The sequence below is a fragment of the Balaenoptera acutorostrata genome, chromosome 12, assembly GCF_949987535.1.
Source record: "Balaenoptera acutorostrata chromosome 12, mBalAcu1.1, whole genome shotgun sequence".
In the NCBI taxonomy this organism is placed as follows: Eukaryota; Metazoa; Chordata; class Mammalia; order Artiodactyla; family Balaenopteridae; genus Balaenoptera; species Balaenoptera acutorostrata.
In genome coordinates, this window is record NC_080075.1 from 35125674 (window position 1) to 35197762 (window position 72089).

General features: G+C 40.8%; 1 protein-coding gene, 1 non-coding gene and 1 pseudogene across 2 annotated transcripts; 1 reads left to right on the forward strand and 2 right to left on the reverse strand.

Moving 5' to 3' along the window:
• Positions 1 to 819: 819 nt before the first annotated feature.
• TRNAK-CUU (transfer RNA lysine (anticodon CUU)) lies at positions 820 to 892 on the forward strand. The gene has a single exon. It is a non-coding gene; the product is annotated as a tRNA-Lys (tRNA).
• A 34265-nt stretch (positions 893 to 35157) lies between these two features.
• On the reverse strand, positions 35158 to 44225 carry PROKR1 (prokineticin receptor 1). The gene is made up of 2 exons (XM_007189821.2): positions 43721 to 44225; positions 35158 to 35854 (listed from the first exon to the last, which is right to left on the reverse strand). Exons 1-2 carry the CDS (start codon positions 44191 to 44193, stop codon positions 35158 to 35160), a joined length of 1170 nt encoding a protein of 389 aa, XP_007189883.2. The 5' UTR covers positions 44194 to 44225.
• Positions 44226 to 57120: 12895 nt separating this feature from the next.
• Positions 57121 to 58346, reverse strand: LOC130709354 (transmembrane and coiled-coil domains protein 1-like; annotated as a pseudogene).
• Positions 58347 to 72089: the final 13743 nt, after the last annotated feature.

Sequence of the window (72089 nt, forward strand, 5' to 3'; positions counted from 1 at the left end):
ATAACAAGAAAGCAAGGGTAGCAATAGTCATATCAGACAAAATAGACTTTAAAACAAAGTCTGTAACGAAAGAGAAAGAAGGACATTATATAATGATAAAGGGATTAATACAAGAAGAGGATATAACACTCACTAACATATATGTACCCAATAAAGGTGCACCTAAATATATAAAGCAAATATTAACAGACATAAAGGAAGAAATTAACAATAATACAATAATAGTAGCGGACTTTGACGCCCCACTTACATCAATGAACATATCATCTGGGCAGAAAATCAATAAGGAAACTAGCTTTAAATGACACATCACACAAGTTGGACTTAATAGATACCTATAGGACATTCCATCCAAAAATAGAAGCATATACATTCTTTTCAAGTGAACATGGAATGTTCTCTAGGATAGATCACATGCTAGACCACAAAACAAGTTTCAACAAATTTAAGAGGATAGAAATTGTACCAAGCATTTTTTTCAATCACAACAATATGAAACTAGAAATCAATTATGGGAAGAAAAATGGGAGAAACACAAACACGTGGAGACTAAACAACATGCTACTAAAAAACCAATGGGTCAATGAAGAAAACAAGGAGGATATCAGAAAATATCTCAAGACAAATGAAAATAAAAACACAACTTTTCAAAACCTATGGGGCAAAGCAAAAGCAGTTCTAAGAGGGAGGTTTATAGAGATATAGGTCTATCTCAAGAAACAAGAAAAATCTCAAATAAACAACCTAAAGAAATAAGAAAAAGAAAAACAAAGCCCAAAGTCAGCAAAAGGGAAAAATAAAGATCAGAGAGGAGGAACTTCTCTGGTGGTCCAGTGGTTAAGACTCTGCACTCTTAATGCAGGGGGCCTGTGTTCAATCCCTGGTCAGGGAACTAGATCCCGCATGCTGCAACTAAAAGGTCCAATGTGCTGCAACTAAGACCCGGTGCAACCAAATAAATAAATAAATATTTTTTAAAAACTCAGAGAGGAAATAGAGACCAAAAATAATAATAATAATACAAAACCCACACAAAACTAAAAGCAAAACAATAGAAAAGACCAATGAAACCAAGAGCTGGTATTTTGAAAAGATAGACAAAGTTGATGATCCTTTAGCCAGGCTCATCAAGAAGAAAAGAGAGATGACCCAAATAAATAAAATAAGAAATCAAAGAGGAGAAACAACAACTGATATCATAGAAATACAAATAATCATAAGAGAATACTATGAAGACTTATATGCCAAAAAATTGAACAAACTAGAAGAAATGGATAAATTTCTAGAAACATACAATCTTCCAAGACTGAATCAGGAAGAAACAGACAATCTGAACAGGCTGAACACTACCGATAAAATTGAATTTGTAATAAAAAAAAAAAAACCCAGTAAACAAAAGTCCAGAAGCAGATGGCTTCACAGGTCAATTCTATAAAACATTTTAAAATGCATTAATATTTATTCTTTTCAAATTATTCCAATTAAAGAAGAGGCAACACTCCTAGACTTATTTTATGAAGTCACCATTACCTTAACATCAAAACCAGATAAAAACACTACAAAAAAAGAAAATTACATGTGAATTATATTGTTTAGTTTTCAATTATTTGAGGGTGTTTCAGACAGGTTTTTATTTCTTTATTTTTAGTTAAGTTCAATTTGTTCAAAGAGTATACTTTATGTAATTTGATTCCTTTTAATTTTATTATGAATATTGCCTATCTTGTTGAATGATCAATATGGATTTGAATGTGGATTCTGTTTTTGTGAGTGGATTTTTCTATAATTATTAATTAGGCAAAATTATCTAATGACTTTGTATTCTATAGCCTTATTTACTTGTTCTAATTATTCCTAAGGGTGAAGTGTTGAAATCTTCAACTCTAATTGTGGATTTGACTGTGTCCCTTTTTCAATTATATCAGGTTTTTTAAAATATGTTTTGAAATTCTGTTATTAGGTTCTCTGATTTTTCTCTTTTCCCAAATTCTTTCAGATTAATTTACTATTTTATTATTCCATTCTATCTTATTTATTGGATTATTACCTGTAATTTGTGTTGTTGTTTTTAGTAATTATTCTAGGACTACAGTATTCATTCTTATTGTAGTAAGGATTCAAATAATATTATACTACTTCACATATAGTATAAACAGGTTTCAACAGAATACTTTCACAACTAGGGCACATGCAGATGCTGGTGGAGGACCCCAACATCCAAGGAGATGGGAAGAAACCCCAAGGGAACCGATAGGAGGTGGGGGGACTGAGGGGAGGGGAGAAGTGGAGGCTGGACAGGACCGGTGCCCCTGAGGGGTGGCTGGGAGAGGGGAGGGGCTCCCACACCTGGAGGGACCCTCAGGGGCTCGGATCAGGGGGCAGCAGGCCCAGCATTTCCCCTGCCCAATCAGTTGGGGAAGTCTGCCCAGCTCTCAGAGGTCCCCTCTGGGCTGGGTTTGTCCTGGGGGTGTAGAAAGGAGGCTGGGGAGATCAGGAGAGGCAGGTGGGAGGGGCCCTCTATTACAGGAGGAGCAGAAGAGGAGCAGAGGGTGTTTGCCCTGCCCACTTGAGCCCAGGAAGCCTGCTGGCTCCCAGGTGGGGTCCCCTACCCTCTGAGACCAGAGGTGGGAGGGAGAAGCACACTTGGGTCCCTTCTGTTCTGTTGAGCCTAAGCCCCACCTCCCACCCCCCACTCCAACCCCCACCCTGCCTTTTCCTGCCCTGTGGGTACTAAGAATAGGCCCTGCCCAGCACCCAAACCTCACCCCTGCTTAGGCCCCCACCCTTTACATCCAAGGCCTTTTCCACCTTTTTTTTTCTCCTCCTCATTTTTACTATTGTGTTTCTGTTTTATCTTCTGATTGTTGTTTCATCTATATTTTTATTTTTGTATTTTTTCTAATATAGCTGTTAGTTTCCTAGACTAATTTTATTTTTTACTTTGTTATTGTTCTCCTTTATTTATTTATTTATTTTTTTGCCACCCTATGCGGCTTGCAGGATCTTGGTTCATGAGCCAGGGGTCGGGCTGAAGCTCCTGCGGTGGGAGCTCCAAGTCAGAACCACTGGACTAACAGAGAACCTCAGACCCCAGGGAATATTCATCAGAGTGAGGTCTCCCAGAAGTCTTCATCTCAGCACCAAGACCCAGCTCTACCCAACAGCCTACAAACTGCAGTGTTGGAGCCTCAGGCCAAACAACCAGTAAGACAGGAAAACAATCCCACTCATTAAAAAAAGGGGGAAAAAAATGAGACAGAAAAAAAAATATGTAACAGATGAAGGAGCAAGGTATAAACCTAAAAGACCCAGTAAATGAAGAGGAAAAAGGCAATCTACCTGAAAAAGAATTCAGAGTAATGATAGTAAAGATGATCTAGAATTTCTGAAATAGAATGGAGACACAAATTGAGAAAATACAAGAAATGTTTAACAAAGATCTAGAAGAACTAAAGAACAAACAAACAGATGAACAACACAATAACAAATGAAAAATACACTAGAAGGAATCAATAACAGAATAACTGAAGCAGAAGAACGAATAAGTGAGCTGGAAGACAAAATGGTGGAAATATCTGCCGAGGAGCAGAATAAAGAACAAAGAATGAAAAGAATTGAAGACAATCTCCGAGACCTCTGGGACAACACTAAACAAACCAACATTCAAATTATAGGGTCCCAGAAGAAGAAGAGAAAAAGAAAGGGTCTGAGAAAATATTTGAAGAGATTATAGTGGAAAACTTCCCTAACATGGGAAAGGAAATAGTCACTCAAGTCCAGGAAGCACAAGAGAGTCCCGTACAGGATAAACCCTAAGAGAAACACACCAAGACACATATTAATCAAACTAAGAAAAATTAAATTCAAAGAAAAAATATTAAAAGCAGCAAGGGAAAAACAAAAAACAACATACAAAGGAATCCCCATAAGGTTACCAGCTGATTTTCTAGCCGAAACTCTGCAGGCCAGAAGGGAGTGGCAGGATATACTTAAAGTGATGGAAGAGAAAGACCTACAACCAAGATTACTCTACCCGGCAAGGACCTCATTCAGATTCGATGGAGAAATCAAAAGCTTTTCAGACAAGCAGAAGCTAAGAGAATTCAGCACCACCAAACCAGCTTTACAACAAATGCTAAAGAAACTTTTCTAGGCGGGAAACACAAGAGAAGAAAAAGACCCACAGAAACAAACCCAAAACAATTAAGAAAATGGTAATAGGAACATACATATCAATAATATCCTTGAATGTAAATGGATTAAATGTCCCAACCAAAAGACACAGACTGGCTGGATGGATAAAAAAACAAACCCATATATATGCTGTCTACAATAGACCCAATTCAGACCTAGGGACACATACAGACTGAAAGTGAAGGGATGGGAAAAAGATATTCCATGCAAATGGAAATCAAAAGAGCTGGAGTAGCAATACTTGTTTCAGATAAAATAGACTTTAAAATAAAGACTGTTATAAGAGATAAGGAAGGACACTACATAATGTTCAAGGGATCAATCCAAGAAGAAGATATAACAATTATAAATGTTTATGCACCCAACATAGGAGCACCTCAATACATAATACAAATGCTAACAACCATGAAACGGAAAATCGACAGTAACACAATAATAGTAGGGGACTTTAAAACCCCACTTACACCAATGGACAGATCATCCAAACAGAAAAGAAATAAGGAAACACAAGCTTTAAATGGCACAATAGGCCAGATAGATTTATTTGGTATTTGTAGGACATTCCACCTGAAAGTGGCAGAATACACTTTCTTCTCAAGTGCACATGGAACATTCTCCAGGATAGATCATATCTTGAGTCATAAATCAAGCCTTGGTAAATTTAAGAAAATTGAAATCGAATCAAGCATCTTTTCTGACTGCAACGCTATGAGACTGGAAATCAATTACAGGAAAAAAATTGTAAAAAACACAAATACATGGAGGCTAAACAGTGCACTACTAAATAACCAAGAGATCACTGAATAAATCAAAGAAGAAATTAAAAAACACATAGAAACAAATGACAACAAAAACATGATGACCCAAAACCTATGGGATGTAGCAAAAGCAGTTTTAAGAGGGAAGTTTATAGCAATTCAACTCACCTCAATAAACAAGAAAAATCTCAAATAAACAATCTAACCCTACACCTAAAGCAACTAGAGAAAGAAGAACAAAGAAAACCCAAAGTCAGTAGAAGGAAAGGAATCATAAAGATCAGAGCAGAAATAAATGAAATAGAAACGAAGAAAATAGCAAAGATCAATAAAACTAAAAGCTGGTTCTTTGAGATGATAAACAAAAATGATAAACCCTTAGCCAGACTCATGAAGAAAAAAAGGGAGAGGATGCAAATCAATAAAATTAGAAATGAAAAAGGAGAAATCACAACTGACACCATAGAAATACAAAGGATTATGAGACTACTACAAACAACTAGATGCCAATAAAAAGGACAGCCACGAAGAAATGGACAAATTCTTGGAAATGTACAATTCTCCAAGACTGAACCAGGAAGAATTAGAAAATATAAACAGACCTATCCCAAGTAATGAAGTTGAAACTGTAATTAAAAATCTTCCAACAAACAAAAGCCCAGGACCAGGCAAATTCTATCTAACATTTAGAGAAGAGCTAACACTGATACTTCACAAATTCTTCCAAAAAATTGCAGAGGGAGGAACACTACCAAATTCATTCTACGAAGCCATCATCACCCTGATACCAAAACCAGAAAAAGATATCACAAAAAAAGAAAATTATAGACCAATATTACTGATGAACATAGATGCAAAAATCCTCAACAAAATACTAGAGAACAGAATCCAACAACATATTAAAAGGATCATATACCATGATCAAGTGGGATTTATCCCAGGAATGCAAGGATTCTTCAATATATGCAAATCAATCAATGTGATACACCATATCAACAAATTAAGGAATAAAAACCATATGATCATCTCCATAGATGCAGAAAAAGCTTTCAACAAAATTCCACACCCATTTATGACAAAAACTCTCCAGAAAATGGGCATAGAGGGAACCTACCTCAACATAATAAAGGCCATATATGACAAACATACAGCAAACATCATACTCAGTGGTGAAAAACTGAAAGCATTTCCACTAAGATCAGGAACAAGACAAGGATGTCCACTCTCACCACTATTATTCAACATAGTTTTGGAAGTCCCGACCATGGCAATCAGAGAAGAAAAAGAGATAAAAGGAATACAAATCGGAAAAGAAGAAGTAAAACTGTCACTGTTTGCAGATGACATGATACTATACACAGAAAAACCTAAAGATGCCACCAGAAAACTACTAGAACTAATCAATGAATTTGGTATGGTTGCAGGATACAAAATTAAAGCACAGAAATCTCTTGCATTCCTATACACTAACAACAAAAAATCAGAAAGAGAAATTAAGGAAACAATCCCATTTACCACTGCAACAAAAAGAATAAAATACCTAGGAATAAACCTACTTAAGGAGGCGAAAGACTTGTACTCAGAAAACTATAAAACACTGATGAAAGAAATCAAAGATGAAATAAACAGATGGAGAAATCTACCATGTTCTTGGATTGGAAGAATCAATACTGTGAAAATGACTATACTACCCAAAGCAATCTACAGATTCAATGCAATCCCTATCGAGCTACCAATGGCATTCTTCACAGAATTAGAACAAAAAATTTTACAATTCGTATGGAAACACAAAAGACCCTGAGTAGCCAAAGCAGTCTTGGGAAAGAAAAACGGAGCTGGAGGAATCAGGCTCCCCAACTTCAAACTATACTACAAAGCTACAGTAATCAAGACAGTATGGTACTGGCACAAAAACAGAAATATAGATCAATAGTACAGGATAGAAAGCCCAGAGATAAACCCATGCACCTATGGCCATCTAATTTATGACAAAAGAGGCAAGGACATACAACGGAGAAAAGACAGCCACTTCAATAATTGGTGCTAAGAAAACTGGACAACTACATCTAAAAGAATGAAATTAGAACACTACCTAACACCATACACAAAAATAAACTCAAATTGGATTAAAGACCTAAATGTAAGGCCAGACACTATAAAACTCTTAGAGGAAAACATAGGAAATACACTCTGACATAAACCACAGCAAGATCTTTTTTGACCCACCTCCTAGAGTAATGGAAATAAAAATAAAAATAAACAAATGGACCTAATGAAACTTCAAAGCTTTTGCACAGCAAAGGAAGCCATAAACAAGACAAAAAGACAACCCTCAGAATGGGAGAAAATATTTGCAAATGAAACAATGGACAAAGATTAATCTCCAAAATATACAAGCAGCTCATGGAGCTCAGTATCAAAAAAACAAACAATTCATTTAAAAAATGGGCAGAAGACCTAAATAGCCATTTCACCAAAGAAGACATAGAGATGGCCAAAAGGCACATGTAAAGATGCTCAACACTAATTATAAGAGAAATGCAAATCAAAACTACAATGAGATATCACCTCACACTGGTCAGAATGGCCATTATCAAAAAATCTACAAACAATAGATGCTAGAAACGGTGTGGTGAAAAAGGAACCCTCCTGCACTGTTGGTGGGAAGGTAAATTGATACAACCACTATGGAGCACAGTATGGAATTTCCTTAAGAAACTAAAAATACAACTACCATATGACCCAGCAATCCCACCACTGGGCACAAACCCTGGGAAAAACCATAATTCAAAAAGAGACATGTACCACAGTGTTCACTGCAGCACTATTTACAATAGCCAGGACATGGAAGCAACCTAAATGTCCATCAACAGAAGAATGGATAAAGAAGATGTGACACATATATACAATGGAATATTAGCCATAAAAAGAAACGAAATTGAGTTATTTGTAGTGAGGTGAATGGACCTAGAGTCTGTCATACAGAGTGAAGTAAGTCAGAAAGAGAAAAACAAATACCATGTGCTAACACATATATATGGAATCTAAAAAAAAATGGTACTGATGAACCTACTGGCAGGGCAGGAATAAAGATGTAGACATAGAGAATGGACTTGAGGACACGGCGGGGAGGGAGAAGCTGGGGCAAAGTGAGAGTAGCATCGACATATATACACTATTGAATGTAAAATAGTTAGCTAGTGGGAAGCAGCAGCATAGCACAGGGAGGTCGACTTGGTGCTTTGCAATGACCTAGAGACGTGGGACAGGGAGGGTGGGAGGGAGGCTCAAGAGGGAGTGGATATGGGGATATGTGTATGCATATGACTGATTCACTTTGTTGTATAACAGAAACTAACACAGTAATGTGAAACAATTATACTCCAATAAAGATCTGTTTAAAAAAATACTTTCATTTTCCCACCTCTGCCTTTGTGCTATTATTATCATACATTTTATTTTACATATGTTATAAACCTAAAAATACAATGTCATAAATTTTACTGTAAGCTGTCAATTTACATTTTTAAAATTTAGAAGACTAAGTCTTTTTAAATTTCCCACATTTTTGTTATTTCCAGCATTCTTCTATCCTTTGTGAATAACCAAGTTTCCACTAGTATTACATTTCTCTGCCTGAAGAAATTTCTTTAATATTTCCCATAGTGCAAGTATGCCAGCTATGAGTTTTCTCAGCATTTGTTCATCTGAAAAAAATCTTTTCACTTTTATTTTTGAAAGATAGATTTTCACTGAGTATATAATTCTAGGTTGAGAGTGTTCCAGCGCTTTAAAGGTGTTACACCATTGTCTCTGGCTTGCATAGTTTCCCATGAGAACTCTGCTGTCATTCTTATCTTTGTTTCTCTGTATATGATGGGCTTTCCCTCCCTCTGATTGTCTTCTCTTTGTATTTGGTTTTCAGCCGTTTAATTTTTTACTTTATTGTATCTTCCATTGTATTGTTTTCTGAGCTTTCTGAATCTGTGGTTTGTTATATTTCATTAATTATAGAAAATTCTTTGCCACTATCTCTTCCAATATTTATTTTGTTCTGTTATCTTTCTCTTCTCCTGATCAGATTCTAATTGCATTTGTTAGATTTTTTTTATAGTGTCCAGCACTCTAGGACCTTTAAATTTGTTTGTTTATTTTTGTGTTGCTGTTTTTCTCTCTATGTTTCAATTTGAACAATTTCTCATGACTTATCTTCATGCTTACTGCTGATAATCTCATCAAAAGAATTGTTTTTCTTTGACATCATGGTAGTTTTTTATTTACAGTATGTAATGTGATATTTTTTATAGTTTTTTTCTCTCTGCTGAAATTTCCCATCTGCTCATGCCAGCTATCCATCTTTTCTAGTAGATTCTTCATTATATTAATCGTAGTTATTTTAAAACTTTTGGCTGATAGTTTCAACATCTTTGCCATTTCTGGGGCTTATTCTGTTCTTTTTATCTTTTGATAGTGGATATTTTTCTTGGTTTTTTCCTCTGTGTTATTTTATTGAATGCCAGCATGTGAATGTAAAAGAACAGTGGAGAGTAAGTAAATAATACTATGCTGGGAAATTGGTACACTTCTTTTTCAGACCATTTCTCTGTGTGTGTGTGTGTGTGTGTGTGTGTGAAGGAATGGGTTGATTTAGTCAATAGCTGAGCTTGGTTTCGATTTTGTTTTAAATTTTAATTGCTCTGTTGTACACCTAAAGCTAATATAATATTGTAAGTCAACTATACTTCATTTAAAAATGTTTTTAAATTGTAAATTTTATATTATGTATATTTTACCATGATAAAAAAGGGTGGATCTTTAAGGTCTCCTGCCCTGGCCCAATCTTTATCCTGAGTCTGCCTTTTTCTCACTGTTAGTATAGGAGTGACATCCTTTTCCATCTTTCTCTATCCTAAATGGAAGCAGAACTCCTATCTTGATGTTTTACTGTTATTAGATACTGAATTCCTTGAAGATGTCAATCAAGGTGACTTGTTACCCCAAAATGAAACTCAAAATAAAATACTCCAATTCTATGTATACTTCTAATATCATATCTACTTCACATTTTAGCTTCAGTGTATTGTAATATTCATTTCAGTTAAGTTACATATAGAAATCAAATATCCTGGCTTTAACCTGCCCACACAGTTACTCTAGCCCAAGTTATTTCTGATAGTTTCATGGGTTGTGTACATAGAGAAATCTCTCTCCCATGGTGCCTGCATAGTTCCATAGGCATGCACCATGATCTCTGCACCATGGTCTCTCTTCAGATCTCCACTGGGCACAGCACTTTCCCAACTTATGGTTGCAATTACTCCACCAAGCAGATCCTGCTCCAATGCAGCTCTGCCAGAGATGACCATCACTACCATTCCCCTGGGCTACATGCTACAAACAATGAGCCATGGAACACTAGAGTCATGCAATGTTCTAGAGAGGAATGAGAGAGAATTCCTCATTTTTGTGTTATGAGGATCCCTCTCTTATGTTCTATATGAGAGATCTCAAGGCAGGATTGCTTGAGCTTGATATATCACACAACCAATTTTTTCTTCCCCCTATAACAAGGTAGACATGTGGGCATCTAGGCTAAGGGCAGATTTAAGTAATAGCAATTATGTCTTCCAGATCCCTGTCACCTCTGAGAAGTACATCTTTTTACTGGTTCAAACTCTTCATGCTTTGCCCCTTCTTCCCTGAGGCTACAACCTCCCACAGCAAGCCTCTTTCACAGCACTGCACATATTCACCAGACATACCCACTTATGTCTGAACCCCAACAATATATGCAGTTTGAATCCCACACACAAACACACACCAATCATACTCCTTAGGCCCAAATGCAAGTAGCCATCTGTCATGTCTGCTCAGCAATTAAGCAAATAGGTCTGAACTCTTCACAGTAGGCTGTGTCTCCAGTTGTAATTTCCATAATGAAAGTATGTTTTTCATTAGTAAAGGTGCCTTTCCCCAAAGGAATCTAGAAAAATGCAAAGCAGCTTCAAATTTTCATAATACAATTGGAATTGTTGCATTTTAATGCTACCTCTTGACATTTATAGATTTTATCCTAGGGAGTGGGGAGATGGTGAAATAACATATGTGTACAATGTCAAATTCAGAATTAAGTCAAATAATCTTAACCAAGAAATCATTTCTTAGACGTGATTTAGTGGAACTAAGGACAACAAAAAACATTTTACAACAAAAATAGGTTCTTTTTATGTATATAATATTTAAAATGAAGGATAAAGACACACAAAGGGCATAAACTTCAGAATGTATATACTATAATAAACTACAAAATCTCAGGTTCTCACACTTGATGTTTTTAGGTCATTTAAAAAAGATGTAGGAGAATATATATTATTTTATATCACTGAGATTTAGGAACAGCATTTGACACCTTTTAAATTTTTTTGGTTAAATTCCTAATTTATACATTAATACAGAAAAATTAATTCTTGTTAGCCATTTGATGTGTACTCCTTCCTCCCACACATGTTGCAAATTTTAATTAGCCCAGGCACAGATACGCTTTCCTTCTCTCTACCTTCCTTTCTCGACCAGTATCATCTCTTCTCTTTCCTTCTTTTTCTACTTCAGATTCCTACTACCCTTCCATATGTACTTTTGAGTAAGTCTTTTGAATAAGACATTAGTTCTTTATATTTCAGTGTGCATTTATGTCAAGGATACTTGTATTCTAAATCTTTATCTTCACTGTATACTAATGAACCTTTTAAATGAAAATCCAATATCAGCTGTCCAAGAGATCCAGGCAAACTTAATTGAAAATCCCCAATTCCACAGCCATTTTTTATGATTTTTTGTGAATTCCCAAGAGTTATTTATTCTCTTGGTGTTCTCTGTCAATGGATCCTGAGTTCATGTGTACTGTCTCTGTCATGCATCAACTTGGACTCAAGAAATCAGCACATTTTTTGAGTTTAGAAGGATTTGCTAAAGATTTGGAGTTACAATGGACAGCACACATCCCTTTACCATCTCAGAAGCTCCATCCTTCCTCTTTCCTTGTTTCCACTGAACACACCCTGTGACCCTCAATTCTTCCCTTCCTGTCATGCAGAGCATTTCTTCTCTCTTACAGATTCTGCTCTGAAACTTACAGGCGGAAATTCATCAAGATAATCAGCATAACTTAGAACCCTCCATTCATCAGAAGCAACCTTCCTTAGAAGATAGTGGGGATTATAAAGAACAGGTTTTCTCCTTTTGCCTCCATATAAGGAAGTTCTAACAGTAGTTGGGAAGGCTGCTGGAAGACAATCAACTTTGGCAATTTTGGTTGAGTGAAGACTTTATTTCAAGACAACTTTGGAGTGCCATCAAGAGAGAGGTTGTATGAGGAGGGTCACGAGTGGCAACAGCATGGAGCTGGTTCTTGGCAAGGGCTGCACCACTGCACACTCAGCAAAGTGTTGTCAGCAGCAATTAAGCATAGTGTTACTGCAGCAGTGAGAGCAACTCAAGTAGGCAATTTACCCACCTCCCAAAGAAGAGAGGCTTTGAGACGATGAGGTGAGGTCAGCACACACTGGCACTGGCTGCACTTCTGGTTGTTAATTGGAAAAAGTGCTTCTTCTCTCTTAAAACAGGGTTTCTGCATTTAGAGCAAAGATAGGTTCACTATGTTTTTCTTTTTTGAAGAATATGAATATAATTGTCCCCATCCCCATGGCCCAAACTTTAAACAATGCCCCCCAACTCAAAGAAAAACAGTCAGACAACTAGATAGTTATTAAAAACAATTCAAAGTAATTCAAATATTTTTCCATTTCTTGAGGAACCAACTTCTTAATCCACAATCAAACATCTTAAGCATCCTGTCTCTTCAGCTCTTCCATTCTCAATAACTTCCATGTAGATAGTAGTTACTTCCTGAGAGCATTTTATCTGTCATCCTCAAGTCCCAACTTAAAATTCCACAAAACCTATCTTACTAGATATATCTAGCATTCTATCCTATTTTTAGATTTATTGGGGTTTTTTTCATTTTCAGTATAAATTTTCTATCTTACACTTCTCCTGCTCTCTAATAAACTAGATCCTCATAACAGAAATGTCTGTTGGGGTGGTGGGTAGGCTGGGGGAAGAGAACATGGTCAAAGGGTAAGTACTAAGGCAAGAATCCTAGAATTTCTAGAACTTTCCTTATGGATAAGAGGAGGGTCAGAGGTTATGTGTGTTTATGCATTATTTGCTTTCACCTGTATTGTACAAGGAAGATAGGCTCTCTGGGAAAGGATCAAGGTTTTTCTTTTGTCTGATAGAGAGGAAACATCCCTCCACTACTTTTGTATCTGATAAGGGGCTTTACTGAAAAGAATAAAAACAAGAGTGGGATTTTCTGAAGCTAGCACTAACAGATCTACTTGGCCCCTCTTCACTACAGCTATAAGCAGACCCTTTCTGCCAGAAGTGGTCACAGTGATGAAAGCCTTAACCTAGACCATGAGAATCCTTGGAAATGTGAGGACTAACGTGAAAGCACTGAGCAAGGGGCCCCAAAGACCTTGAGTGGCTCAACTCTCATCCATACCAATGACCTGGGGAAGGTCTGGTCTCCCCTGTCATTTGCTGTTTGCCCCTCAAATTTCAGTAGGATGTTTATGCAACTGTCCAAAACGATCATCCCTACCTGGACAAGAATTTTCCAGGCCAGGTCCCTCTGAGAGACAAGAATGAGACTTTCCTGCTCCAGCTATTGGCAGAGGCTGGCTCATTAATTTACTCCTGCTGGTTAAAGCCTAAGGGCTCACAGGCCAGGTGCCAAAAATTCATCCCAGTCAGCAGCACCTTTCTGGAAAGCTTTGTTCTCAGCTGAGCACCTACAGGCCCTCCCCAAACCCAGCGACACTGCAGATCTGCTTCTTTCCCCAAATGCTCTACCCCTGGGTTCGCAGTGGGTGTCTCAGTGCAGTAAACAAACCTTTTCCTGCACAGCGGAGCCCAGGCCAGGTGTGTTGGGAAACACATAGGCCCCTGCCAAACACTATCTGAGGGTGAGAGGCATGTCTTATCTACCGTCTTATAATCGCCATGTGTTGGGAAGCACAACCTAAGGGCCTTTCATATTAGACGTGTTGATGTCAATTCCAGGCAGACTCTGCTCCTATAACACGCCTGCAAATGATCAAATATATGTTTGGAATTAACATGCAATATTCAGATTGTAAAACAAAAATACAAATTAAAATATTAACTCAGATTGGTTAATAGTTATATGGCCTTATGTCACCTTTGAAGCGAATGATATGCTGTAGTGTGCTTCATAATTCTACTGCCACGATACCAGGAGCTAACAAACGTTGAATACATACAGTGTGTCAGGCACATATTATGTGATTTCATCTAATGCACGGCCTGCTCCTGCCAATCACTTCCTTCTCCTGCTCCCACTATGACTCTCCACTCAGGATGCGTTCAGGCCCCCAGGGAACGGACACAGCACAGAAGGCACAAACCACAGGCTTTGTTCCAGGCCAGATGGGAATACACTTCTTCATTATGAGAGTGAATGCAAATGAGCACAATTTAAATGAAGCCTGGCTCAATTACTCAATAGGAAGGCAAAGCAAGAAACATTCAAAAGAAGCCTTGCAGAGAGAAGCAGGAGAGCCACGGGTGGTAACCGGCCATCTCATTTCCTGCCAGAACTTTCGCATCACAGTACACCACTTCTGTTTTTCTGCTTTGTCTATCAGTAAAATGAGAGCCTCATGACGATAAAGCCCCTGGCCCAGAGTTGATGATTAAATGCAATATTCAAAATCAGCTTCAACAGAAATAAGCTGTCACAAAGAGGCGGATGAGGAAAGTGGTGTAACGGCTCTGGTTTCAGTTCCCCTCCTGTGAAATGAGTTGCTGAACTTCATTTTCTCTAGATCCTTTAGTATCCAGCTCCATTCCCACCTGCTTGACCTAAACCTGCACAGGAAACTGTGGTCTGTGGCAGTGGGACAGGAGATGTATAGTTTGGCTTCTGAGGAATGTGGCTTCTGGAAAGCTCTGTGATTAACCTACCCTCCCCAAAGCAGACGCTCTGTCCTTCCACCCCACTCCAGCCCCTGACAAAAAGCCACTCCCAGGATTTCTCTTCTCACTTACTTGCAGTAGAGGAAAGAAAAATGAACCAAGGGTTACAAAATCGGATTCTTATCCCAAAACTCAGCTAGCTGTGTGATCTTTGCCTAAGTGATTAACCTCCCGAGAGTGTTTCCTCAGCTGAAAAATGAGGGGATTGGGGCAGGTGGTCTCTAAAGATCCCTTCCAACTTTGAAACTTGAAGAAATAACACAAGTCACGTGGAATAAAGGAATTTTTATGACAAAGTTTTCAAGCTTTAGATTCAGCAGTGATGCAGAATGCAAACCAAATGGCCAGTTGGAAGGAAATAACTTCCAAGAAGTGGTATTGATAAGCACTTAATTTTCATACCAGACTTAGATTTCATATAAGCACTATCAAGTCCCTTACTTAGAAAGTGACACCAATTTTAGCTACAGTTACAAGATTGATTTCAGTATAAAATTTCACATAAAATCTATTTCTTCTAATTACTGATATCTGCTCTGCCCAGTAGTTAAGAGACAATGGATATATGGTCTTTTCTCCAACAGTCCGAGGTTTATTTAAAATTAATAAACAGAAAATAATAGCTCAATAAATATCTTTGAATAAATGAATAATATGAACAAGTGACATTTTCTTATTTTTTCTTTTTTTTTAAATCAGTCATCAATTTTATACACATCAGTGTATACATGTTGATCCCAATCGCCCAATTCAGCACACCACCGTATCAAGCATCTTTTCTGACCACAACGTTATGAGATTAGAAATGAATTACAGGGAAAAAAACGTAAAAAACACAAACACATGGAGGCTAAACAATATGTTACTAAATAACCAAGAGATCACTGAAGAAATCAAAAAGGAAATCAAAAACTACCTAGAGACAAATGACAATGAAAACACGACGATCCAAAACCTATGGGAGGCAGCAAAAGCAGTTCTAAGAGGGAAGTTTATAGCTATACAAGCCTACCTCAAGAAACAAGAAAAATCTCAAATAAACAATCTAACCTTACACGTAAAGGAACTAGAGAAAGAAGAACAAACAAAACCCAAAGTTAGCAGAAGGAAAGAAATCATAAAGATCAGAGCAGAAATAAATGAAATAGAAACAAAGAAAACAATAGCAAAGATCAATAAAATTAAAAGCTGGTTCTTTGAGAAGGTAAACAAAATTGATACACCATTAGCCAGACTCATCAAGAAAAAGAGGGAGAGGACGCAAATCAATAAAATTTAAAATGAAAAAGAAGTTACAACAGATACTGCAGAAATACAAAGCATCCTAAGAGACTACTACAAGCAACTCTATGCCAACAAAATGGACAACCTGGAAGAAATGGACAAATTCTTAGAAAGATATAACCTTCCAAGACTGAACCAGGAAGAAATAGAAAATATGAACAGATCAATCACAAGTAATGAAATTGAAACTGTGATTAAAAATCTTCCAACAAACAGAAGTCCAGGACCAGATGGCTTCACAGGTGAATTCTATCAAACATTTAGAGAAGAGTTAGCATCCATCCTTCTCAGACTCTTCCAAAAAAATTGCAGAGGAAGGAACACTTCCAAACTCATTCTATGAGGCCACCATCACCCTGATACCAAAACCAGAAAAAGATATCACAAAAAAAGAAAATTATAGACCAATATCACTGAGGAATATAGATGCAAAAATCCTCAACAAAATACTAGCAAACAGAATCCAACAACACATTAAAAGGATCATACACCATGACCAACTGGGATTTATCCCAGGGATGCAAGGATTCTTCAATATATGCAAATCAATGAACGTGATACACCACATTAACAAATTGAAGAATAAAAACCATATGATCATGTCAATAGATTCACAAAAAGCTTTTGAAAAATTCAACACCCATTTATGACAAAAACTCTCCAGAAAGCAGGCATAGAGGAAACCTACCTCCACATAATAAAGGCCATATATGACAAACCCACAGCAAACATCCTTCTCAATGGTGAAAAACTGAAAGCATTTCCTCTAAGATCAGAAACAAGACAAGGATGTCCACTCTCACCACTATTATTCAACATAGTTTTGGAAGTCCTAGCTACGGCATTCAGAGAAGAAAAAGAAATAAAAGGAATACAAATTGGAAAAGAAGAAGTAAAACTGTCACTGTTTGCAGATGACATGATACTATACATAGAGAATCCTGAAAATGCCACCAGAAAACTACCAGAGCTAATCAATGAATTTGGTAAAGTTGCAGGATACAAAATTAATGCACAGAAATCTCCGGCATTCCTATACACTAATGATGAAAAATCTGAAAGAGAAATTAAGGAAACACTCCCATTTACCATTGCAACAAAAAGAATAAAATACCTAGGAATAAACCTACCTAGGGAGACAAAAGACCTGTATGCAGAAAACTATAAGACACTGATGAAAAAAATTAAAGATGATACCAACAGATGGAGAGATATACCATGTTCTTGGATTGGAAGAATCAATATTGTGAAAATGACTATACTACCCAAAACAATCTACAGATTCAATGCAATCCCTATCAAATTACCAATGGCATTTTTTACAGAACTAGAACAAAAAATCTTAAAATTTGTTTGGAGACACAAAAGACCCCGAATAGCCAAAGCGGTCTTGAGGGAAAAAAACGGAGCTAGAGGAATCAGACTCCCTGACTTCAGACTATACTACAAAGCTACAGTAATCAAGACAATATGGTACTGGCACAAAAACAGAAACATAGATCAATGGAACAAGATAGAAAGCCCAAAGATAAACCCACGCACCTATGGCCAACTAATCTATGACAAAGGAAGCAAGGACATACAATGGAGAAAAGACAGTCTCTTCAATAAGTGGTGCTGGGAAAACTGGACAGCTACATGTAAAAGAATGAAATTAGAACACTCCCTAACACCATACACAAAAATAAACTCAAAGTGGATTAGAGACCTAAATGTAAGACTGGACACTATAAAACACTTAGAGGAAAACATAGGAAGAACATTCTATGACATAAATCATAGCAAGATCTTTTTTGATCCACCTCCTAGAGTAATGGAAATAAAAACAAAAGTAAACAAATGGGACCTAATGAAACTTCAAAGCTTTTGCACAGCAAAGGAAACCATAAACAAGACGAAAAGACAGCCCTCAGAATGGGAGAAAATATTTGCAAACGAATCAACGGACAAAGGATTAATCTCCAAAATATATGAACAGCTCATGCAGCTCAATATTAAAGAAACAAACAAGCCGATCCAAAAATGGGCAGAAGACCTAAATAGACATTTCTCCAAAGAAGACATACAGATGGCCAAGAAGCACATGAAAAGCTGCTCAACATCACTAATTATTAGAGAAATGCAAATCAAAACTACAATGAGGTATCACCTCACACCAGTTAGTATGGGCATGATCAGAAAATCTACAAACAACAAATGCTGGAGAGGGTGTAGAGAAAAGGGAATCCTCTTGCACTGTTGGTGGGAATGTAACTTGATACAGCCACTATGGAGAACAGTATGAAGTTTCCTTAAAAAACTAAAAATAGAATTACCATATGATCCAGCAATCCCACTACTGGGCATATACCCAGAGAAAAACCATAATTCAAAAAGACACATGCACCCCAATGTTCATTGCAGCACTATTTACAATAGCCAGGTCATGGAAGCAACCTAAATGCCCATTGACAGATGAATGGATAAAGAAGATGTGGTACATATATACAATGGAATATTACTCAGCCATAAAAAGGAACGAATTGAGTCATTTGCTGAGACGTGGATGGATCTAGAGATCGTCATAGAGAGTGAAGTAAGTCAGAAAGAGAAAAACAAATATCATATATTAACGCATGTATGTGGAACCTAGAAAAATGGTGCAGATGAACCGGTTTGCAGGGCAGAAGTTGAGACACAGATGTAGAGAACAAACGTATGGACACCAAGAGGGGAAAGCCGCGGGGGGGTGGGGATGGTGGTGTGATGAATTGGGCGATTGGGATTGACATGTATACACTGATGTGTATAAAATTGATGACTAATAAGAACCTGCTGTATAAAAAAATAAAATTCAAAAATTCCAAAACAAAGAATCCCCAGACAGTTGAGGAAATCATCTAATGTAACAATTATACCAAAGCAAATAAAAAAAATAAGAGCTGAGCCTTACTGAGCACATATGTGAGCAAGGCACTATTGTAAGTACTTTATATGTATTTACTCATTTAACCCTTCTAACCAGCATTTGAGTTAATACTATTGTTATCTCCATTGAAATAAAAAACAAAGCAAAACATTAAGTAACTTGCCCGAGGTCACACAGGTAGTAAGTGGGGAAGCTGTTATTTCAACCAGGAAATCTGGCTTAAATCTATGCTGTTAATCACAAAGCCAATAATAATAATAATAAATAAAATAAAACACACTTGTTAGTAATAAAGACAATTCAGAGAAAACAGAATTTCAAAAAGTAATAATAATATCCTCTATAATATAAGAGAAGAAATTTTATCTAAGAAAACAAGAAAAGAATGCTGTTAAATGGAATATTAAGGGAATTAAAAATATTAAATTAAAAATATGGAAACATACTCCTTAGAATGGAAGTCTTCCAGAAACTAGAGCAAGTCATAGCTTTGTAGCTGGTCTCTCAGCTTCCAAACATAGCCCACTCTCTCTAGATTATTCTCAATGCAATGCGCAGAGTGCTTAATTTTAAACCCTAATTTAGAGCCACATTAATTCCTTGCTTAAAACTTACCAGCAAACTTCCATCACAGTTAGGATAAAATTCACACTTACTGTGGCCTGTGAAGTCCTGCATGATCTGGTGTATGGCCTCCTCACCAATGTCAACTCTGGCCATTTCCTCCTTACTCATTCCAGCCACACTAGCCTCTTGCTGCTCATCTCACATCTCACCAAGCTTGCTCCTACCTCAGGGACTTTGCCCTTGCTTGTTCCTCTGCTTGTAAAGCTCTTTTCCCAGATCTTGACAGAACTGGTTTCTTCATTTCAAGTCTCCGAGAAGCCAAGCTTTCCCTGACCTCCCAACCTAAACCACCTCCAAATCCTTTCTGCCTTATTCCATGAATTGTCACTTGCTGTCCCTTTACCCTGCTCTACTTCTTTTTTAAATAACATTTGCTACTATCAGAAATTATATGTTTACGCATGTGTAACAAGTAGGAACTTGTTTGTTTGTTTGATTGGTTGATCTAGACTATAAGCTCCATGAGGGCTAGAACTTTGCCTTATTCACTGCTGAATCTCCCACACCTACATGGTCCTGGTACAGAGTAGCATTAAATAGAGACTTGTTAAATAATGAATAAATGTTATATGGTAAAAACAATGATTCCAAATGCAGTGACTGTTTTTATAGAATCCCTGGATTTTCAATCTGCAAAATAATAAAGTACAAGTTTGTGCAAGACAAAGGAAATTGATTTCATTTTTTTTTATGCCCACAAGCCCTGGAGTCAGTAGCTGCAGACACCATACTTAGGTTGAGCAGTGTGCTCTGACATTTATTCTATCAGCCCCAGAGGTATCTCCCTTCTGGCAGAGCCTCAGGCACAAAAGGGGAGCAACACAGCACTTCTGTTAGCTAAGTATGTAAACAAGCCAGCTGCTCCCACTGCTTGTTATCTGCAAATAAATAAAATGTTTCCACTGGGACACACGGAGGAAGAAGCATTCTCAGTTCCAAATGAGCTAAACTCTCCAGAAAAGTGATTCTTTTTTTTTTTTTTTTAATATTATTACAATCTCTCTCCAGTGAGTTTCTTTTTTTTTAATTTATTTATTTTTGGCTGTGTTGGGTCTTCGTTTCTGTGCGAGGGCTTTCTCTAGTTGCGGCGAGAGGGGGCCACTCTTCATCGCGGTGCGCGGGCCTCTCACTGTCGCGACCTCTCTTGTTGCGGAGCACAAGCTCCAGACGCGCAGGCTCAGTAGTTGTGGCTCACGGGCCTAGTTGCTCCACGGCATGTGGGATCCTCTCAGACCAGGGCTCGAACCCGTGTCCCCTGCATTGGCAGGCAGATTCTCAACCACTGCGCCACCAGGGAAATCTCTTTTTTTTTTTTAATTGAGGTATAGTTGATGTACAATATTATACAAGTTTCAAGTGTACAACAGTAATTCACAGTTTTTAAGGTTATACTCTATTTATAGTTATTATAAAATATTGGCTATATTTCCCATGTTGTACTATATGTCCTTGTAGCTTATTTATTTTATACACAGTAGTTTGTACCTCTTAATCCCCTACCCCTATCTTGCCCCTCCCCCTTCCCTCTCCCTACTGGTAACCATTAGTTTGTCCTCTATATCTGTGAGTCTGCCTCTTTTTTGTTGTATTCACTAGTTTGTTTTATTTTTTAGATTCTACATATAAGTGATAGCATACAGTATTTGTCTTTCTCTGTTTGAATTATTTTACTTAAGCATAATACCCCCCAAGTCCATCCATGTTGTCGCAAATGGCAAAATTTCATTCTTTTTATGGCTGAGTAGTATTCCATTTTATAGATATACCACATTTTCTTTATCCATTTATCTGCTGATAGACACTTAAGTTGCTTCCATATCTTGGATACTGTAAATAAGGCAACTATGAACATTGGGATGCATGTATGTTTTCAAATTAGTGTTTTCATTTTTTTCAAACCCAGGAGTGGAATTGCTGGATCATATGGTAGCTCTATTTTTAGTTTTTTGAGAAACCTCCATACTGTTTTCCATAGTGGCTGTATCAATTTACATTCCCACCCACAGTGGACAAGAGTTCCCCTTTCCAGGTTCTTGACTGGCAGCTCAAGGAAAATTCTTTGGAGGAAGAAGAGACCAGTTGATCTGCCTTTTCACAGCTGGGCAGGTTTCTCTCAGCTCCAAATCATAAGGAGGAGGATGGATTTTCTTTAAACCATGAAGGAGGCTTTTCTGAGAAGAACATTTATTTAGACTGTCAACTCCTATGGAATATCTCCATTGTAATAAGGGGTAGAGAGAGGACAAGAAAGAAATTCAGTGGTAATCAGAATATCTCATTAACCACAATAATAATCTCACTCCCCAAAAATGTCCCCCAAGGAAGGCCTTGGCAACCATCTTCAGCCTGACATGCAGGGTTGACAACTGGAGCCTACAATCCAACAGCAAAGGGAACCCAGAGTTGAGGGCCTGGCATTGAGAAGGCAGCAAGACCTACACTGGATTTCCCACAAACTAATTCTAGAAGCAGATCTGTGGTTGTAGGCAGGGGGGAATGTGGGTAGAAAAGTGAAGTCTCCAGGCAGCAATCTTAAGGAGAGTTTTGGTATCATCTAACAGTTCTGGAGGTCAGAAGTCCAAAAATCAGTTTCACTGGGCTAAAGTCACGGTGTCTGCAGGGCTGACTCTAGAGGAGAATCTATTTCCTCGAATTTTTCAGCTTCTAGTGGCCTTGGCTTGTGACCCCTTCCCCAGCTCCAAAGCACGTGACTCCAATCTCAGCTTCCATGGTCTCAGCACCACCTTTTCTCCCTCTGCTTCCCACTTATAAGGACACTTGTGGTTACATTAGGGCCCACCTGAATAATCCAAGATTACTGCCTTATCTCACAATCTTTGACTAAGTCACTTCTGCAAGGTCCCATCTGCTATATAAAGTATTCACAGGCTCCAGGTATTCAGACCTGGATATCTTTGGGGACATTGTTCAGCCTATCACAATATATAAAGTAAATTATATATACTCATTAGAAGATGGAAGGAATGAAAAGTGCCCATTAAATTGAGAAGGCATATTGAGAGCAAAAAATGAGGAAGGCAGCTCCATATAATCAATGGATTCATTTATTATAGAGTAACTTACGCATAGGGTGGGATTGGAATCCAGCGGACAACAATCTGGAAGCATTTGCAGCTGCACTCCACACCACTAAGGGGCCGTGGGGACAATGTTATAGTTAACCCAGGAGATGGGGGTAGGTGCTTGGAAATAGGAAGTGTATTCCTAAATAAAAATTAGTGAATGGGTAACTAATCTCGTGGGTGCTGGGAATATGTCAGTGAAGGTTTTCATCATTGTTTGGGCATGAACAGGGCAGAGAGGCCACCTGATCTAATGATTAAACAATATCATTTAACTACAAAGCCCTCGACCACAGAGAAGTGATTTACTGCACAGTACAGTCCTGGGTAAGGGCAGCAAAAGGGCAGGAGAACCTGTAAGGGCCCAAGATGGTATCAGTTCTGCTAACAGCCATGTGGCACTATATATGTAGAGTATATATAATACCCACTCCTTGTTCATTGTTCATGGAGAAGACACCATTACCTGATTGTTGATGCTTCAGACTGAGATAAATTTGGTTTTCATAATATAATTCAATATATCATTGGTACGACTGTATCCTTACAACCAAAAGGGATCTTCTCGCCCAACAACAGACACACCTCAAGTGTGGATTGTGAACAATCCCTAAAAATAGGTGTTCATTTTTAGTAGAGGTGTGTGTATATTTTCCCCAAGGGTTTACTAACTGAAAATCACATTTTTGAGACCACATATAAGGGCCAACTGCTCCTTAGCTCCCTCTGGATGAAAGGAATTAGGCTTCCTGGCACAAGTCACAAGGTGGACTACCGGTAACTCCCAAGCATTAAAGGCTGAAAAACTCAGATTTTGAGAAATATTAATAAACTACTGGATGAGAGATGAGAAAATTCTGCCAAAGGAAACGCATGTAGCCTGGTCCTAGACAGGAGGAGTGAGGACGTTCCTCTCTCTCTGATGTTGAGAGACTTCGGGAGAGGCAGACAAGCCACTACAACATACAGGCCATCTGGAGCCCCCTTGTGGAGGGGCACAGCCTACAGACTTGAGCAACTGTTGATGCAGACTGTGGACATGAGATGCCTGGCTGAAGTGATGAGCAACAACCAAGAAGAAATTTGTGAGACCTACACCTTCCTTGGGGAGCCTCAGTAATACTTAGAAAGAGGGTCACACATCAGGACTTCCCGCTGTTATGCACAGGTGACAACGTAATGACAATTACATTAAGCAAATGTGATGTCACTGCACTCTAACAATTGGGGGAGGGGTGTACCTATTTGGTTTGGTGATAGGTTACCATGGATATACTGACTGACTCTTGAGGACGTTTTATCTGAAAACCTGACCTCCCCCTTGGGGTCCAAAAGTTCTTTTACATGTCTGGAGGTACACCTAGAACGAGGTATGGCTTGCTTTACAAACTGCCATTTTAAGAGTCTATAGACATTTTTTTCTTGCGGGAATCCAAAAATAATCACACTAAAATTCAAATACCTATTCTAATTCAAGGATTCTATAAATTTCTGTGTATGTTCAGATGAAGATGACCTTCTTTGTCCCATATTTTTTCAATGCTATTAAAAAACAAAATGTACTCTTTAGACTGTGTATTATTTATTGATGCTCAAACTGCTCTTCCTTGAAGTTCACAGAAGATTTTGGTCAGCCCACTTCCTAAATAAAAAAGTCAGAGCTAGAGGCATACATTTTATTTTTTGTTTGTTTGTTTTTTAAATTTTATTTATTTATTTATTTTTGGCTGCACTGGGTCTTTGTTGCTGCGTGTGGGCTTTCTCTAGTTATGGCGAGTGGGGGCTACTCTTCGTTGCAGTGCGCAGGCTTCAGTAGTTGTGGCATGCGGGCTCAGTAGTTGTGGCTCGTGGGCTCTAGAGCACAGGCTCAGTAGTTGTGGCACATGGGCCTAGTTGCTCCGCAGCATGTGGGATCTTCCTGGTCCAGGACTCGAACCCATGTCCCCTGCATTGGCAGGCAGATTCTTAACCACTGTGTCACCAGGGAAGTCCTAGAGACATACATTTTAATGCCTCATGCTGAGAACTGTTCTAAACCTGGGTTTCTGCAAGCTTAATTCCCAATAAAAACAAATATCTATTAATTTTAGCTTTCTGGTGTAAATAATTCAGAGAGCCCAAGTTTGAAACAGAATCATGGGTGCTCAATTCTTTTCTATCCACAGCCTCAGAGATCCCATCTTGGTGGCCAGTTTGAGATCTTTTCTAATTAGCAGTGTGGAGAAGCTGACAGCTCCATTGGACATTGGATCCACCTGCCCTGTCTGTTGTCTTTTGGCTTTAGAGTCGAGGACAAAAACTCAAAAACTTTGTGCGTTTAGATAGAATTCTCATTACAATGCAGCTAAAATGTGGAGTCCTTGTCCTCAGACACTCCTCCATACAAAGGTAGACATAGAGGGGAAAAAAGGGAAGATCAGATAGGGTAGTGTCATCTCAATATTATTCAGAGGTATCCCTTCCAATCCTTGGCCTTGTAGTTTTAAATACAAAGGTGGAAGAGACCTTACAAGTTTACAAGATAATGCATCCTAGTGACTTCATATGCTGAAACCAAACCAGCTTGGTTTTGAGCCATAGTCTGACCACAGGACAAATGACCCTCAGCAACAATATTACCACCCATCTCATTGGGTTATGTGGGTTAAATAAAATCATGCTTGTAAAGTGCTTAATAGAGTCACAGAGACATTGATTGACTAGAACTAATAGTATAGTATATTATTATTACTACTACTACTACTATATTCCATATCACAGTAGCCAAAAAGAACATTTAAGCAATTCTTATTCTTAAAAAGAAAAGCTTGCCTATGGTGAAGAGGATGCACCTTGAGGTCAGGTGTAAATTTTTCCTCATATGTGTGGTTCAGATTAAATTAGAATTGTTCAGATTCTGTTTTTATTAAGGTACTAATATGCTGGAGAATGTTGAAATCCTGTTCATGTAGTTTGACAATGTAACCTCCATTGAGAAGACAGGCATTGGAAGACAAAATGTAATCAGAGCTAGCTGATACTGAGCCCTTCTGGAGGCAAAGTTAAGTAGGAACAGACCTCCTTAAACAGTGACTTAAATCAGATGGCAGTTTACCTTTACCTCACTTAGGAGAAGTGTAGAGATAGTCCAGTGTTGGAATGGACACCACAGAGTTACTATGGGCCCATTACCTTTTCAGCTCTCTGGTCCGCCATTCCTATAGTGCAAGCCTTATTTTCATTGTCCAAGATGGCTGCTGGAGCCATCACATCTCATTCTAAACAACAGAATTTTGAAAGGGAAAGAGAAAGACATTTTCCCCCTTTGTAGGGAAATAAGTTCTATACTTTCATATCTTTCCTTCTAGGTTTTACTGGTCACACACTCATCCTTAACAGTGAGGGAGTCTGGGAAATATAGTCTTTACTCTGAAATAAAAATTTGGTTCCCTTACTAAGGAAAAAGAAGATATTGGTGAGTTGAAGGAAGCTAAAATTTCCAGTCACACTAAATTCATTCTTCTTCTCTGAATATTCTCTCTCTCTCTCCCTTTTCATTCCTGGTTTTTTCCTTTTTTTTATTTCTCAACGTTCATTCTACTTTTCTCTCTATATTCTGTAATTTCAACTTCATCCATTTCAAAGACTTCAATTGCCAAGTTTGTGTGAGGCTAGGAAGATGTTAAGCCAGCTTGTCTGTGGTCCATTTCTCTCCCTATTATCAGAAGGATGCTCCCGAGGCGCGAAGGCAGGTGGCCCAGTCTAACCTCCTTGTAAACCTGTTGATCACTGGATCTTCTGGAATCAATTAGTGATTTTATGTAAAAAGAGTCCTTATCAGTAAAATTCTCTTAGCAGGATATCGCTGTTTCAGGATTACTTATGTTAAATAAAACTAGAGTCTGTGCATTTATGAGTCGGGACCTCTAAAAGAGTCAGAAAATCCCTGTGATGATCTGTGTTTAAAAAAAAAAAAAAAAAAGTTATTTCAGAATTTAAATATCCCCCTACCCAGTGAGGTGACCCACAAATCTCATTTAGAGACCTCATATTTTATTTGGGGGCAAAGACTAGGTCTGATATGGGAAGAAAGGACCTAGGTAGCCACTAGATTGTCCTAGAAAATCCCTCCTTTACCTAAGCCTCTGGATTTCTTGAGACTTGAGATTGTTAGTAAACCTTGATACTGAAAAAGAGCTCTAATCTGTGAGTCTAATTTGACAATCCGATCCTTTGTGATAGTTCAGTGTGAATGGTAGCCACACCTGTCTAACTTCCGGTTATCTCCTAAATTCCTCCCCAATATTCCTAACAACTTGCTGGATATAGCTAAATATTTTATCAGTACCTCAAAATCAATATATCTGATAATAAACTTCTTATCTGCCCCCTTAAACCAGTTCCTGCTCCTGAATTTCCAGTCACCCAACCTCAAAACATCAGTATCATCCCTTCCAGCTCCTCCTTCCTTATCTCCAGTAACACTTTAAAACCTTCACTCCATCCATCTCTTCTTTTGTATTTTTACTCCCTTCTAATGACCTATCTTTTTCTGGTTCTTCTGACAAAAATCCTTCCAACATATTAACCTTTCAATAGTACTCTTTGACACATACAAAGGACTTTTAGGGAAACATGGTAAAGGAGACATAGGATCATAAACCTAATGATATATATCTCAACCTCATACATATATATGTATGTATATATATATGTGTGTGTGTGTAGATAGATAGATAAATATAGTGTATCCTTTAAAAGTGGTACTATGAACAAAGTGAGTAGATGAAATTTTGAAGAATCATACAAATATGCCCCACTTTGAAGGAAGCACATAGTGTGTGTGGGAGTTAGACATCGTAGAGAAACAAACTAAAAATTCCTTTATGGGTTAAAAGCCTTTTCCCAATACTATGTATGATGACATACCAGAAATGAGGAAAATTGCCAGGATTCACCATTTTGTTTTTCACCAACTGGGAAGAAGTCAAGAGAGGTTTGAAGAATGACCACCCCAGGTTAATATATCCAAGAACAAAAAGTGACTTAGCAAAATGGAAAGAGAAAATTAAAAGTCAGACAAGAACTTGTTTTTGCCTCTTATGGGGTGGGTGATCCATAAGAGATATGCATGATCCCCTTCTTCTTCTAGAATTCATAGTGCTGTGACTGATACTCTACCAGCTAGGGAATTATCAGGAAGAAGGGGGGTTGGGGAGGGGGGGTTGTCCTTAATAAAGCACAGGCTTGTAATGGTACAGACAGGGCTAAGAAGAACCAACCAGGGGTAGTGAGCTCCCTAAGGCCAGCAACAAAGGCAACCAGGGTCTCCCCTAGGCCTAAAGGAAAAGGGGAGGAGCAGTACCCAAGGGGACCAACAGCTATAGAAGGTGGCCCCTGCCATCTGGAAAGTTGGGAGTCAACTGAATAAATCCCCATCTTCACTCTGTTTTATCCTCTGACCTTCTGTTTGTGCCTGCCATTGACAATCCAACAAGAAGCTAGAGGAAAACACAGTATACGGTTTACCAATGGTATAATGCAAAAGTCAGTCTCTTGGGTTCTAGAACAGGCTAGAGAGAGGAGTCAGAGAAGCAAAGAAGAAATATCCTGCAAGAAAGCCTTCAAGTTCTCTTTATTTTCCCACCGAATGACTGGGAGAGGAGGAAGAGAAGTAGATGGGGAAAAAATCAGATGAAATTAGGAATAATTAATTTAGGGAAGATTATCATTGAAGAAAGTGAAGTTCAATAGCTCTCCCTGAGTTGAGGGAACAATCCAAAATCCAAGGGAAGGATGGGCACCTGTCTAGCAAGAGTGAATCCCAGGATAAGACTTTAAATAAAATAAGAGAGGACTTCTCTTGTGGCACAGTGGTTAAGAATCCACCTGCCAACGCAGGGGACATGGGTACAATCCCTGGTCCAGGAAGATCCTACATGCCGCGGAGCAACTAAGCCCATGCACCACAACCACTGAGCCTGTGCTCTAGAGCCCGCAAGTCACAACTACTGAGTCCAAGTGCCACAACTACTGAAGCCCATGTGCCTAGAGCCCATGCTCCACAACAAGAGAAGCCACTGCAATGAGAAGCCCGTGCACCACAACGAAGAGTAGCCCCCATTCGCCACAACTAGAGAAAGCCCACGCACAGCAATGAAGACCCAATGCAGCCAAAAATAAATAAATAAATTTATTTTTAAAATAAATTAATTAATAAAATAAAATAAAGTAATAGAAAAAAGAACCAGCCTACCAATCATGGCTACAAATAGTCCTTACTTTCCATCCTCAGCAAAGCAGACCATGGAGCACAAACTATCAGTTGAAGCTCAGATGGAAGAAACTAACAGAGAGGTCATAGAATCAAGGGAAATTCACCTGTACGGTACTCGGGCAGTAGGGCTGTTTCTGCCCAAGGTGAGTAAAATGAAAAGAAAAAAACAGGACAACAGTGCACATTTATGCAAAAAACAAAGGACAAAAGAAAGGAAGAAAGAGGAAAAGAGAAGAAAAAGAAAGAGATCCTGCAAAAGAGAGATGAATAGTCTACTCTGGAAGAAATAAGTATCACAGTAAACAAAAGGAAATAAATACAACAGATGCTGGAAATCTTAAGTACATAAAGAGAATATGGAAACCCTGAACTAAGAAATACATTTGTCAAACATAATGAAATAAAACAAAATATTTCAGAGCTAAAGATATTTTACACTTTCAACCAAGAGTAAAGCTCTACTCAGAGAAAAACTCACTCCCTTAATCACTTACAAGACACAAGAAAGAATAAAAATAAAAGAAATGTATACTCAACTCAAGAAGATATGAAAGGGCCAACAACATTAAAATGAGGAAAGCGGAACCAAAATAATTAATATAAGAACAGAAAGTAACAAACAAGAAGAGAAGCAAAGCAGTTGACTTGATAAGTAAATATGCCTTGTGATTTCCAGCAACCAAATGCCCAGTCTCCTTGAGACCAATCATTAAGGGACAAGAGCTGGAATTGTGTCTTTTTTTTTAAATTTTTGACTGCGTTGTGTGTTCTTTGCTGCGTGTGGGCTTTCTCTAGTTGTGGCGAGCGGGGGTTACTCTTCGTTGCGGTGTGCAGACTTCTCATTGCAGTGGCTTCTCTTGTTGCAGAGCATGGGCTCCAGGTGCGCAGGCTTCAGTAGTAGTGGTGTGCGGGCTCAGTAGTTGTGGCGCATGGGCTTAGTTGCCCCGCAGCATGTGGAATCTTCCCGGACCAGGGCTCGAACCCGTGTCCCCTGCATTGGCAGGGGGATTCTTAACAACTGTGCCACCAGGGAAGCCCTGGAATTGTGTCTTATTCATTTTGTAACATCACAGTCTAAGACAATATATGACTGTTAAATAATTGTGTGAAAGAGTCCTGAGTGTCCAGGTTATAAGGAGAGAGACCATCTCTGGCTTCTTGGATGAATTTTTGCCACATGGATGAGGGCTGGGGCCACTGAGAAGGCACAGAATAGAGAGTGGGTGAACCACAAGGCCTCCAGAGGTGTCTTTATAAGAAAAGTGCCCAACAAAGACCTGTTGACTTAATTCCATTCACACGTGTGCGACTCTTCCTTCCTGCCATCTCCATTTCTACCCGTGCCCGCTCCAGGCTGTGCTTGCCTTGGCCTCCCTCCAGGCATGTGTTCTTAACCAGTTCAGGGGCCATAAACACGGATGGAAAAAAATATTGTTATTCTCATTAACCTGTAACTAAACTTCAGCATTTCCTGCTATTATGACATAGGTGACAAACTAATCTAGTATTAGCAGTCCCTGAAACTGTCCCCAGGAGAAATGACAGATATTTTATACTACATTGTAGTTTGGGAAGAGATCTCAAAATGTCATTCACATTCATCACTACTTCAAAATTATGGTAGTTATTAGCCTTGATCTTAATCTTAAAATTTAAGGCCTTAAATAAAGGTTTTACATAAAGAAATTTAATATAAATATTCATACAATCATACCATCAACTTTTAAAATGCCTTGATAAGTGTATGTCCATATAATTGATTTCTTTGGCATCCCTATGTATTTTATTTAATACATTCAAAAACATTGTTTTTCATGAATATGAATTTCACTAGATGCCAAAAGCACCCATGACACTCAAAGGTTAAGGACTCTGCATCAGGGTAAACTGCTGAGGGTGAATAAATCTCAGAGAAGGAAAAATAAAAGTGGGACTTGTGCCATTCTCAGGTTTTGAGAAAAATCTAATTAACTTAAGAGACGATTTATCACTTAATGATTGGACTGAAGGAGGCAGACATTTATTTGGTTTATTAGCAAGCACGTGGAAGACCTAGGAAAATCATTTAAAGGCTACAGCACAGAATGATCACAAGCTTGAGCCCTAGAGTGGAACTTCTTCGGTTCAAATCTCAGCACACTGTTCATTCCTTGCATGACTTTGAGTAGCACTCTGAGCTGAGACTCGGTTTCCTCATCTGTAAAATGAGTCATACTAGCCCCCAACTCTCCCCCTGCCTTGGAGGGCTTTTGTAAGGACTGCGCAAGACTCTACATATTGTGGAGGCCCCTCGCTGTTGGTATCAAAGTCAACCAAACGTGTTTTCAACAACTTCCTCCTCCGCATCTTTTTTTAAATTTTTTCCCCTAATGATGAGATGCGTTCCTCACCCCATCATACAGACCAGCTTCCCAAGACTACTTTCTGTCTCTCCTTCTCTCCTCCCCCTCCTTCCATCAGAACTCACTCTCAGATAAGGCTGCAATATTACTTACATCTCTGAGTGTTATTCAGTTACCTCTTCTAGGGATGACAATCCTATCATTGGGTGAGAAGCCTTTTCCCCCGGCAAAAATCAATTTTGGTTTCCCGAAGCAGATAAAGGTAATATTTCTCTTCCCATGTGGAGTGCTTGCCCTCTGCTTCTCTAACCCCACTTGTCCTGTTCAAGTCTGACCTTGTTCACAAAGCTCCTCACCTCTCACCTTCACTTCTGATGCCACTGAACTCTGAACACATACGCCTGCCCTCCACCTGGACACCCAGCCAAGCCTGTTTTCTTTATCTCTCTCCTCTGATTTTCTAGGGCAGGGCAGCTGTCCTCAGGGACAGGGGCCTGCTATCTTTTCTTTTATGTTCCTAGGGATCCCCAACTAAGCATTTAAAGAAAGAGCAGCTGTAAACATTTTTTAGGAGTTCTTCCCTAAAACCTCCAGATCTCCATGTATGTGCTACGAGTTCCCAGTGGTAGGATGAGTGAAACTTATCTTGCAAAAGGAACCAGGAATGTTTCTGCTAAACTCTTTAAGGGTCTCCAGAGAAGGGCCAGACTGGAGATGAAGAGTCATCTCAAGGATTCTTGGAAAGGATCCTTCTCTTTCCAAGATTAATGCTCCTGCACCCATGTATGCTGTGGTAGAAAAACTCTGGACTGAGCTTTGGGGTATAACCCTGGCTCTTACAGTGACCAGATATGTGACCTTGAACTTCTCTTCCCCTCTCTGGGCTTCAGTTTCATTACCTGTAATATGAATGATTGGAATTTGATATTCTTACACTCTAGGAAGGAGAGCTGGACTCATTCTTTCGTGGACACATTCCAACATTTATCATATTTTTCAAGAAACAGGACGTGTGTTCATAATTTTCTGTCAATCTCACAAATCCTTCAGCATTCTTTTCCACAATGAGCATGGAACTTGTTTCATGCTTGAGGGCTTGCTGTGGTGATTGCCATTCCCATAATGTCTTTGATTTAAGAAATTATTTTTTAAATGTGTACTCACTCATTAGGCAAAACCTCCCAAAATTTTGTTCAAAACCTGCCCTTCTCTTTTACTTTAGTTCAGGAGATGGTTTGATTTTATAAAATAATGTTTTTATTCTTCTGTATTGGACAATGTGCATATCCCTTTGCATGCATTAGAGAACAGAAAAGAAATACATAAGCACAAGTGCCACCTTGTTGGGTTTTCCACCAGTTTCGGGGGAAGCCATTGGCTGGCCAGCCCACCGCTCAGTTTAATGAATCAGCCACTAATCTGAAAGAGGCGTGGTACCCTAGGTTCATCTCCTGGCTCACTTTCCACATGCAGACATTGAGCCTGTTCAAAGGTTTAGCTTTAGTTAATGTAACAGGCATAAAGTGGTCCTCAGATTTCCAGTCTTGGCACTCAAATGCTATGGTTTTACCAAAGCAGACTTATAGGAAGAAAATATAAATCACTTAAATCTCTTTAGGATGGAGAGAAGTTTGTAGGCAAGAAGAACATGAAATAGTATTATTCTCAGAACTCGTATGATCATGGAATCAGCATCTATTCAGTGCTCACTCAGAAAACCATCACACTGTAACTTGGAAAAGGATGGGGGAGAGCAGATATTACAGGAACACTATGGTCAATGATTGTATATATAGATTTTTTAATTTCACTTGATAACAGCACTTTCATTCACTGTACAATCACAAACAGACACAATATCTAGAAATATTATAGACAGGCAAACAAGTGAAAATTTGATATTTTAGGCTGAAAATCAGAAAGAGGTTTGGTTGTCAGATGTAAAAAGCTCCCATTTAATACAGTCAACTCATGTTTAGCATTCCTAATGGAAAAGATGAACATGACAACAAATTATATCATTTTATTATTGTTCAGTCCAAAAACTAACTTTCCTAATTTTAGAATGCAATCTGTGATTTTATTTAAAAAAAATAATAAGAAGAAGAATTACCTTCCAAAGCATGTTGGCTTTAGGCTAATATTTTAATTAGTTTTTATCCTCTGAGAGTATTCCGGTTAAACCATAGGGCAAGTCTGCTGGATGATGAATAAGAAGAAATAAATAGGTTTTTGAAATGTGTCTTCCAGGGAAATACAGTAACTATTAGAAAAATAAACTTTGCTGTCAATAAAGAGTTGACTATGTTTGGAGGGGGAAACACCATACACATGTCACTTAAATAGCATTATAGATGTACTGCTCTAGAATTATTTAAGAAGTAAAGGACAAATCTGCTCTATAGCTATACACCCTCATGAAAATGAAACCAGACTATGAAACAAGTATCACATAGCCCAGATTCACGCTGGTTAGGAACAGTCATGGTTGACACTTCCATGATCACAAAGATGCTCTGATTCTGAAGTTTCTAAAACCCTGAGCTCATCTTCTGCCTGGAGACCAAGCTACCATCTCCTTTTATAATTCTGCCACCAAATTTCACTACCTTGTTGTACCATCATGTTATTAGGCACATAATGCATACATAGCAGGGCTAAGAGGAGCAAGGGAATATTCACACAAAGAATAATGAAAGGGGGAGATGGTGAGGTTTCTAGATACATAAGCTAAGGTGACAAGTCTTTCCTTCTCCAGGGCACTACACACAGCTGTTAGTCCATTCTTTTGATTACTTGCATGGTTGAAAGAGTTTTCCCATATATTATCTCATTGGCTCTTCACAACCACCCCATTGGTAGCTATCACAGGTATCATCTTTGTCCCCACCAAGAGGCTTTACCCAGGTCCACACAGGTGATGGAGCCAAGGCTGGATCAGGTCTTCTGATCCCAAAGTTCCAAATTCAAAATTCAAAACACCAAACAAAGGAGGTGGATTAGAAAGAGGGACGAGCCCTCAGTAAGCCTGTAGAGTCACTGAATCTCATTGTTGGGTCCCCCCCACCAACCATTTGTATGTTCCTTTCTTTCCTGGGTGCCCAGGGTGAGAATCAGGACCAAGGATGAGAAGAGAAAGTTGCAGAAAGAGCCAGAAGCCTGCTTTGTATTCTTGCCCCAGCCCTGCAAATGTTAGGAGTGAACTCAAGCTTAAGAACAATCCCAGAGATGGGCTACATCAGTGTCTGATGAGTAACTTAGATGGTCCAGAGAGACCCTCACCCTACAGACACATGTACCACAGTCTTAGATGCCTACTCAGGCTCCCTTCTGAAAACCCCATTATTCCAGGCTATCTCCCAACATTTTTCTTGGTTTAATCATTACTTCTTTTTGCCTATTAAATATCGTCAACATATATAGGTTTCACCAGTGCCTACTCTTTGCACAAACTAGATGTTCAATGAATGTCGGCCACTGGTGATGGCGTCTAATCACACCAGTTTTAGAGATTCTGAGCTCCCTGAACACAGTGTTGACATATTTGTCCATTTGCTTTGACCTATGCAGCAAACCAAGTGTTCTTGGTTGATAGCATGTACCTAAGCACACTGCTCAGGGTCCCAAAGGTCCTGATCTGGGGTTATTTCAGGATGATGCAGTCCACCTCTTCAGTGGCAGGCACCCCCGTGGTTTTGAGGTCAAGGTCCCCACTGGACTTACTCCCACTGTAAGAAGCCTTCCAGTGGAGCAGTATGATCTTCTTGAAGTACTTGATGGTGTTGTTCTTGACGGTCACGAAGCACACGGTGTTGACCATGCTGTTGCTCATGGCGATGCACTCAACCACATAGAAGATCGTGAGGTAGTGCTTCTCCTTCACAAACACGGTGGGGAAGAAGTCACGCACAATGGTAAAGCCGTAGAAGGGCGCCCAGCACAGCACGTAGGCGGTGAGGATGCACATGAGCACCAGGACCGTCTTCCGGCGGCAGCGCAGCCGCTTCCGGATCTGCTCAGTCTGGAAACCAGGGACAGCCTTGAACCAGAGTTCCCGGGAGATCCTGGCGTAGCACAGGGTCATGGTGACCACCGGGCCCACGAACTCAATGCTGAAGATGAAGAGGAAGTATGACTTGTAGTAGATCTGCTGGTCCACTGGCCAGATCTGGCCGCAGAAGATCTTCTCCTGGCTCTTGACAATGATGAGGACCGTTTCAGTGGTGAAGTAGGCTGACGGTATGGCAATAAGGATGGACACCATCCACACCAAGGCAATCAAGCCAGTGGCTGTTTGATACTTCATGCGGGGTCTCAGCGGGTGGACAATGGCCAGATATCTAGGACAAGGACACAAATGGGATCAACCACTGTGGTAAGGAAGTGCTGGAGGAGGACGTTATTTTTGCAACATTGAGGCACAATCAAATGGTAGGTGTGGAGGGAAAGAGCAGTGTTATGTGGGCTTCCAGGAAAGGCAGACTTGAATGCCAGCTCCAGCTCCACCTTTTACAGCTGTGCAACCTCAGGCAAGTTTTTTTTTTTTAATTGAAGTATAGTTGATTTACAATGTTGTGTTAATTTCTGCTGTACAGCAAAGTGATTCAGTTATATATATATATATATATGTATATATATATTCTTTTTCATATTCTTTACATTATGGTTTATTCCAGGATATTGAATATAGTTCCCTATGCTATACAGTAGGACCTTGTTGTTTATCCATTCTATATGTAAAAGTTTGCATCTGCTAATCCCAAACTCCCAATCCATCCTTCCCACACCCCGCCACCCACCCCTTGGCAAACACAAGTCTGTTGTCTATATCTGTGAGTCTCTTCTGTTTCTGTTTCATAGATAAGCTCATTTGTGTCATATTTTAGATTCTACATATAAGTGATATCATATGGTATTTGTCTTTCTCTTACATAGTCACTTACTATGATAATCTCTAGGTCCATCCATGTTGCTGCAAATGGCATTATTTCATTTTCTTATGGCTGAGTAATATTCCATTGTATGTATATACCACATCTTCTTTATCCATTCATCTGTCAATGGACATTTAGGTTGTTTCCATGTCTTGGCTATTGTGAATAGTGCTGCTGTGAACATAGGGGTGCATTTATCTTTTCAAATTAGAGTTTTGTCTGGATATATGCCCAGTACAGGCAAGTTATGTTTAATCTCTCTGAATCTCAATTTCCTTATCTGCAAAAGTTTTTTTGTTTGTTTGTTTTTAAAGATTAAATGTTCCAATATAGACACAATTTCTGGCACAGTTTAAAACACGGTATATACTCAATAAATGGTAACTATTATTATTAAATGTAGTAATAACATCTCCTATCGGTTTCTAGCCTGGCACTGTTCCCAGGTCCTTCCTGTTTTCAGGGCCATTCATCCTAATTACCCCACAGCTTAGAGCTAAAAGGACCTGAGAATTCCAAAGAGTTGTTGGGAGGATTTGCCCTTTCTGATAGAAACAGTGGGCAAAGTTTTGCCTTCATTCCACATTTTTAAAAACATTGCTCTGCATGCAAAGGTGGAGGAAAAGCATGTGACCATTTATCTTATTTTTCAGGTTGAAAAATGGAGCTTAGTGAGAGGTGAGTGACTTTCTCAAGGTCAAATACCACAGGACTCTCGATAGAAAACATTTAACCCTGTCTCACATGGTTGATGTGAAAATCAATTGAGAATATACACGAACATGTTTTTTGAACCACAAAGCAACAGACAGTAAAAGATATTGCTTTTGTTCTTTCCCTTAAAACCACACTGCTGTTACCACAGTTGTCCAGAAAAGAAGAGAGAGCATTTTCCGGGGGATGTGAGTCATTCGTGCAGTATGAAAGCCTCCTTCCCAGAGAGATTGCACATACTTAGACAGAGAGCTCTGGTTTCCTGGAAGACGTTCTGTGTGTGGCAGGGGGTAGAAGCAGGAGAAGGAGAAAGATGGCAAGTGAAGTGGGAGGGAATGACTAATCAACACTGGAAATAAACACATCCTCACGTGTCCACAGCTTATCCCTGGTAAAGCCAAGGGCAGACGTGACAGGGGCCTGAAGGAAAGCTAAACAATTCTGTTCCCTTCGCAGCCGATCCCTTTGAGGTCATCTTACTTGGGATTTTGACTGGAAGAGGAGAGTCATTCTTTTTTTGTGTGTCATATTCCTGCTGTTTCTGTCCTTCCCACAACACAGACAGCCAACCCCACTGAGTGTCATCTGGAGAGTTCAGTGGCACAAGGCTTCTGCTCTCTTGTAGCTACCAGCTGTTAGATGAAGTTGGATGGGTTGGGTCCACCCTCTGGTCGCCCATCTGGCTGCTTGTCACGCTCTGCCGCCAGCAACAATCCCTGGCACTCGCCAGTCTCCCAGGGTGGATGCTGAGGGTGAAATGGGAATGTCTGCAGGGTGTTGGCAATGCTTTTGTCAATGCACATGAAGACCATGCCGCTCTTGCTGTATGGAGGGCACCAAACCTGCTCTGAGTCATAAGGAAAACTAAGAGTTTCGAGCTTTTGCTCTCGCCAGCTCTCTCCCTCTCTATCTACCCCACCGTGTTCTGCTGATTACTCTCTCAAAGAATATTTCTGTATTCGTAATTGCTTGTTATATGAACGTTCACTATATGATTCTGTTCCTTCTTTTCCCACTAGTAATTTCCCAAGTCTTTATGAGATTTTCAAACTCAGAGTGTTTTTCCAATGAACACGTAGGGGAGAATGCTGATCTAGAAGACCAAGAATCTACTCCCAGCTTTGCCACAAACTTGCTATGTGAATTTTTCATTTTCTTAGCCCTGAGGACTCAATTTCCTCATCTGTGACATGGGAATATCAAGTGTCTTACCAAGCTCACAGAGATACTGTGAAGCTCCAATGAGACACTGCACATAAACAATAGGCTATTAATATACAAGAAGAAACTCTTAGTATCCTAAAATGTATTTTTAGAGCTATTCTGTATAGCAAGCAATTTTCTTTCACCTGTTACTGGCAAATACTGCATTTGCAAGTTCTATGTTACTTTCTATTTCATTGGACCTATTTTATTGAATTTACTTATCTTCACATCAAAATTAATCTGTGATTGCCCATCAGATAGTTAGTTCATCCTGACATCACCCCACCTCCATCCCCAAAGTTAGCACCAGGAGCTGTGCAAGAGGTCTTCCAAATACATTAACCAATAGGCAAATTGCAGAAAACTGTTTCAAGGATTGCCACCAGCCTTGGGTATGCTAGGCTCAGAACTCCATTATTAGTAATAGTTGCTTGACTTTGTAAAGCAACTTACAATTTACAGAGCGTTTTCAAATCCACACTCTCATTAGATAACCCCAACTCATTTGAATACACAAGGGACCAAAGATGCCCACCTTACAGAAGGGCAAACTGAGGTTTGAAGAAGTTAAATAACCTGTCAAAAGCCACGCAGCTAGTAATCGACAGAACCATGATGCAGACCCATCCATATCTTGCTCCAAATCCAGTGGGCTCTCCAACACGCCAATTGTTCCTTCCTTTTCAAACCAGAGCAAGCAATATCCCTTCCTCCTGCCCTTCTGGCATCCTGGCAGCCCCTCTGTTCTTTTCATCATAGTCAGCTTCAACCTATTGATGTTCCAAAAAGGAGTCAGGCAATTGGCAGCTACTTTCCTTAGGAATATGCCCTTGGCATTGTAGCGTGTCTACCACTACAGTGGTTCAGGTCCAGATCCACTCAGAGTCAGCATTTCCCAGAGAACAAAGAATGAAGGCTGCTGGACAAAGAAATGTCCAGCCACTAACTGTGTGATGACAGTGGGCTGGGTGATTAAGCAAAGAGCATTTGAGCTCCCTCTCTGCCCCAGGACTCAGCCCCAGGTCTAATCACGGAAGTGGCGGTCACAGTAGCTACTAGGCGGCTCATGGGATGGGTAGCAAATGCACAGCCTGCTTTTTGGGCCAACCGGCCCCAACCGATAAGCTCACCAGGAAGCCTTTGGGCTTCCTAAGGCTGAGTGCTGTTCCTCATGCCTTAGCTGCCTCGTCCAGACAGTACAAGAGAGCTGCCAACAGGCAGGCAGACTGGCCAGCTTCCCCTGGATTCCGGATTAAAAAAAGGAGGGACCCCAGTGCCCCATGTGCCTGAGATCCAAAAGATATACCCCGAGGACAGTGCAGGTGTCTCCACATCAAAGAGGAAACCCAGACCTGAGGGGACAGAGTCCTCTGAGGACATTTTGCAGTTCCCTGCTACCCTCAGGTCTGACTCCCTGTGCCTAGATTTTGTGATCTTCTAGAAGAGGACCCTATTCTTTCTGATCTCTACTCTTTTACATTCCTTGCCCTGTCCCCCCTCCCCCCCACTCCCCAGACCTCACTCTCACCTCAACCATTCTCACCTCTCAGCTTTTGCAATCACAGTTCTACCTACCCTCTTGGAAATCCTTTTTTCTCCTTTGCTGATCGTCATTTGTTGAAAGCCAGTAAAAAGTCTGAAGCCTCCTCTGATTATTCTGTTACGCCACGATCTCCCCCTTCTCTAAATTTCATTTCAAACTGACCCTTTACTTACCCCCTAACTTTCCTGTGTTAGTTCTCACCCTTCCCCCACACTCTGGATGGTAAGCTTCCCAAGAGCAGGGATCATGCCTTACTTCTTTTATAACCTTTTGCTGTCTGTGAATTCTGGGCACCTAGGATCTTAGTAAAACTTCACCCTCAGCAAGTACCTAGCACTGGATGAACAGAAATGTAATAAGCCGTGGTGACAGTTCTCAAAAAGATTGCAACTTTTTTTTGGAAAACAGGACATCAGTGTGTTTACCCAGCATGAGACTGGCAGGCAGTCTGGAGCTCGATAATAAAATGTTGGAAAAGCAGATGAAAAGATTCCAGCCATATTCTGTATACAGTGGCATTGTTAGAGGTCTTTTGAGCAAGAGAGGGAGGGCTGTATGAGGCAGAAGATTAATTTGGCTGCAGTCTTGCTTTCTTCTCCTGGGCCATGGAACCCTTCTCGCTCTTCCTAGCACCTTCAGGTTTGCTCCCGTCTCGAAGCCTTTGCACTTAGAATTCTCTTTGTCTGGAATGCTCTTTCCCAGTCTTTACAAGGCCAGTTTTTTTCCCCCATCATTCAGAGGTCTGTTCAAATATCTTCTCAGAGACACTTTTCCTGATTCCCAGCTAGAGTGTCTCCCACCCTCGGTCACTCTCAGTGTTTGCTTGCGTGTTTGTTTGTTTTATTGAAGAATAGTTAATTTCCAATGCTGTGTTAGTTTCAGGTGTACAGCAAAGTGATTCAGTTATACATATACGTATTTGTTTTTCGGATTCTTTTCCATTATAGGTTATGTTTATTTGTTTTTGCTCAGAGTATTTCTCAGGCTCTGAAATTACCTTCCTTGGTTGCTTGCCTGACTGTTCTCTCTCCATCAAGCTCCATCAGCAAAAGGAGCTTTTTTGCTTATTCACCATCGTATCACCAGTGCTTGAAACACTATTTGTAACTTTGTAGTCGCTCTATAAAAATGCATTGTGTGAATGAATGAATGTTGAGGATGGATTGTGAGGGAGTAGGGTTGGCAGAGGGGCAGAGCTGAGAGACACCACCGCAGGAAGACCAAGAGGAGACTATGATAATTCAGCCCCTGGGTGAGCAGGGGGGAGGTTGGGCGGGGGGTGGGAGGGGATTGTCAGGGCCTGGGAATTAAGTGAATGCTGGAGAAAGGGAGAGAGCAGCCAGGACAAAGGGGACTTTTGAGCTTAGATGCCTGGGAGAACCATGGAACCAACAGTAGAAACAGAGAACGGGGTGGGAAATAAATAGTTCTGTTCTACTATATCTTGAGAGCTGTGTTTCTTAGAAACTTTGTATCATTATTTCTTTAATCACATCACAAAAACAATCACTATAATGAAAGCAAAGAGGTTAGCCAATCGGAAATAGTCATTAGTTTATCTGGTTTTGTTGTTGTTATTCCTTTAAGGGTTAATTTACAAAGCATAACATCCGCTGTTTATTGAGTGCTTACTCTGTTTTAAGCATTGTTCTAAACACTTACATGTATTACTTCATTTCATCCTCAAAGCAACCCAATACATTAGGTTTTCTAATTATTCCCATTTTATACATGAGAAAATTGAGGCAGAGAAGGGTCAACTAACTAACACAAGGCCCTGCAGCTAATAAGTGGTGCAGTAGGAGTTTAAACCCAGGCAGACTAACTGCTCACACTATTCCTACAGAAATTTCATTAAACAAAAATAAAGATATTTTTATAACTGTGGCCATATTTGTTATATCAAGACAAAAATTAGTTGCCTAAAACTAACAAAATCAAACCCAGTGCCTGGGTTCAAGTTTCCAATCACAACCCCACTCTAAACAATAGCCGTCCCCATGATGCAAAGCACGTTCCCGATTAAAATACCCACCGTAAGAGAAATGCCTGCAATATTTCAGACAAGCTGAGTTTCATATGAAAGGCGAATATGAGTTTGAAAGAGTTCAGTAGATGGAGGTGGATTGATTGACATAGATACTACCTCTTACATGTTCAGAATAGCCCAATGCCCTGATTTTGTCCTGGCTTCCATTCCCCTTGAAACCATTTCCTCCTGCAGTGTTACCCCTTTCTACGAGTAGCCCGCTCCATGGTAAAATGGGTCTCACCCAGGGAGCAGGGGCCCACCCCGCAGCAGGCACCTACCTACCCCACTTTCGGGGGCTGAGAGCACCTTCTGTGAAAAACTGTCTTGCCAGAGTGAAACTTCAGGAAATGACCCCATATGTTTTGTCCTGTTCATGCGCTAAGAGGGATGGTGGCAGCTTCCACTTTCAGAAGAGTTCAGAGACAAGGTCCCTGGAGATCTTCCTCGACAGCTGTGAAGGGAACTTGGGGGGCAGATACTCTGCTTGACTGTCCCCCTCCTGCGCCTTCTACAGATTCACCCAGGGTCCGTTCCTGGGTGGACAGAACATCATGGGGGCTTCGTGACTCATGTGGAAGAGCTTGGCCAAGCCTGGCGCAGGGATGACACCTCTGGACACCTTCTATGGGTGACAGACCGAGGGCCGTTTAATGTGCTAATTCCAATATCCTCCTAGGTTTTAAGGCCAGGCTCCTTTTCAACTCCCTGTCCTTGGGAGTGGTCTATGTCTAGGTATTCTACCCCTGGTCGTCCCACTGATGGCTTCAGAAATCAAGCTCTATTTGCTGTGTTCCTCCCCGGAACACTGTCCTGGGGTGTCCTGATTGGGGGGCAGGGAGCTGAACGCCACCAGAGCCCTGAGGCCATGGGACACGGAGATCATCTGTGCTTCAGGCTCTCTGGGTTAAGAGAGAGAGATGGGCTGTGCAGATCCAAGTACACAGAGGCCCGATTAGACCCTCAGGGTAACTGTCTCTGGACTGCAACAAGGTGTTTTGTAACAAGAGTCCACCTTTGGGCACAGGAGCCTGCAAAACTGTTCCAAGGGAACAAAAACTACTCTGGCCCATTAGCACAGGAGATTATACTAAATGAAAAGCCTAAAGATAACATAGGAAAGATTTGCATAGGCTGCTCTTACTGATTTTATTTACCATCACTAGAAATAGCTCTTCTGTACTGTTGTACACTAACGTATGAAAAGGAGCCAACTGATTACTGCAACAACCAAAAAAGAGTAAGTAAGCATGGGTCCCCTTTTTTGTTTTGTTTTGTTTTGTTTTGTTTTTTAGAACAAATCCCTCAACCCGTGTTAACATTGTTAATCAACTATACCCAATATAAAATAAAAATTTTTTAAATCATCATAACAATAAAAAAAAATCAACCGGTGTTTGTAGGGACATCACGTTTCAGTAGAGGATGTCTTGATGAGATAGAAACCTCACTCAAGATTTCCAAGTTGACTCAAGAGGTAACTGCCTGAAACTTAAACTTGTCCCTCCACACCTCCTGGGAGCTGCCTACCTCTAGACCTTGGACAGATACAACCTCTAGGACATTGTCCATAACAGAGGGGTCAAAAGCCTTCCTGCTGCCCAACTCTAGGGGGCTCCACTACCTCCTGCCTGCTTACCGCTGGAAAACTAGAACTCTTCTCACTGTTCAATAAATGGGCCACCTTTGGGCCCCCCATGCATTCACAGCTCTGGGGAATACAGATACCTGTCATCAATCACAACTGCCCCTTCGTTCATTGTCCCCACCCCTCACGCACCTGTCGATGGCGATGGCCAGCAGGGCGTTGGTGGAGACGTAGAGAGAGACGGTGCGCAGGTAGTTGACAGAGGCGCACAGCACGTGCCCGTGCTCCCAGGAGAGCTGGCGTACCACGTAGTAGTCCATCTCGAAGGGGCAGCAGACGACGGCCACCAAGAAATCAGAGATGGCCAGGTTGGCGATGAGCAGATTGGTGAGGTTTCGCAGCTTCTTGTAGCGGGCCAGGGCCGCGATGAAGATGAAGTTGCCAATACCACAGACCAGCATGATGCCCACCAGCGCCAGGCCAATGACAATTTTGGCAGCAAAGAAGGTCCGGGAATTGGTCACATCCTCATCTTCGTCCAAGGGCATATCATAGTCGCCATAGCTGAAGTTGAATGGGAAGAAAGCAGCTTGGGTTCCGTGGGGGTCAAGCAGAGAAAAAGAGTTGGTTGAGGTGTTTGTGGCGTTCTCATCCATGACCCCCATGGTGACCTCCAGCTGGCCAGGTGAAGCCTTGAGCAGCGCTCCTGGGAATTCCTCTGGGGAGATGTCGTTAGGCTGAGGTCTCCCCTTTCTGCTGAGACTCAGCTTTCCTTTAATGAGTCAGATTGTCTCTGCAAGCGTCCTTGGGGTCCAGTTTCCAAGCTCCATCCTAAGCCTTTGAAAGACATACAAACAATTGGCTACATATGTAAGTGAACCTGGCCAAATTTAAAACCATTCTATAAATGAAGCTGACCCATTAGCCACCTGCCCAGAGTGAACACTGGCTGATGGAGTGGAAATAAAGGAACCAGGGAAAGAAAACAAAGGAATCAAAACCACATACCCACTCGTTCAGGGAAGGTTAGATTGCTACAGAGACAAACAAGCACTAACTCAGTTTATTTCCGTTCCAATGAAGATTCTGAATGTTGCACTTTTTCCCAGGGACCAAAGTTAGGAGTGTGGGGAGGCTGAAGAGAACCAAAGTGACCTGCTCCAAACTCCATTCCTTGTCCTGACAGCCTGAACTTTGTCCTTGTGGAATTGTCCCATTCTGTAGCTTAAAAAATTATTCTGAATTCCACTGAAGAGGCAAGACTTTTGAGACAGGCCTGACTGCTCTCCATGCTTCTTTCCTTCTGGCAAAACACTGCTTTAAAATCAGAGCCGATGTAGCAGCTGCCTCCCCTCTCCTCACTAGGTTTCCTGTTCCTACTTGCAAGTCTGCTGTGACCCTAGAAGCCAGGCACAGCATTTACCAAGGCCTGTCCCCAGACAGAGGCTGCAAGAGTGAAGTCCCAGCCTAATCATTGAGTGGCTTAGAAAGGGGACTCTGGAACAAAATCCTTCCTTGGCTGGTTGTGTGTCCTGAGATAAATAGCTTGAGCTCTCAGAGTTTCAACATCCTCTGGGCAAGAGATCAGTGACGTCTGTAAAGCATGGGGGTCCCTGGAGCGGGAGGATGTTACATCCTAGGACTGCAAGGAATTACTAGTGAGGACCCAGGCCTCCTCGGTCAGCTTCGAGGAAGAGGAGGGCACGCCTGACCCAGATGATGGGGCTGGGGTACCAGGAGGGGGTTGTCAGCTGCACCGGTGGGGATGGAGAACCAGGAGGGAGCCAGAATCCCCATGTCCCCTTCCCTCTCCCTGCAGCCCCAGTCCCTCCCAGAGCCTGCAAACATCAGGCCAGGTTGCTGGGATGTAAGAAGAGGGCTGGGGTCTAAGAGAGCTCCACAGAGGGCAGGAAATCCAGAGAGGGAGGGGAAATGTGAAAGCCTGAGGTTCCTGGGAAAGGGAGACACAAGGAAGACTCCTAGGACCCCCAGGAAAGCATGCTGCCCGCATCCCTCAAAGGTGACATGTCTGGAGCCTGCCTTTGGGGGTAGAACTCAAGTCCCTCTGCACAGGGAGGCCCGGCCCCAGTCCCCCGTCTTTCCCCCAACACTTCACCTCCATTTTTCGCAGATTGCTTTCCTCCTCTGAGCATCGGTCCTGCCCCTCTCAGGCCCTGCCCTTTGCTGCTATCACGTGTGAAGCAGAACCCAGAGCGGAAAGGTCCGAGGGAGCCAGGCTTGTCACCCAAGCAGGAAGGATGCAGTCGGCGTGGGACAGTCCTCGCCCCTCGCAGGCCCTGTGGGTCTCCGAGGCGCGCCACCTCTGGAGAGGGACCCTGCAAGCTCGCTACTTGGAAGACTCAAAGTCATGTTTTAAAAGCAAAGAGCATAAAAACTTCTTGGGGAGACAGGGTGTTAGGAGATTTGGGATTTGGGGAGAAATTGTCCAGCGATCCTTTTTTCTCCTTCATTCTCACCTCCCCAAGAGGAACCCCATTGCCACCCGGTGTCCTCTGGAGCCCCTGCGTTTAGGGATCGCCCCCCTGGCCAGACCTTCCCATCTCTGGAAGCATCTCTTTGCAGCCTCTGCTGATAAGCCCCCTCCTGCTCCCAACTTTGTCCTCGGAGCCTCAGAGGCTACGCCTAAGGACAGAAGGAGGGGACAGAACGGGTCCCCTGCAGAAATGAGCACGAGCGCGAGTCTCTTGAAAAGGCCCCTCCCCACTCAAAAGCCCCCGCGCCCTGGCGGCCGGTGGAGTCCTCGGAGCATCGCCCCGAAGGGCGCGCTCCGTACCTGCGGCATCCCGGCGCCGGGCGGACAAGGTCCTGAGCTCTTTATTCCGGGTCCGGGGACACGAGCCGCTGCTCCCAGAGGCCCATAGGAAGAGCACAGGTCCCCTCTCTCCCTCCTCTGCTCGGGGCTCTTTCCCGGCTGGGCTCTGCGGGAGTTGCGCTCTCGCCGCCGCAGATCAGAGGACCGCGGCTCCTCGGCGTGGCCACCACCACCCCCCCCCGCCCCCCTCGCTGTCCCCGCCCCGGCGACCGCGGGGCGTCCAGGGCCAGGGTACCCGGTTCGGGAAGGCGTACTCCGCCGGGTGCGGGAGGCACGAGGGGGAGGGGGTCCGGGCTCCAGGCAGGGGCACGTCGGGTCGCCCAGGCACGCGTGCGGCTGGGGACCCCGGGAGTCGCCCCGGGGCCGGAGTGTCGGGGACGCAGAAGCGGCAGCTCGAGGCGAGGACACGCGGGAGGGAGCGCGCGTTCCCTGGGCTCAGGCTCCGGAACGGCCGCCTGGGGCGGGAACGAGGGCGGTGGAGCTCGGAGCCCGGCTCAGCGCGGACTGGGCGCCCGAGGCTCCCATCCCGCAGGGCTGCGCCCGCCCCGGGGCTCGGGACTGCTCGGCCGCTCACCTGGTCAGCCCCGGAGACACCGCCAGAGTGGGCGGTCGGGCCCGATGAGCTGGCGAGATTTCAGAGAACCGGGAGGCGCCTCCCCTCCTGCCCGCACCGCCCTCGCAGGAGACGCTGGGAGCGACCCAAAGGTAGTTCCCTCAGACAAGCCCAGCTGGACGCCGGGGTCAGCTGCATTTCAGCCGCTTGACCTCTGTGTTAGAGGCTCTGAGAACCGCTTTCCGGAAAGCAAAGAAGTGGGGGGAGGGCAGCGGTGTGGATGCGGGAGAGAGAGGAGGCCTCCCACCCACCCAGGGATATCTGTTCCAAAGGCTAGGATGACCAGAGCTAACTTACAGAGCGCAGATCTCCAAAAGTCTACAGATTTCTCAAGAGCTTAAATATCAAATTAGCTTTTGAGCCAGCAATTCCACGTCCAAAAAAGACTGAAAGCCGGGACTCAGATACTTGTACATCAATGTTCATAGCAGCAATGTTCACAACAGGCCAAAGGGTGGAAACAGCCCAAATGTTCATCAACTGATAAATGGAGTTTTTAAATGTGGTGTACGCATACATTGGAATATTTCTTATCCTTGAAAAAAGGAATGAAGTATAAAAGTGTTGACGAGGATGTGGAGAAATTGGGACCCTTGTGTGCTGTTGGTGGGAATGTAAAGTGATGCGGTCACAGTGGAAAACAATATGACAGGTCCTCAAAAGTTAAAAAAAAAAAAGAATTACCATATGATCCAGTTATTTCACCTCTAGGTATATCCCCAAAATTATTGAAAGCAGTGTCTGAAAGAGATATTTGTACACCCATATTCACAGCAGCATTATTCACAACAGCCAAAAGGTAGAACCAACCCAAATGTCTATCAACAAATGAATGGATAAATAAAATGTAGTAGGTACATACAACGGAGTATTTTACAGCCTTTAAAAGGATGGAAATTCTGACACATGATAGGATATGGATGAACCTTAAGGACATTATACTAAGTGAAATAAGCCAGTTACAAAAAGACAAATACTGCATAATTCCACTTATATGAGGTACCTAGATGCATCAAAATCATAGAGACCAAAAGTAGAATGGCACTTGCCAAGGGCTGAGGGGGTAAGGGAAGGGGAGTTCCTATTTAATGGGTACAGAGTTTTAATTTTGCAAGATGAAAAGAGTTAGGGTGATGCATCGTGGTGATGGTTGCATAGCAATATGAATGACTTAATTCACTTAACTGTACACTTAAAAATGGTTAAGATGGTAAATATTATATGTATTTTACCACAATAGAAAAAATGGGGGAAAAAAGAAATGAAGTCTTGATACATGCTACAATATGGGTGAACCTTGAAAACATTATATTAAGTGAAAAAAGCCAGACACAACAGGATAAACACATGACTCCACGTATATGAGGTACCTAGATTAGGCAGATTCATAGAGTCAGAAAATAGAATGAGGAAGAGGAATGGTGAGTTATTGTTTAGTGGACACAGAATTTGTCTGGGTTGATGACAAAGTTCTAGAAATGGATAGTGGTGATGGTTGCACAACATTGTGAATACACTTAATTTCACTGAAGTGTACACTTAAAATTGTTTAAAAACAAAACAAAACAAACAAACAAACAAACAAACAAAAACATAAGCCATGGGCTTCCCTGGTGGCGCAGTGGTTAACAATCCGCCTGCCAATGCAGGGGGCACGGGTTTGAGCCTGGTCCGGGAAGATCCCACATGCTGCAGAGCAACGACGCCTGTGCGCCACAACTACTGAACCTGTGCTCTAGAGCCCGCGAGCCACAACTGCTGAAGCCCGCGTGCCTAGAGCCTGTGCTCCGCAACAAGAGAAGCCACCGCAATGAGAAGCCCGCACACCACAACGCGCAGCAACGAAGACCCAACGTAGCCAAAAATAATTAATTAAATTAATTTATTTTTTTTAAAATAAGCCATGGAAGAGCTCAGCCCTCCTTAGTAAGGCATCAAAGTTTGGCCTCTAGTTGTCCACAATGGAAATGGGGCTGCCAGGGGTCTGGACTTTTACTCCTCTTTGCCACTATCAAACTTCAGGCAAGTCACAGAACTTTTCTGAGGCTCCCTTTCCTCATTCACTAAATGAATGAGTTGAGCTTGCACTAGGAAACCACTGCCAGGTTCCAGCACTTCATACAGTATCCTCCCCTGGCCCATATCCCTCCATGGACACCATCTTCTGTTATTTCCACAAAACTACTGTCTTTTGCAAAAATGCTCCAGCCTTTCACATTTCTGAGTCTCACGTCCCCTAGGACATGGAACACGATAGCGGTTAAAAGCATGACAGATAGAGTCAGCTATCTCCTTTCTACCTAGTACTGCACACAGGGGCTGTGTGACCTTGGACAGTGTGCTAACCAAAGCCTAGCTTTCCCACTTGTAAAATGGGTGACAGTAGCTCCTACTGCACAGGACTGTTGTGAGGACTGGATAAGATGAGGCAGGTAAAGTGCTTGGTGCAATGCAGGCCCCTGATAAATGCCACCAGTTACTCTCACTCTGTGATTCTTTCCATATATTGCTCCCTGAGGTCCTAACCAACCCTTGAGATCTACTCATGTGTCATTTCTTCCAGGAAGCATTCCTTGATTCCCCCAAGGCTATTCAAACCTTTCCTTGCCACTTGGTGCCTCTCTTCAAACGTATTTCTGTGTACCAATTTGCTTTCCATCTTGCACAGTTTCCTGAAGAAGAGGTATGTCTCATTCATTTTTGAATCCTGTTCTGTATTGTTTCTCAAACTTTCCTGATGATAAGAATCATCTGGGGTGCTAGTTAAACATATGGATTCCTTGATCCCGCCCCAAACTCAGGGAGGATGTAAGATAGACACATGTTGACCTGTCATTCCATATAGCATATATGTGTTCATTCCACATAGCATGTCTTCCTATTTACTCAGAAAATCAAAAACAAAGCACAGAGTGCATTAGTTATCTATTTCTGCATTCCAAATTACCCCAAAACTTCAGAGCTGAAAACAACAAACACGTATTACCTCACTGAGTTTCTGAGGGTCAGGAATCTGGGAGTGGCATAGCTGGGTGGTTCCAGGTTCAAGGTCTGTCATGAGATTGATGTCAAATTGTCAGCCAGCGCTGTACTCTCATCTGAAGGCTCAGCTGGGGTGGGGGTGGGGGATCCACCTCCAAGTTCACTCACAAGGTTGTTGTCAAGCCTCTAGTTGTCACTGGCTGTTGCTGGAGACTTCAGTTCCTCCTCATCATGTGGGGTTCACTCTAGGCTGCCCGAGTGACCTCACTACATGGTAGCTGACCTCCCCTCTTCTGCAATATGCTATTTTTCACACACTCACGCACACCCTGCCACAGCGTTGGCGGGGACCACACAAGTGTGTGAATACCAAGAGGGGGATCATTGGGGACTGATTTGGAGGCCATCTTGGAGGCTGGGTACCATGCAAAACTTAGAATTTTCCTATTTCCCCTTCAAAAACCTGGCGATGAATGGTTCTTGAGGCTAACAATAACGCTAGCCACAATGAAGACATTTTTGACCTTCAGAGCAGTGAGGTACTGGGTGACTTCTGCAGTTGGAGTCATGAGGGCATAATTGGAAGAATTTATTGGCCAGGACCCCCATGGGGGAAATGGAAATATTAGAAGCAGATATAGTCTGGCAGGTTCTATGCACTGCAGATCTTGGTGGGGACTCCTTTGAAGGACTTAGTCCCTACATGTCAGTTTCTGCCAAAGGCTTCAGGGGAGGCCCCTCCATCTGTGAAGCACACATCTGGGGCCCAATTTTAATAATTCATCTCTGTGACAGAGTTAAACCTAGGCTTATGGCAAAATCTGGAAGTAAAAATTTTTTTTAAAAAAATAAGGAAAGGAAATGAGTTTTAAAAAATCTGGAACTCCAACGATGTAATTTCTTTTTCAAATGTGTAGCCCCAAAGACACCAATGACCTGGAAATTTTTTCTGTGGTTAGAGTCTCCCGCTGCAAGGGGCACATTCCTTGCTTCATCCCACCTGCAAAGCAAGTCACAATATCTGAGAGAATTTCACCTCAGGGAGCCCTCACCCAACAAAACCAAAAGAAAGAACTCATTTGGAAAGCACTCTTTTAGTGCTTTTAGGTACCCCTCACCCCTAAATAATGTTCTTGAGCTACCTTGGATTTTTTTCCTTTCCTATTCCACTGGCAGGAATCATCCCAAAGGTGCTTTGAAATTTCATTTCTTCATCACATCATTCTATAATTATGTCCTTTGGTTTAGACATGAACGTTTAACATCTTGGGGCTTTTTCCAGCCATGCAAATCCCGTGTTGCTCTAGTAAATACCACTTAGAAACCCAGATAAAGGAGAGCCTTAGAGGTCCTTCAGTGAGCACTCTTATAGCAAGAAAAGAGCAAACAGATGCTCAAGAGGAAAGGCCTTTAGCCCAAGGGAACAGAGTAGCGTGACTTCAGAGCTCAGACTGGAATCCAAGTCTCCTGAAATTTAGTTCACCCCCCCCTCTCTGCTTAGCCACACCCACAGGACACATTGCTACCTGATTTCAATTTACCCCTCTTTCCATGCTCCTTGGCTCCAGGGTTCAGCCACAATTCCTCGTGTCTGACAAATTTTACTAAATCAGCTTATTTTCTGCTTTCATCAGATTTGTTCCCTGGGCACACACTCTCATCCAGTGCCATGAAAAAAATCAAGAATTCCTGGAAGACACCCAGAGCTGGCTCAGAACTCATCCCGCCTCCTTTTTCAATGACCTCCCCTGTACTCGAGCCAGCAATGCTTGATCGGCTTCCCAAAGCCCACTCAGCAGGTTGTTCGGACTGCTCTCTGCCATTCCTCTCCAGCTCCCCAAATCCCTCTGGAGGAGATGTGAAAGGAGATTCAGCTAGGCACAGAGACATGCTCTCATTCCTGATGGAAACGCAAACATGCCAAAGATGTCAAATCTCTTGTTACTTTCATTGGTTTGATGCCATCCCTGACAACTTCTTAATGGTCGACAATATTATTTATATATTTATCTGGAGAAATAAATAGGTCATGGCTTATAAGAATGTTTTTTTTGAAAAAGAAGAGAAATAAGAGGATATTTTACCTGTGAATATCAAAATATTATGAAGGCTCAAGAAGACAGCAGGTAATGAGTTTGAGCAGAAAGTGTGCTCACTGTTAAGATCTGGATACATCCCGGCATGAAGTCTAACTGTAGAATCATCAATCTGGAATATTTTACATGGGGACTGTAATGCAGCTGACACATGGTGTCTGCCTCGGATTCCAATCTTCCTAGCTAAGTCCCAGGTGAAGGGGCTACAGGCAGCGGGACTCTGGGAGACAAGACAAAACAGGGAGGGCTGTTTGGGGGCTCCTGGTACACAGTGGCTAAGAAAGGCCTTCTCTCCTTGTTTAAGAAACATTGCCTGGTTCTAATGCAATGAGGACCACATGGAATGCCACGGTGCCCTGGCACCTTGCAGCTCAGCTTCTGAAGATGAGATGGGTCCTTTCCACTAACTTAATGCGCTCTCAGAGGGAGTAGCACAGTCAGGCCCCCAAAAGCCTTTATGGAGGATGTGTTGGGATGTTGAGAAGAAGGTGAGAGGATTATTCAAGAACTGGAATGATAACCACCACTGCCTCACGCCCCACCCCAGAGACTCCTAGAGATAAGGGGCTGGAATGTTCTGATTATGGAGGTGGTGGCAGAAGTGAGTTATATCTTTATGTGGGCCCACTGTACCCACAGGCTAGGGAATCCTGGTGAGACTGGAGTTACAGGAGAATTCATTACAAAGGAAGGAGCCCACATCACCTCTATCACCAAGTATAACACTTAGAGATAGAGTTGGTGAATCATAGCCATCGTCTTACTACGTACTTTGTACTCACATTGTCTACTAGTATTCTTTGATTCAGATAGTTCATTCTTATAGTTTCTTCTAAGGAAAAAAATAAATATTCATAACACTATAAAATAATAAAATGTAAGAAAAACCCCAAAGTCATCAAAACTGGGTCACCAGTTTCCTAGGGCTGCCGTAACAGAGTACCACAGACTAGGTGGCTTAAAGCAACAGATATTTATTCTCTTATAGTTCTGGAAGTTAAGTCTGAAATCAAGGTGTTGGCAGGGCCATGGTCCCTTTGAGTCTCTAAGTAGAATCCTTCCTTGTCTCTTCCTAGCTTCTGGTGGTGGCTGTCAGTCCTTGGTGTTCCGTGGCTTATGGCTGCATCACTCCCATCTCCGCCTCCATGGTCACATAGCCTTCTTCTCTGTGTGTCTCTGTCTTTATATGGCATTTTCCTCTTATACGGACACTAGTCATATTGGATTAGGACTCACCCTGATGACTTCATCTTAACTTGATTATAGCTGCAAAGACCCTATTTCCAAATAAGTTTACATTCGCAGGTACTGGAAGTTAGGATTTCAACATATCTTTTGGGAGGACACAGTTTAACCCATAGCAAGTATACTGTGATACATTTATGTATGATGGAATACAATGTAGCTATCAAAAATAGGACTATGAAATCAATCTATGCTGTTAGAAGTCAGGACAGAAGGACAGTGGTTACCCTTGGGGAAGAGAGGTCACAGGCAAGAGCCATTTGGAGGGTTTTGGGGGTGTTAGTAATATTCTTCTTCTTGATCTAGTAGCTGGTTACGTGCATGTGTTCAGTTGGTAAAAATTCATCCAGCTGTACACTTATGAAATGTACACATTTCTGAATGTAAAATATATTTCAATGAAAAGTTAATTAGGACATAGTGCTGTAAAAGTATATTGACTGACACGGAAAGATAGTCATGATACATTACTGAATGGAAAAACATCAGGTAACAAAACCATATTGCAATATGATTCCATTTGTAGGGGAAATGTATGCATCATCTAGAGAAGAAAATGTCTGGAAGGGCAGAGGAAATTGCTAACACTCAACTCAGAGTGGAAAGAAAATACAAGTGTTTTCCCCCTCATTTCCACTATTTGTATTTTCTGATTTTTTTATTGAAGCTATATTATTTGTATAATCCTTTAAATTTCATAAATGAGAAAAGGGTGAATTAATTACAACAAATAGGAGATTCACCTATTAGGGGAAATCATTAATTTAGATCTTTATTTCACACTATATTCCAAAATGCAATAAGGAAGGATTAAAGAGTTGAATTCAAAGAATTAAAAACTGAAAGAAAACACTGATAAAAATTTATGAGATTCATGAGATCTCAGAGTAGTAAAGCCTTTACTAAGCAAAAAACAAAAAGGTAATAGATGAACCCCAAAGGCAATGGATAGAATTTTCTACATTAAAACATTTGAAAGTCAGAAAAACCATAAACAAAACTAAAAGATAAATGTCAAACTAGGAAAATTATTTATGGCAAATATTGCAAACAAAAGGTCAAGATCCTTAGTATATGAAATACTGCTACTTTGTAATAAGGAAAAAGCTGGTACCTCGAAAGAATAATGGGCAAAATATACAAATAGGCAATTCACAAAAAGAAATGCAAATAACAATGAAATATATTTTAAAGGGCTTACTCTCACCAGTAATCCAAGAAATTTCATCTAAAAACAATGGAATAAAATTTTTCCTATCAAATTAGCCAAGATCACAAAATGTAAAAATGGAAATTGGATCAGTAGCTTAATTTAAGAATTCAAATCAACACTCTCACTTTGGGAATATCTTAAGCTTTCTCTTAATCTTCAGCCTTTACTGCATTCTGCCCAGAGTTGCTTTATAATAAATGTGAGTTGATCCAGTTGATTTCACACAACCATATTTCCCCCTTCTGATTTTTAATCTGCCTGACATTTGCTTGAATTTCAGCCAGGAGAACAGCCACAGGCACAGGGCCAAGAAGATGATGTCATTCCACAGAAAGTCAAGTGTCAGAGTTCCGTGCTCCTTGTATGTGTAGAGAAAGGCACAGGAAAAGACTGAACTCAAATTAAATGTAAAAATGTGTAATTAATCTTTTGCATGGTTTATTGAATAAGTTACAAAACTGCCTTGCATTCAGACCATTTTCAAGTTGTGTGTGTGTGTGTGGTGTGTGTGTGTGTAGACGGTTGTGCAGGGGCGTGGGGGGAGGTGGAAGACAAGTGATATGCATGGCAAACCCCCGGAAGCACTTTTATCACTGCCAAAAACCAGACTATAGTGATATAGCTCATCTAATGAAACTGCTCTCAATGTTGATTAACCAAAAGGCGGGGGAGGGCTGAAAGGCGTGAATATTGAGACAAAGGACTAGGACTTCCTGTAATTTAGGTAAAGTAGAGCAGAAGCCATCACTTGGAAGGAAGGGTCTGAGAAGAGTTGAAGCTGCCCAGACAGAAATGCCACTTTGTATGGCAGCACTTAACCTCCTCATCAGCTTTTTACCTGTTGATGATGTCACCTCATCCATGTTCAGGTGTCTCCAGACTCTACGCTCACCTGCACCTGCTCGTGCTCTCTCTCTCTCTCCCCACATCAAATACTATTCTCAAGAATAAAGAATACATCATGTGTGTGTGTGTAGTGTTTAATTAGGCATAGTATGTGAAGTATATGTTTCCCATGTTTTTAAGTTTTGTCTGTGATCACAAAAGTGACATGTGTTGTTGTTAAAAAAAAAACAAAAACCTCAAACCATAGTAAGTATAGAAAATGAAAATTCTCACACTTACCTTTATCCCTAATCCCATTATTAGCAGTTTGGTGTGGGTATTTTCCTAAAAACAGAGTATCTTAAAACAACCTTATATAAAATTTATTAATGTGATACTAGCATATGTCAATGTATACTTTAAATACACAAATAGAGACAATCAACTATAAAGTCACAAATGTTCAAAATACCCTCCTCAGGACCAGAGCCTGTTACTGGTGTAACAGTCTACTGGTGGGTGTGGTTCTTTAGAAGACTCTCTGTGTACATATTAAAGAAACCAGGCAGAATAATCTGTGCTTTGGTAGAATTCCAAGCTCAGACTATTTTCCGTGGGGAGATTGTCTCCTGGAACCCATGAGGAAAAGACAATAATGCAGCTACTCTGCATCTCGGTCATGCTCAGGCAGGAAATAGGTGAGCCTTGCCCTGCAAGAGGATGGAACTCCTCGGAGTAGGTGGCAGGAGGCGTGGAGAGGCCGTATGGAAGGTCCAGCAGTGGAAGTGAACTGCCCTGGTCTTAAAGAGACAAGATGGTTGTGCGGCCAGACCCTGCTTCTTCTTTTCTGATTGACAATGGGGACAGCTGTGAGCAAAGGCTTGGCAGTGGGTTGGAGCCCCAGGTTCCAGGCAGCAGGCCTCAGTGCCACTTCTAGCCAGGAAAGCAACTAGAACTGGCCCTAAGCACCCAGTAGAGGGGAGAGATGCATTCTGGTATCGGAGGCAACAGCGGGGAAGAGAGCTTTCTGCTTACCGTCTCTCAGTTTTGTGGTTTAAGCCGTGACAGTCACAGAACTCAGCTACACACCCCGGTGGAACCAGGTCAGGGAACGGTGTGAAGTCCTCCAGCCTCAAGCTGAGTTCTGACCCCATTAGCTAGACAAGAGCACACAGAACTGGGCTATGGATACCAAAGAGTATCCAAAGCTCCCTGACTCCCTGCACCATCCTCCTACATCAAGGGCTTCCCTGTAACTTTTCCCCAATTTGCCAGGCTGCTGGATGAGACTGTCCAGGGTGTCTCCTACACAAACTACCCAGACAAGAAGCCATGCAGAGGCCGAAGCCCTGCCCACACACCTCGTGCCAAACTGATGGCCTTCCTGTGGCCTGAGTCCACCCAGGGGAAGGGGTGCCTTTAGACAAATGAAATGCTAGCAGTGGCCCAGAGTCTGTCTACTGGATCAACACTTGGTCCTTAAAAGTCTTTGCTTTATCAATTCAGCATGCCAGTTGATCATTTGCATCCAACTTTGTATTCCTCCATTCTACATTCTGTTGGGTAAAGAGGCTCCAGGACTAGGCTGGAAGGCTAACATGCTGGGCTCAAATTTCTACCCTGCTGTTGTCTGTGTGGTGGTGTACAGCTTGCCTACCTTCTCTGGGATTCGGCTTTGCCATAATCTCTAAGAATCTCTAAAATCCCTTCAAGCTCTAAAATTACATGATTCCTTTGGGCATCAAGTTTGAGAGATTTCCACACGGTCAAATTTGCTCCAACTAGTCAGATGATCTCCTTGGGCTTTGAGATCATGGCCTCCACCCCTGAGTGGCTGCCAGGAGAAGCTGGAAAGCGCACCTTTGTTAAGCCGACCACACTCTCACTGAAGCCAGCCACCTTCACTTCCACATCCTTCAGACCCTGGTGCATGTCCCTGAAGATGTCCTGTGGTTGCCATGAGATCCCATCCCACTCCATCTCCCAAAACTTCCAGTGGTAGCACTTAAGCTTCTTTTGTAGCTGGAAGAAGATTTGAGTAGATTTCTGGTTCTTCAAAGACCTGCTTGGTGTGGGTGGCCTGCTGCTTGTCTGCACTGCTGGCAAGTTTCAACTACTCATCAGCGTTGTCCTCTGGGATGTTTGTACAACCTCGATCTGTTATGTAAACTTCAGGTCTTCTGGTGCAGGCGAGCGATAGCAGCCTTTGTGTTCTGAACATCTCGTATTCCATCCATGGAATCCGTTGGATGCTGCCATCAATGCAAGTGGAAGTCTGGGCAAGGCTACTTACTTCCAACTACTCCATTCATTCTTGGTTGAAATGCAGCAGCAACACAAGCTATTTCCATCACAGTTAAGCTGGTAGAAGCATCAGTCATAGCTTAGAGACTCGGGCTGGCCTGACTATAACAACTGCCATCCTCTGGCAAGATTTCCTATTACTATTGATTTGGTGACTTTCCCTTGCGGTCTCTGGCTTGCCCCACCTACTATGAAAATTCATCTCTTCCTTTGTCTTGGATGGCAGTTGGATCTGCTGTAGGACTCATTCAGAGCTGTGGGGTGGGTGGAGACACCATCAGTCTTAGCACATGCATTCTTGCTTTCCAGATCCATTTCAGGCTCGGGTCTACCTGAATTTGCTGCACATCGTGTGGAGACAAGGATGACCTCCTGTGCTGGTGTTGAAAGAGATACTTCAAGCCTTGGCCAATCACATTATTGTTCTCCAAAGCATTATGGGTCATTTTAACAATGTGTGTTCTGATTCTGTCTGCTTTCTGGCCTCCGCATCTGCAAAGTAGTAAATGTGGCATTTTCTACTTTGACAATTTCTTGATGCTATTTTTCCTTTCTCTCTCTTCCCTCATTAAGGAAGGTTTGCAACTAAGTCACCCTTCCCTGACCTGGGACACTGTACCAACGGTCCAGCCCCTCCACCCTGCCTCCCAAACCATACCTTTTGGTTCTTTACAACACATTGTATCTTTGATGTTGACTGTCACCATGAAAACTTTCACCTGACTCAATGAAACAACAAGTACTCTTTTGCTAATGACTTAGCTGCGTGATTGGGTGACTAGACTATACTTGGAGGCAGTAGCAGGAAATGACAAGCTATGCTAATTGCAAAATTCTTTGGATCTGTTTTTGATTCCGTGCAAGGGATGTGGTAAAGTAGTGGAAACTGAACTAAATATAGGTCCAGCTCTGGCTCTGCCACTAATTAGCTGTGTGGCCTTGAAAATGCTACTTTACCTTTCAGGTTTCAATTTCCTCACTCATTCAAAAATATCATTTGAGTATCCTTATGTGCCAGGTGCTGTGTTTATCACAGGTAAAGAGAACATGGTCCAGATCCCTTTGTTGGTGTGTAACACAAAGAAAGAAAGAAAGATAAGAAAAGGAAGGAATGAAGAAAGAGAGGAAAAGATGGAAGAGAGGATGGGGTTCAGGGTGGAGAGATAAATTAGGAGTTTGGAATTAACATATACACACTACTATATATAAAATAGATAAACATCAAGGACCTACTGTATATCATAAGATATCCTGTACTGTATATCTTGTGATAACCTATAATGGTAAAGAATCTGAAAAAGAATAAATATTATATATATATATATATATATATATATATATATATATATATATATTATTGTTGTATACCTGAAACTAACACAGCATTGTAAATTAACTATACTTCAGTTTTTTTTAAAGGTCAAAAAAGGGAGCAATAATCACAAATTATAATATAAAACTGAGTATTTTTCAGCTTTTTCTTTATCCATAGAACTATTTACTCAAAGAAAATCTACCAAGGCAGCCCATGAGCTGACCTGGTTGATCACCTCTCTCATACATGGCACTCTGCCCTTGTTCAGCCCATGCCTGCCTTCTCATTCCTTCTGGATCATGCTAAACCCTCTCCCACCTCAGGGTCTTGGCATTTGCTGCTCCTCTGCTTATAACACTGCCCCTACATTCTCAGATGGCCTGATCCTTCGTTTCCTTCATATCTTTGCCTAAATTTCACCTGAGAAAAGACATCTCTGTTAAAACTATCTAAAATAATTCTGTGTCTTCCAGTGCCCTTCCTACCTTACCCTGCCTTGTTTTGCTTTTCTTTGTTTTTCTGGGGTTTTTTTACATTTAATTCTAGAAATTATATACTCATTCTTTGTCTCACAAATGTAAATTTCATGACAAGGCATTTGTCTTATTAATTTCTAAGTTCTTAGCTACTAGTACAAGGCCTGGGGCAGAGTAGGAGCTCAATTAATATTTGTTAAAAGAACATGGGGAGAAAAAACTAATGTGGAGTTGGTTTTGTTGAAACATTAGGGAAGGAACTAAGTCCTACACCATCCTTTCCCTCCCGATGTAGCCCGTGAGGACACTTCCAGGTCTAACACCGTAGGATTTCATGAATCCATTCATCAGGAAAGAGGTCTCATGTGTTAAACTTTATTCATTATTCTTTTTTTTTTAAATTCCAAAATTTGTACTTTGTTCTAAGAATTATGCTAGTAGTACAAATAGCATTATCTATCCTGTCTTGCAGTTTATGGTCTACCTATGAAAACAAATTAATCACAATTATAATATGACAGATGAGCTGGGAAGACAGAGTAGCTATATGCAGGGCACCTCAAATTCCTCATCTATAAAAGGCATATTTACTTTTTTTTTTTTTTTTTAAGGCAGGAAGAGACATGGAATTTTTTTTTTTAAAACAGATGTAACTTTATTTATTTATTTATTTATTTTTTGGTGTGTTGGGTCTTCGTTTCTGTGCGAGGGCCCTCTCCAGTTGTGGCAAGCGGGGGTCACTCTTCATCGTGGTGCGCGGGCCTCTCACTGTCGTGGCCTCTTGTTGCGGAGCACAGGCTCCAGACGCGCAGGCTCAGTAGTTGTGGCTCACGGGCCCATTTGCTCCGTGGCACGTGGGATCTTCCCAGACCAGGGCTCGAACCCGTGTCCCCTGCATTGACAGGCAGATTCTCAACCACTGCGCCACCAGGGAAGCTCCATATTTACCTTTTGACTTCAAATTTTGTTATAAGAATGAAATGAGAAAATGGATATGAAATTGCTTGAAACACTGCATAACATCTTCAAATGTCCAGTATTGGTATGGTTATTCAAGATCAGATAGGACTTCAGCAAAATGGTAGAGTAAGGAACTCCAAAAAGTACGTCCCTCCATGAAAGCAATGAAAAAACGTCAAAAACTGTAAGAATCAGTTTTGATAGGAATCTGGAAATTAACCAAAGGCTTGCAATAACACGGGGAGCACTCATTCAAGAAAAACAGCTAAATTTATGTTAGAATGGTTAACTTTGTGGTGTTTTAACTTACCCTAGTCCAACCACCCAGTCCCCAGCTCAGTAACAGCCTTGAAAATAACGGTCCCCATTCTCAATACCAGAGAGAGCAGAACAAACCCCATTCACAAAGAATTGTCATTATTTGACCTACTAGTGACTCTTTGGAAGACTGCTTGAAAGGCTATCTTCATCTCACTTGACTCAAAACACAACTAGTACTAAAGCCACTACCCAGGAACATTTGTCAAAAACAATTACAAGGAAATATTTTAGCCACGGCTGCCTGAGGCAATGAATAACAGCTGGGCAAGCAACAGACTAACCTGGAAGCTTGAAAAGAAAGAGTAAGGAATGAAGAACTTTGAAGAGCTCCTAAACATTTCCAGGAGTATAGAAGGCTACATACATGCCCAGAGCTGTGTACCTGCTCAAGAAAGACCCAAGAAGCCCTACACTCTCATTACTGGCAGACCTTGAGACTCTGCACAAGCATAATGTGAAGCTTAGGACAGAGCTGTAAACTTCCAGACTAGATGCTAAATGTATGCCTCAACACTCACAGAGGGCCTGTTGGCAAAAGCTGTAAGAATTTTTGGTTCCAGATGTTTAAGGAAATGTCTGTCCAAATCATTAGGTAACCAATAAATGAACAGACCAGAAACATCAGTAGCCATACATGGCAAAGAATACAGACTTTACAGAATTAGTTCAGAAAAGCCACTAAAAAACAAAGACCAAAAGTACAGCAAGCAGCAACAACAACAAATCCTAGGGAGGGAGGAGAATCTGATTTCCAGGGTTGCCCACATAATATTCAAAAAGTGCAGTTTTCAACAAAATATTACAAAGGATATGAAGAAACAATACACAGTGAAATATAAAAGCAATCAATAGAAACTATACCTGAGGAAATCCAGATGTTGGACTTACTAGACAAAGATTTTAAATCAGCTGTTTAAAAATATGTTCAAAGGAAACCATAGAGAACGAACTAAAGAAACTAAGGAGAGTGTCTCATCAAATAGAGAATATTCTGGATTTGAAAAGTACAATAACTGAAATGAAAAATTCAATAGAGTAGCTCAGCAGCAGATTCAAACTGGCATGAAGAGAATCATCAGGCTTGAAGAAAGTTGATTGAAGTTATCCAGTTTCAGAAAAAAAGAGGGGAAAAAAATGAACAGAGCCTAAGAGACCTGTGAAACACCATTAAGTATATCAACATATGTACAAATGGGACTCCCAGAGGACAGGAGTGAGAGAAAGGGAATGGAAGAACATTTAAAGAAATAATGGTCAAAATCTTCTTGAATTTGATTTTTCAAAATTTAAAAAAAATTAATCTACACATTCAAGAAGCTCAAGAAACTCCAAGTGGAATCAATTCAAAGAGATTCACACAGAGTTGCATTACAATCAAACAGCTGAAAGTCAAAGAGACAATCTTGAAAACCACAACAGAGAAGTGACCCATGTACAAGGGATAATCAATAAGATTAACAGCTGATTTACCACCAGAAACTAGGTAGGAATATCATATCCAAAGTGCTGAAAGAAAAAATGAACAAAAATTAATACAATGTATTCAGACTTATGGGATACAGTAAAAGTACTGTGGAGAGGGAAATTTATAGCTATAAATACCTACTTCAAAAGTAATAAAATCAGTATCCTAATCTTTCAAGTTAAGAGACTTGGAAAAAAAGAACAAACTAAACTCACAGTAAGAAAAAGGAAATGATATTTTAATGGAAATACACAAAATAGAGAATAGAAAAATACAGAGAATCAATGAAATGAAAAGTTGGTTATTTCAAAAGATCAACAAAATTGAGAAAACTTTAGCTACCCTGACCAAGAAAAAGAGAGAGAAAAATACTAAAATCATGAATGAAATGACTAAAATTAGTAAAAGCAGGAATGTAAAGTGCTAAAAACCACAATCACCAAAACTGACCCAAGAAGAAATAGAAAATCTGAATAGACCTAAAACAAGTATAGAGATTGATTTAGTCATCAATAAGTTACAACAATGAAAAGCCCAGAACCAGATGGCTTCACCTGTGAATTCTATCAGATGTTTAAAGAAGAATGAACACAAATCTTTCTCAAACTCTTATAAAAAATAGAAGAGTAGTGAAAACGTCCTAACTCATTCTATAAGAACAGTATTACCCTGATATAAAAACCAAAGGTACTTTAAGAAAGGAAAATCATAGATCAATACCCCTTATGAATATAGACATTAAAATCCTCAACAAAATACAAGCAAACCAAATCCAGCAACATAGAAAAAGGATTACACATCATGACACAGCAGAATTTATCCCTGGAAAGCTGACTCAGTATATGAAAATCGACAAATAGACCATATTAATAGAATAAAAGGCAAAAAACACATGATAATATCAACTGATACAGAAAAAAATCTGACAAAACCCAATGCTCTTTCATCATAAAAATGTTCAAGGGTTTCCCTGGTGGCACAGTGGTTGAGAATCTGCCTGCTAATGCAGGGGACACGGGTTCGAGCCCTGGTCTGGGAAGATCCCACATGCCGCGGAGCAACTAGGCCCGTGAGCCACAACTACTGAGCCTGCGCGTCTGGAGCCTGTGCTCTGCAACAAGAGAGGCCACGACAGTGAGAGGCCCGCGCACCGCGATGAAGAGTGGCCCCCGCTCGCCGCAACTGGAGAAAGCCCTCGCACAGAAACGAAGACCCAACACAGCCAAAAATAAATAAATAATAAAATAAATTTAAAAAAAAAAAATGTTCAACAAACTAGGAATAGAGGCAACTTCCTCCACCTTATAAAAGACATCTATGAAAAACTAACATCACACTTAATGGTAGAAGACTAAAGCTTTCACTCTAAGATAAGGAACAAGACAGAGATATCTATTCTCACACTTCTATTCAACATTGTACCAGAAGTTTTAGCCAGGGCAATAAGTAAAGAAAAAAAAAGAAAGAAAAAAAATTCCAAAATAAAATTAAGAAAACAACTGTATCTACAATAGCATCAAAAAGATAAAATCCTTAGGAGTAAATTTAATCAAGATAGTGAAATACTTACACGTTGAAAACTACAAAACATTGTTGAAAGAAATTAAAGAAGACCTAAATAAGTGGAAAGATGTCCCATGTTAATAGATTGGAAGACAATATTATTAAGATGGCAATATTTCCCAAAGGTCTACAGATTCAATGTAATCCCTATCAAATTCCAAATGCCTTATTTTAGTAATGCACCATTATTGTAGCAAAGGCTAACTAAGACAACATATACCCAAGAGAAATGAAAATATATGTTCATTCATTAACTTGTACACGAATGTTCATAGCAGCATTATTCACAGTAACCAAAAACATCCAAATGTTCATTAACTGATGAAAGTATAACAAACGATGCGGTATATCCTTACAATGGAATATTATTCAGCCATAAAAGGAAATGAAATAATTTCTCTTGCTGAAAAAGAAATAACATGCTGCAACATGGGACATCTTAAAAACATTATGTTGAGTGAAAGAAGCCAGACACAAAAGACCACATATTACATTTTTAAGAAATATCCAAAAGAGGTATCCACAGGGACAGAAAGCACAATGGTAGTGGGAAATGGGGAGTGACTGCTTAATGGTTACAAGAGTTTCTTTTGAGATGCTGAAAATGTTGTAGAACTTATTACAGTGGGGGGTTGCACAACTGCTGTGCAACATTGTATTGTTGCTGCCCCCAGCACTATACCCACCATCTTCATAGGTCTTCAGACTCCTGTTGCTCCTGTGAAAAAGAAGTGTTTCCATCTTTAGCTATATTTTAATTCCTATTCTAGTAACTGCCTCAGAGAAGATAGGATATGACTGTACTAAGGTCCTCTGGCTATGGGCCAAATTCCATTCAATTCAGTTCAAGTGTTTAAAGTACCTCTCTCCCCAGCTAAAGCAGAAATTAACAAAACGTTAAATCATTGGTTATTCTATTTTCTGTAGCCTTACTGCTAGGAAAATGAACATTTAGGTTCTATCACACATGCCAAGTCCTGAACTGAGCCCAGGATAAGGGTTTGTCACAGGGCATGGCCAGTAGACCAGCATTTTCATGGGGCACAAAGGCCTGCTCTGTGGAACCTTTGCAAGAAGGACAGAGACCCAGTTCAAAAGTCAGTAATTTGAGTAATCAGCAGGCAAAAGCTTCAGCAAAAGTAGTTAGTAGATTTTTTCTTTTAATCCGTGTAGTCTTTTATTCATTCAGTTTCATACTCCCTGCCTGGTAGACTTTTCAGATTAAAAAATAAAAATAAACCAAAACAAACCAAAAAACAACAGCATTCACAGTCAATATTTTACCTATGCACAGTGTCTTCGCCTGAGGTGCATTTCTGGAAATGGAGGAGACTAACTCCCAAGGGGAGAATCCAGGTTTTTCTACAGCATTCTTCTCTTCCCTCATGACCTGGTCACCCTTTGGGGCCAGATGCCATGCTTTGTCAAGGAAGGGAGCAAGTGTTCATTGAGCACCTATTATGTGCCAACACTGTACATACACTATTCACTTAATCCTCACAACAACTCTATGAGGTAGGTCCTATCATTAGTTCCTTTTCACACTGAAAAAAAAAAAGAGGCCAATGCCCTAAAGTCACACAGGCAGTAAATGGCAGACCCAGAGTTCAAACTCATGTTTCCAGAACTTGAAATTTATGTCCTTTCCATTCTTGTGAGGCAAATGAAGTACTGATTTAGAGAAGAACAGCACTGAACATGGCCTCCCAACTCTCAGGTTTCGGGGCGGGGGGGATTAAGAGGCTTCCTGAAGTTTCATTCTGTTACCTTACTAAACATGATTTTTAATATCTGTGGTGCATCAGAATCACTAGAGGAGTATTTTCACTATACACATGCCTGGAATTCACATACTGGAAGATCTGGTTAGCAAGAGAATAAAATGTGTTTAGATTTTCTTGCAATTTTTAGAAACAATACCAAATAAAAATAGTAAGAGAATGAATTAAGTTCAAAGGAAATGTATCAAATAAAAAAGATTTTAATTAATTGGGGCTAAGTTATTAGCTCTTAAAGACGTCAGAAGATCGCAGTAGGATGGCATTCTGGTTTTCTTGTTTGTAATTCTTGAATCAGACAAGGCTGTCTGGGTCTCCATCAACAGCTATATTCAAAGAGCTGTTCTTTATCCTGTCCTCAATTCAATTCAGTCATTATTTTTTTGAATGCCTGTTCTTTGAAAGGCTACTTTTTTACAAGTCACATCAGGAAGAAAAGGTTAAATTCAACCATAAATTTAACAAGCACTTATTGACTGCTTGATGTATGCAAAGCTCCATGCGAGGCAACGCAGGTCTTGAAAGAAAGGAGAAAAGGGGAGACAGAGGTCGGGAGGGCATTTCAGGAAAATCGAACAAAGTGATGGTTCCGAGAACTTCTGCAGATTTTAATTAATACAAATATTTCTATATATGTCTTATAAAACAAACAAACACACTTCTTCTAGGCCTTAGGGACTGTGCAGTAGACTGTATTATTTGTTGGTAATTATTTGTTCATACTTGTCTAGGTAGAGTACTTTGCTGACTCCACTAGCTACTAGCCCCACCCCTCCTCAGCTGACTTTGGGCTTGGTCTTAGGGCTTGCTTTGGCCAATGGCATGTGAGTGGACATACTCAGTATGCCCACTTGCATGTTTTGACTCGACTTTCTGAACTCGTACTGTCCACCTGCAAACAACAGTGGCTGCTTCTTCAGTCTTTGCCCCAAAACGAGAAGACAGAGAGACCTGGATCTTTCCCACATGCTATCAAGTCCAGCACACCCCAGCAGCATCGAGCAGCTCCACAACCACAGACCCACAAGTGAAAAGTAAATGTTTGGAATTTAAGCTACTAAGCTTCGAGGTACTTAGTAATGCACCATTATTGCTGCAAAGGCTGACCAATACAGCCTGTAATGGTTTACAAAGACGAGCAGCATGAAATGCTCTAGAGATACTCCCCTAGAGCCCATCTAGTATTAGTTTTCTACGACTCCTGTAACAAAGCACCATGAACTGAGTGGCTTAAAAAACAGAAACTGGGGCTTCCCTGGTGGCGCAGTGGTTGAGAATCTGCCTGCCAATGCAGGGGACACGGGTTCAAGCCCTGGTCTGGGAAGATCCCACATGCCGCGGAGCGGCTAGGCCCGTGAGCCACAACTACTGAGCCTGCGCGTCTGGAGCCTGTGCTCCACAACAAGAGAGGCTGCGACAGTGAGAGGCCCGCGCACCGCGATGAAGAGTGGCCCCCACTCGCCGCAACTAGAGAAAGCCCTTGCACAGAAACGAAGACCCAACACAGCCATAAATAAATAAATTAATTAATTAATAATTAAAAAAAAAACAAAACAGAAACTGATTGTCTTGCAGTTTTGGAAGCTCAAGGTCTGAGATCAAGGTGTAGTTAAAATTGGTCCCTGCTGAGAGCTGTGAGGAAGATTCTGTTCTGTGTCTCTCGCTACTTCTGGTGGTTTGCTGGCAATCTGTGACATTGTAGAAGCATCACCCCACTTTTGCTCTTCAGCCTCACATGCGTTCTCTCTGTGCCCATATGTTTTCATAAGCGTGAAATCTTTTAATAAGGACACCAGTCATATTGGATTAGGGGCCCACTCTACTGCAGTATAATTTCATCTTAACTAATTACATCTGCAATGACCCTATTTCCAATTCTGTGGTATTCTGTGGTCCTGGGAATTAGAACTTCAGCATATGAATGGGGGAAGGGGGGGTGGCGGGCACAGTTCAATTCATAACAGTGCTTTTTTATACTTACATTCCTTAAACCAGGGGAAGACCAGAGACCAAACATCATTATGGCTTACACTCCCCCACCTTGGGCCACTGGCCCTTATTGTAATAATTCTCACTTTGAGAGGAGTGGGTTGTTGATGATATGGTATGTGTTTGAGCCTTAGGCTTACAAGGCTTGTAAGTTTCTGGAACCAGGCCGAGAATCCAGGTGTCTGGATATTAGAACATCTTTCCTATTCTATTCTGCCTTTTTAGTGGTCAGTGATTCAGGGAGGCGGCTAAAGTAAACAGAATGAAGAAATTAACAGGAAAGCAAAAAACAACAGTCACATACATTCAAATCACCTATAAACCTCATTTACCATTACCAAGACAAAATTTCAAAGGCATGAAATCTCTGAAGAAAATAAACAGATCAGTGGTAGAGGATAGCTTTAGCAATCAAAAAAGGAAGTAAATATGGCTGTAGAGGATTTTTTTAAAATATGAAAGTAACGTTTTATAAACTTGATGAAATGAATCATTTTCTGGAAATTACAGAAATTGACTTGAGAGGTAGAAATCACAGTAATTATAGACAGATGAAAAAGTAGTTAAAGTCTCCTCCTATAAAAGGTAACAAAGCCAGATTTATGCAAAAAGTCTACTGAACTGTGAGGAACAAAGGATGGAAATCTCCCCCAAATATTGGGTTGGCCAAAAACCCGAACAAACATTTTGGCCAGCCCAAATATTTACCCATCACCCTTATAAATACAGATCAAAAACTTTTAGTAAATATTAGCAAAACTGGATACAGCAGAAGAATCATGACCAGGATTTATTCCATGAATACAAGCATGGTTCAACATTAAATATCTATTGTGTAATTCATTACATGAAAAGGTGAATGGTGAAGAAATATACTTACCAGAGGCTAAAGAATTTAATAAATTCAAAATAATTTTTTCTTTTTAAAATTCTTTATAAGCTATGAATGAAAGTAAACTTAACTAGAAACCTATTGTGTGAGAAAAAACCCCCAAAAAACAGGCCCACTATCAATAAAACTACATGTCACATATTCCAAATGTTAACCTCTCAGCAAAGAATTACTTAATATTTGACTCCTCTGCACCAACTTTGTGATCTTTTTATAGGTCTTCAGTGTTTTACTCTCCTGGAAAAGATGCCGTGGTACCTTCCCAAATACTCTCCTGGATAATTACTATGTGTGTTATCAATGTTTTCTTTATACGGACCTTGAAGTTTCTAAATTATGACACAAGTGCCACTTTCATCTGCCTTTTTGAGTATCTTGGGTCTTATCTCCCCCACTTGATGTCATGAGACCCCTTTCTTCCTTGCTTACCATAAGGCAATTCTTGAAGAGCTGTTAGGTTATGCTTAGGTTATAAAAAAAAGACCCTGTGATTATTTTTATGTGAAAAAGACTGAATTATTGTGTCTGTTTCCCTCATTTCTTCCTCTAGACAATTATTTAGACAGAGAACAAAAGGTTTGCTTGTAAAATTCTAACTCTATGATCTTTTTTATCTATAAAGGCAGCAAGTCCCATACCTCATGGTAAAACCTTAGAAGCAATCCCATTAAAATCAGGAACAAGGTAAGGAATCTGGCTATAAGTTCCCGTTATTCAACACTTAATGGAACAAGAAAAATAAGTGAAGTGCAAACACTGGAAAAGAATGAACAAAGCTACCATAGTTTGCAGATAGTATCATTGTCTAACTAGAAAATATCTCAGAATGTGTTATAATAAATACTAAAACTATTAAGACTGTTCATTAAATTGGTCTGATAAGAGATCAGCACAGGAAACTTGGGTTGTTTTCTTATTCATAGCAATAGCCGTAACCAATTAGAAAATGCAAAGGAAAAATATACTCCATTCAGAAAGGCAAAAATAATTATGAAGTACTTAGAAATAAAAGTGGCAAGAAATATGCAAGTCATTATTTTAAAGACTACAATACTAAAGATATAGAAGAAGAACCGAATAGATGGAGGGGCTGGTATATTCCTGGATGAGGTTGAATTTTCTATGTACCCCTCCAATTAAATTATAGATTTTGTGCATTCCCATTAAAAATCAGAATAGAATTTTTTTTTTGACTTTGACAAACTGATTCTAAAGTTCATCTGCAAGAATAGCCATGACAGTTTTCAAAAAGAACAAGGAGGGTTGTGGTAGGCAGCTTCTAAAGTGACCCCCAATGACCCTTACTTCCTAGTGTTCATGACATATGTAATCCCTTCTGCTTGAGCATGGGCTAGTTCTAATGTCTCACGTCTAATAAATATAACATGGCAAAAGTGATAATGTCACTTCTGAGATTAGGTTAAAAAAGGCCGTGGTTCCACATTAGGTAACATTCTGTTGCTCTCTCGTTTGATCTAGAGCCAGGAAGCTGCCACGTTGTGAGCTGCCCTTTGGGGTAAGGGCTTGTGGGGCAAAGAACTGATGTCTCTGGCCAATAAGCCAGTGAGGACCTAAGGCCTGCCACCCAACACGAGTGAGTTTGGAAGTGATTCTCCCAGTTGAGCTTTGAGATAAACACAGCCCCATCTGCCACTTTGATTGCAGTCTTGTGAGAGATCTTAACCCGGAGGCTCACAGCTAAGCCATGCCCAGATTTCTGACCCATAGAAATGGAGAGATAATAAGTGTTTGTTGTTTTGGGTAATTTTTATGCAATAATCAATAATTAACACACCCATAAATATTCAATTCCTTTAACCACAACTGCATCAATCTCATTCAGCTTCCATTAAAACTTAAAACAGAGAACAGATGAGTCATGGAGGTCTGCAGATTCAGGGTCCCATGAGAGTTAGGCTCCTTAGAACTCTTACTCTTACTCCCATGTTGAGGAGTTCTGTGTGGAAAAGCAGGTGCATTCACCGAAGGAATGGCCTGAAAGCTGTCTTACCTTCCCAGGGCAATCTTTTTTTTAGAAACTGCAATGAATTTATTTTTATTTATTTATTTTTTTAACATCGTTATTGGAGTATAATTGCTTTACAATGGTGTGTTAGTTTCTGCTTTATATCAAAGTGAATCAGTTATACATATACTATATCCCCATATCTCTTCCCTCTTGTGTTCCCTCCCTCCTACCCTACCTATCCCACCCCTCTAGGTGGTCACAAAGCACCGAGCTGATCTCCCTGTGCTATGTGGCTGCTTCCCACTAGCTATCTATTTTACATTTGGTAGTGTATATAAGTCCATGCCACTCTCTCACTTTGTCCCAGCTTACCCTTTCCCCTCCCCGTATCCTCAAGTCCATTCTCTAGTAGGTCTGCGCCTTTATTCCTGTCTTGCCCCTAGGTTCTTCATGACCATTTTTTTTTCTTTTTTAAATTCCATATATATGTATTAGCATACGGTATTTGTTTTTCTCTTTCTGACTTACTTCACTCTGTATGACAGACTCTAGGTCCATCCACCTCACTACAAATAACTCAATTTCGTTTCTTTTTATGGCTGAGTAATATTCCATTGTATATATGTGCCACATCTTCTTTATCCATTTATCTGTTGATGGACACTTAGGTTGCTTCCATGTCCTGGCTATTGTAAATAGAGCTGCAATGAACATTTTGGTGCATGACTCTTTTTGAATTATGGTTTTCTCAGGGTATATGCCCAGTAGTGGGATTGCTGGGTCGTATGGTAGTTCTATTTTTAGTTTTTTAAGGAACCTCCATACTGTTCTCCATAGGGGCTGTATCAATTTACATTCCCACCAACAGTGCAAGAGGGTTCCCTTTTCTCCACACCCTCTCCAGCATTTATTGTTTCTAGATTTTTTTGATGATGGCCATTCTGACCGGTGTGAGATGATATCGCATTGTAGGTTTGATTTGCATTTCTCTAATGATTAATGATGTTGAGTATTCTTTCATGTGTTTGTTGGCAATCTGTATATCTTCTTTGGAGAAATGTCTATTTAGGTCTTCTGCCCATTTTTGGATTGGGTTGCTTGTTTTTTTGATATTGAGCTGCATAAGCTGCTTGTAAATTTTGGAGATTAATCCTTTGTCAGTTGCTTCATTTGAAAATATTTTCTCCCATTCTGAGGGTTGTCCTTTCATCTTGTTTATGGTTTCCTTTGCTGTGCAAAAGCTTTTAAGTTTCATTAGGTCCCATTTGTTTATTTTTGTTTTTATTTCCATTTCTCTAGGAGGTGGGTCAAAAAGGATCTTGCTGTGATTTATGTCATGAAGTGTTCTGCCTATGTTTTCCTCTAAGAGTTTGATAGTGTCTGGCCTTACATTTAGGTCTTTAATCCATTTTGAGTTTATTTTTGTGTATGGTATTAGGGAGTGTTCTAATTTCATTCTTTTACATGTAGCTGTCCAGTTTTCCCAGCACCACTTATTGAAGAGGCTGTCTTTTCTCCACTGTATATTCTTGCCTCCTTTATCAAAGATAAGGTGACCATATGTGCGTGGGTTTATCTCTGGGCTTTCTATCCTGTTCCATTGATGTATATTTCTGTTTTTGTGCCAGTACCATACTGTCTTGATTACTGTAGCTTTGTAGTATAGTCTGAAGTCAGGGAGCCTGATTCCTCCAGCTCTGTTTTTCTTTCTCAAGATTGCTT

What these genes read in the sequence shown, in the direction of transcription:
- PROKR1 (XM_007189821.2), bottom strand. Translation starts at nt 44,193, where the DNA reads ATGGGGGTCATGGATGAGAACGCCACAAACACCTCAACCAACTCTTTT. An exon ending in CTGGCCATCGCCATCGACAG is followed by an intron (nt 35,855 to 43,720) that starts GTGCGTGAGGGG and finishes TCCTTGTCCTAG; the next exon opens with ATATCTGGCCATTGTCCACC.